Source organism: Lactuca saligna, chromosome 2 (genome assembly GCF_052625555.1).
Source record: "Lactuca saligna cultivar CGN05327 chromosome 2, ASM5262555v1, whole genome shotgun sequence".
Taxonomy (NCBI): Eukaryota; Viridiplantae; Streptophyta; class Magnoliopsida; order Asterales; family Asteraceae; genus Lactuca; species Lactuca saligna.
Window position 1 is genome coordinate 121,088,076 of NC_136418.1, and position 70,872 is coordinate 121,158,947.

Consider the following 70,872-nt stretch of genomic DNA (forward strand, 5'->3'; position numbering starts at 1 on the left):
GGCGAGTAGGTTGAAGATAGCCTTAGACTCGGCGAGTGTGTTCTTGGACTCGGCGAGTCTTGTCGAAGAGTCCCAATATTTTCTGGTTGAGCCGAGAATCGGTGAGTCAAGGGATGACTCGGTGAGTTGGGTGCGAGTGGACTCAGAGTTGTTGGACTCGGCGAGTCAGGTCGCAGATTGAGGGAAATTCTAAGCTTGGGGACTCGGCGAGTCATCGGGTTGACTCGGCGAGTAGAGTCAATCAGGGGTTGACTTTGACTGTTGTCCAGAGTTGACTAGTTTGACTTTGTGGTGTTAGTCAGTCAGGGTCAAGGTGGTATTAAGTAGAGTTATGTTTGTGTTGTAGGAGGACGATAGCTCGGGAGATCGAGCACTAGTAGTTATGAGATTTACGAGTTACCAAGATACGCGAGGTGAGTCTTCTCACTATACATTACCTTAAGTAGGTATTTCGAGTTGACCAGAGGGTCTTATGTGCTATGTATGAGATTATGTGTTATATTAGAGATTACATGCTATGTGTTAGCTATATGCGGTATGATTATATAGACCGGGCCGAAGGGTCCAACGATTCAGACCGGGCCAGAGGGCCCAATGAGCTATGACTGGACCTGAGGGTCCGACGAGCTGCGGGACTGGAGGGTCCCGCTGAGACATCTTGACCGGAGGGTCGGGTTTAGCCTTGAGTGGCGTATTTGTGATATGTGGTATTTTGGGGAACTCACTAAGCATTTATGCTTACAGTTGTTGTGTTTGATATCTCAGGTACCAGCGAGGACCATGGGAAGGCGAAGGTTTGACTTGTACACACCCACACTGATGGAGTTTATGTTAGAGAGATCTTGGGATTTGTTTGAAAACACTGTTGTTATGGTTTTGATATTATGATATGATATACATTTTGTGATTTAAAAATGAAAAATTAAATTGGGAGTTTTACGTTGTTACACTAAAACCGCTCGATCTAAATTCGAATTTCGGACTGTACATTACTAATCTAAAACTTCGAAAAATCATAACTTCTTCATACGAAGTCAGATTTGGGCATTCTTTTTATTGATGTTCTTACTTTAACATATTCTACAACTTTCGTTTATATTGCTAAGGCTAAAACTCGCTCTATCGTAAATTCACTATTTACGCTTCCCGGTGCCGTGCCGGTTCCATCGCAAAACTTTGATGGGTCATAACTTCTTCGTTATAACTCGGATTTCGGCGTTCTTTATATGTACGGAAACCTTGTAACATATTCTACAACTTGGTTAAGATTATTTATTCTAAATAATCTTTTGTCAAAAAGTCGTTTTCAACCCCTATTGCCTCTAAATTGACTAGCCCGAATCTACGGGCGTTACAATTATCTCCCCCTTAGGATGATTACATCCCGGAATCATCAACGAAATAGGGCTTACATGATGACTCCATTTGTTATCGATTCATCCTAAGTCATAACTTCGATGTTTCTTCGAACGAGTATCTAACTCTTAGACTCCTTGACTGCAGGCGGTGCTCGATCTTGCATACGCTCTCTATCTCACGTTAGACTCCAAATTATGACCTTCAAGTCACAATGTCAATAATCCGTTGATACGAACTTAAGATAAGTTCTTTCATTACTACAATGGAACGATGTGTCATATTCTAATGACCTATCATCGTGTGATGCATTGCTTGGACTCAGGTCGTTTAGAGTCAAATTCCGGAACAGACTATAGCTTCCTTCATATTCTAATCACATCTTAAAGGGTAGCATTTCTAGCAACCGTCGCGATACTTCTACTAATCGCTTTGATTAATTCTTCTGGCTTAAGACGGTGCTACATCGAACTTGGTTCTCCGAACCACGTAACATACGGACTCAATTTGATATGACCACTAGGGTCGGAATATCAACAATCTTCTTAGTCATTACCGAAACGATGGTAACAACACACTTCAATAAATCGAAATCAATTGCTAGTTTCTTGGTAACCTTGTGACTTTCCCTGATCCAACCGTGAGTCCTGTGCTTCCGGTAGTATATGCATCTACTACCTTTCACACCTACTCATACTCGTCCCAAGTATTGTCTCACAGTTTTCCCAAGTCACCATACAAGAAAATCACATAACAGTTTAACACATCAAATAACAAAACGAAGGTTTTATTATTTCTTGAAACTATTACATAGGTGTTCAAGTTCACCCTAGACTATGCCTCTAAGAGGCTACATCATGTGGTTTTATATATTAGGCTACCTCGTAACTCGATCTTCGGGTATAGATTCCTTATCCTTGGTTTCTCGCGTTGTTTTCCGCTTCGTCGAGGATCATGTGGAATGCCCTTGGCCTTGGCTTTTCTGGTCTTGCTGCTTTATTTTTCCTCGGGCAGTCTCTGGACATGTGCCCCTTGCCTCCACATCCGTAGCATACTTTATCATTATGTGTGCAATCCTTGGAATAGTGACTAGTCCTTCCACACTTGTAACAAGTCACTTCTTCGTTGCACTTCCCACAATGCTTCTTCTTGCATTTATCATACCATCTCTCTTCGCCTCCATTTCCTCCTCCAAGCTTTGAGAATTTGGTTTCCTTGTTGGACCTTGAAGGTCCTTCAAACTTCCGCTTCTCTCCTACCTTATCTTTTTCTAGACCCTTTTCTCTTATCTGGGCCTCCACGTTCTTAGCTGCCCTAACAGCTGTTTTCAAGGTAGTTGCCATTTTGACCATTGGGCCAAAGTCTGTGGGTAATCCGTTAGCAAACCTATCAATCTTGGAGAGTTCAGTAGGCACCAAGTACGGGAATAGCTTCATCCTCTCGGTGAATGCGGTGGCATACTCATCAACACTCATCTTCCCTTTCTTCAGGTTCTGAAACTCGTTGTTTAGGTCTATCAGATCTATCTCCGAGCAGTACTGCATTTTCAACTGTTCCAAGAACTCTTCCCATGACATCCTTAAGGCTTCTCCTCGTGGCATCGTATCTGCCAATAGCTTCCACCAGCTCAAGACTCCAGTTTTTAGTTGTCTTACAGCGAAGACGGTTTTCTGTTTCTCGCTACAGTCGCAACTCTCAAACACCATCTCCATCTCGGAGATCCAATCCATAATCTCAACCGGCTTCAGGCTTCCTGAGAGACTCGGTGGTTTCGCACCCAGGAAATTCTTGTACATTCGCCCATCCTTTTCGTTTCTCCCCTTCGGGCCTTCCCTTCATTCGCCTTGAGTCCCCACTTGACTCGCTTGGCGGCTGTAGTTCCCTTCCTCAGATTGTTCGGGAATTGGCTCGGTCAGCTCAACATGTATGGTAGGTTCGTCCCTATTTTCGTGGAACATCTGTCTCATTTCTTCCCCTTATTCAGCTAGCATAGCCCGAATCATGGCTTGAACTCCAGCCATGGTGACTGGCTCAGGTGCAACTTCTTCTACAACGGGTATTTGCTGAACCACTGGGGGTTGAGGGGGTTGGTTCCTATTTCCGTTTACGTTTACGTATCCACTACGGGTCCTTGCCATCATGATCTATACACCGAATAAGTCGAATCTAGATCTTTATTTAGGATTGACGTCTAAATCATCCTTATCACTCCAAAACGTTTATATGCTAGTTCTAATATCGTATTATTACGTTTAGAATCCTAAACACATAAGGTTTCCAGATCCGGTCGGCAACAGACCAGAGATCCGATCAAACTATAGCATAACAAATCATTTAGCACATAAAAGCCATTTAGGCATCATTCCTAAATTAAGCTAGTGCTCACACCTCACAATCATCGCTTAGCATTCTAAGTTTAAGTCTAGAAATAAATCCATATTCCTAGTTCGCTTAAACTAATGCTCTGATACCAACTGTGACATCCCCATTTTCACGGCCAGAAAAGACCGAATTTGTTTATGCTTTTTAAAAATCAGAGTTCTTTAAATAAAAATGTTGCGGAATTTGTTCCCAGAAAAACACGATAAATACGTTATTAAAACATTTTCGAAGAAACGTACTTTATTCATTTCAAAACGTTTGGGATGTCATCGTTAATACAGAAACATAAGCATAAACAGAACTTACATTTATTTACACTAGTGATCTACATCTCTTTAAATCTCTCAGTGTAATGTGACTTCATATCAACACCTGTGATATAAATAAACTGAGTGGGTCAGGTTGGGAAACCTGGTGAGTACATAGGGTTTTCAACCCACAATAATATAATTATTATGTTTAAACACTCAAACAATCAACCCAATTACCCATCCCTATTAACTTCTTTACTCTTAAGGATTTAACCTAAGAGTCATCTATCCTGCATTTGTTTATTCCGAAGTCCCTTACTTCAAGGGTCATAGGACTGACACTAAATCCATAGCTGCCAATGTTCATTCGTAAAACACTAATTCCACAGCTGTTATAGTCTACTCATCGGGTACTAAATCCATAACTACCAGTGTTCATCTAATTAGTACTAAGTCCATAGCTACCAATTCCTAACAGGTACTAAATCCATAGCTACCAACGTCTAACAGGTACTAAATCCATAGCTATCGGTGTTTGTCCAATAGGCACTAAGTCTATAGCTGCCAATGTATACTCTCATCATCTTATATCTCTCGTCATTCATCTACCCATGTTATACCCAACATATTCATATATATAAAATACGTATACAATTTAAATGATTTAAAACATGTATATAACGTTCATTCAGCATAGACAGCAAATATTCAGATAATATGCACACATAGCACGTAGTTTATATAAAATACTTCATATCTATATGTAAGATGAAATGGAACTATGCACTCACCTGACAAGGTGATGACTTGGTACTCGTTACTGTTAAAACAATTTCCCTCGGACAAAACCTAGTATCATTACCACTAGAGTTTAGTCTAACGTTAACTGCGACTAATTAATAGTCTAGATATTATTATTATTATATAAGCGTTAAGAAACACTCTTATATAACTCATAATAATATCCCAAATACTCATTTTAATTTCCTAATAACGTTACTATATTAAAACATAAGCTATACAAAAGATAGGGTAGGCATAGCTCACTTACAGCGGGTTTTTTCGCAAAACTGGGCTTCGCTAGAGCAGCGTTTCCGAGCTGAAAGGCTCCTCCTCTCGGAGCTTCCCGATGCTCCGGGACTTGCTTCTAACTCCTTGGAGGTGCTAGGGAAAAACCTTGAAGGTTTGGGGGTATTTGGGAGGAAAGAAGTGGAGAGTTGTGAAGAAAATGGGAGATTTTCGCCTCTATTTATAGGCTCCAGAGCCGAGTACGCCGAGCGTACTTGATGTGCACAAAAGTACCCACTAATTTTAATATTTATAACCTAACAAACTAAGACTAACTATGCACTTATAGGCAGTGTACCTAGTCAGATTACAGTATAGCTTAGGTAAGTCGGGTGTCGATCACAAGGAACGGTGTTACTAATTAACCTAATTACTAATAAATTAACCTAATTTATTAACAAATTTAATAAGGGGGTTTTATCTGATTTTGCAAGATCAAATGAACTTAATCAAATTAATAAAAACACACTCTTGCTTAGTTGAATCCACTTCTTCCTTATGGCTAGCTAATGATTATGGGTTATTAAGTTGGGTTTTAGTTATATTAGTAATTTAGTTCTATCTTACCAATAAGTAACTAATTCATGTTAAACCATGTATGTTCACACATAATTAAACACAGAACTAATTATGAATGTGAATATGCTATGTAAGATTTGTTGTATAAACGCAATTATGGTCACAATTTACGTTCTCTAGCACAGCTAAGATTTATTTAGCCTAATTACTAACTAAGATTGGTCAATCCTAGCTCTAACAATTTAATGTTCACTAAATTATTAGGTAAACAAGTTCATGTAGTTTCATAGTCACTAAGCTACACAGAACATGCAATCTAGCAATTAGATAAGCAAATATACATATCAAACACAAACAACTCTTACCAACTCAAATTAATCCATAAACATATAACTATTCATAAGTTCAAAGCTTCATCTAGCTAAGCAAAAGTAGCTAGATTTAGCTGCTCATCATAGTAATTAAACTAGCACAGCTAAAACTAATGAAAAACATGTTTATAATCAACTAAATATAAAACTTTACTTCTTTTGGTGTTGAAATCCCTCTTCCAGGACCTTTCTTTTCTTCTGAAACGTCTCCTGGAACTCCTTTTCTTCTGCCAAAAGTCCCTTTATTCGTAATAATAGGAGAACTTATATAATCCTCAAAAACTTGCGCCACATCGTGGCCATATGCGCCACGTCGTGGGCTCCAAGTAAAACGTATCCTTCAAGGAAATCCTCCGCGTTGCGATGTTTATCTACTGGAACACCCGTGCCACGTCGTGGGATGCACCGCCACGTCGTGAATTAAGCTCTTATTATGAAATTATTATTTTCTTGTCTTCCAAGCCTCCCATGTTCCCCATTTTGTCACCTCTGGTCCCTCTCTTCGAAAATCCTTTGTATTGACTGAAAATAACAATTTAAACTCATAAATATCACTATTCTGTACATATTATCAATTTATTAATAAAAATGTACTTAAATACTGCCTAAAAATAAGTATAAATATGGCAATATCAGTACTCAAAAATTATGCTAAGGGTAATGGTTACGCTGAGCGTACGCAAAATTACGATGGGCATAATGAGCCACGTGTCACCATCTGGTGGCTAGCCTTGGGGAGGAAACAACGGCTGTGATCGCACCACGTCACCCAAACTCGCACAACACCCTCCCGACTTAGAAAAATCATAACTTTCGTATACGAGCTCCGTTTTCGACGTTCTTTATATCCACGCGAAGGTGGGAATGTACTCTACAACTTTCGTTTAGACTCTATCTGCTAATTTTGGATCGATTTTAAATTTTATATTATTAATAGGCCGGGACAGGATTGGTCCGTTAAATTCTCATAACTTCTTCATCCGATGTCCGTTTTAATCCATCTTTTTCTCGTTACGCTACTCTTAACGAGATCTTCGATTCTCATTTAGGTTGTGTCGGCTAAAACCGCTCGATCTAATATTCGAATTTCGGACTGTACACTGCTAATCCGAAACTTCGAAAAATCATAATTTCTTCATACGAAGTCGGATTTGGGCGTTCTTTTTATCGATGTTTTTAGTTTAACATATTCTATGACTTTAGTTTATATTTCTAAGGCTAAAACTCGCTCTATCGTAAATTCACTATTTACGCTTCCCGGTGCCATGCCGGTTCCGTCGCAAAACTTCGACGGGTCATAACTTCTTCGTTATAACTCGGATTTCGGCGTTCTTTATATGTACGGAAACCTTGTAACATATTCTACAACTTGGTTAAGATTATTTATTCTAAATAATTTTTTGTCGAAAAGTCATTTTCGACCCCTATTGCCTCTAAATTAACTAGCCCGGATTTACGGGCGTTACACTCCTAGTCCTCTACTCTTCTACACAACCTTACTAATGACTGAAATACCCTTGTTGCGGGTTCCATGATCTGGAAATCATTTTGCATAATGATGGAGATGTTGAGAGCCGAAAATATTTGTGATCAAAGGATCTTAACAAAAACAAACCTATAGAGAGTTCGATGTTCATATTCACCAAGGATACAACTTGTAAATTATACATAAAAACTTATACATCACTCAAGCCTCAATGCTCCATCATTAACTATACAAAAATAATGTAATCGGTTGGATCTCATAGCAAAAAAACACACAATAGAATGACATAATCTGACAGAATTACATCAGAAATGTCGGAATCCTGCACAAAAACATTGTTACCATCTTTCTACAAACTTAGAATCTGCATAAATCTTTAAATAAATAGCAAATCATCTCACTAAATTGAAAAAAATAGTGTTATAATATGAGATAACATTTTGTTAAACATCTGATGGGTTTTTTTTAATAAAGTTGTAAATGAAAAAGAGCCGACTATAGTGAATAAGGTAGTGTTTGTTTTTTGTCTGCAGATCTGCGAGATGTCTTCTGTCTGCGCCGCGCAGACCACGCGCAGACATTAGTCTTCGCAGACTGTTTGTTTTTTTGAAGACTGCAGACCTAAAAATGTCTGCGCGCCCTCTTCTTGGCGCAGATGTGGACCAGAGTCTTCTAACATCTTCAGACATCTTCTAGCTTAAAAAAACATATATATCTTTATTTTTTTTAAGTTTTTTTTTAATTTATATTTTTTCCAACTTTATTAATGATAAACAATATGAAAAAAAAAATACAAAACTTAAAAAAAAACATTTGACGATACAAACATGATATTTTTAACAAATTTAGAAATAAAAATTTATTATAATAATAGTCGCTGAAGTTGTTTATATAAATATGAAAAAAAAATCATAATATATTCTTATATTTTTTTGCCAAAATTTTGTAAAACTTTATTTAATAGAGTATCATCAATTTCTCGAGAAAATATTTATCGTACGTTTTTAATAGATTTATTTGAAAAAATCGAAGTTTATTTCCATCTATTTATGTATCAAATTCTTTGATCACTAATTATAATGTTTAGTTATAACTTTACAATCAAAGTTGTTGGTTTTTATCAAATATGTATATGAATTAATACCATTTTTATTTTTATTTTTTATATAATAATACATAAAAGTTGATCTAGATTCGTTATATATTTATAATAAAGTCATAAAAATATATAAAAAATTCGCTTTGAAGTTTTAAAAAATCAGTTTATTTAGATTTCAGTTTATTTTAATAGCCCGCAGATGTTAAAAAAACAAACAGTCTTCTTTTTTCAGACTGCAGACGTTTGGTCCACCTCTTCTACTGCAGAGGTCTACAGATGTGGTCCGCAGACTGCAGACATTTTGCCTCAGAAAAAACAAACAGCACCTAAGTCTCAATTCTTTAAGAAGGCTAGAAAAAGAGTTGAACTTACACATATTCAATCAGAATCATAAATCAATTGTCAGCACCAAGTGAATAAGTCTCAATTCTTCAAAAATCAAAACTTCCACCAATAAGAAATCAAAAAACTTTCAATTCTGAGGGTTCAGTTGTTCAGAATAAATAAATAAATAACTTGGAATAAATTTATAAAACCAGAAAAGAATAGGAAAAGAAATCGATTTAAACATTGACATTTGCATCATGCAATCATTGACTTAAGGAAATCAGTCGATGTGATCATCAGTATGCGTTTTTTTTCCTCTGAGTTCTGTGAAATCCAATTAGTAGAAGCAGGATGTCAATCTGTGAAATCCATGGGAACGTGATGTATCAATATTTTTAAGAAGGAAGAAGTGTTCACGTATCAATTTTTCTTTCAAACGAAGTCAATAACGAAACGACACAGTTTTAAGTATTGGGTTTGTAATCTTATATACGGTATCTTCACTATTCCTTATATATATATATATATATATATATATATATATATATATATATATATATATATATATATATATATATATATATATATATATATATATATATATATATATATATATATATATATATAATGGATAATGGTTTAATTCAAACTTACAATGGCATTGGCAAGTTGATCATTGACCTTTTACAATGGTTTTGACTTCAAGTATTGCAACTAATGCACTCAAATCCGGAGCCTCTAAACTTGTGCAGTCAAGTTAGGTTGCATGAAGTTTACTCAATAAATTTAAAAACATTATTCCGCGATTTCTTTAAAACCTTAGATATTTAGTTCAAACTTTCAATCATCTCAAATTTGTCTTTAGCCATGATCTCTTCCACCTTCAACTTCTCATCAACAGCAATTTGGAAAACACTTGCATTTTCAACATTAATCCTCATCGTCCTAATCATTTTCTCGAACCAACCCAATTCTCTACAGACCGATATCATTCATGTTGCAACTAATCAGTCCTTCTTACCACTCAACACCACAAACATTTCCCATCTTGTTTTTGGACTTGTGGGGTCTACAAAAGCATGGCGCTATCGGAAATCCTACATCGAGTCATGGTGGCGTCCAAACACCACCCGCGGATACCTCTATCTTGACAGGACCCCGACTGATGATCTCTTGCCATGGTCACAGAATTCTCCTCCTTTTCGTATTTCTGATGATAATTCAAAGTTATTGGTAGAAACGAAGCATGTTGCACCAATCATGGTGCGGATGGTGCATGCAGTTATCGAGGTTTTTAGGGAAGAGAGAGAAGGGGTACGATGGTACGTCATGGGAGATGATGACTCGATCTTTTTTGTTGACAATTTGGTGGATGAACTATCGAAATATGATCATACTAAGTATATATACATTGGAGGTCATTCAGAGAGTATAATCTCGAATCAAGTTTACTCGTATGACATGGGATTTGGTGGAGCTGGACTCATATTGAGTTATCCGTTGGCAAAGATGGTGCAACAAAATATTGAAGACTGTTTTAGAAGGTATCCGTATTTGAACAGTGCAGATCTGATTTTGATGACTTGTGTGAATGATTTTGGAGTTTCAGTGACTCCTCATCAAGGTCTTCATCAGGTATGATTGTCGTTGTTTAAATGGTGTGGTAAATAGCATGCTTGAGTTTCAATATATGCAAAAATGGAAAAGAAAAAAAAAAAAAAAAAAAAAAAAAACAAGGACATCAAATTAATTATATAATAAATTAAAATTTGATCAATTCAAAATATTCAATATCCACTTGTTTAATCTGACTTTTGATGAGAAAAATTTAAGAAAAGAATGTCGTGGCTACACCTTTGTTTGCTAAAGAAGTTGTCGTTAAGGCTATTTTTTTAAGAATAGCTACTAAAATGCATAAAATTGCAATTAAAATGCAGAAAAATTGTATCAGTAAATGGAGAAAAACAGTAATTATATAAAATACTTAGTATAAAATTCATAATATATGTTAAAGTTATTATTTATGCAAATTAAAACATTTACGAAACATAAAACTAGTCCTACACGGCTACACCCCATCATCATCATCCGCATCCCCCTTGTTCCCTCGTTATTGACTCCGCTATCATTTTGTGTCGATAACAATTTAAAGAAGTTTGCGATTCTACCTTCATATGCCGGGTCACTTAGTATAACATCAAGACAATATGGCTTCAAAGTAACTATGTACATTAGAAAACTTATAGGTTAAATCAATAAAGTAAAATAAATGGAATTTTAAAACTAACAATTATCAAAATATCAACAAAGAGAAAAATACAAATTACCAAATTAAATATAAAACTGCAAAAATGTCAACATAAACCAAAATACCAAAAATATCAAACCATCTAAGTATTTGGAAGCCTTTACAAGTTCATCGTACATGTTCTTGCCAATCTACTTTATTCGTTCGGTGGTTAAAGAATGCCAAACGATTTTCTCAAAAATCGACAAAGCACCGAAGGTCCACTCCTTTTATGGAAGATTATCAAATATGCTAAAACATACAAGAAAAGTTAATTCTCTTTAAGTTTAGCTTCCAAAAAGCTTACGACTCCACGGTATTCAGATGGCATACTTCAAGCTACCGGCTTAGGAAATAAATAAAGAGCGTGGATTCAAGCGCCTTACCTCCTCTACAGCTTCCATTCTAATCAATGGGTCTCCAACCATAGAGTTCAAAATGAAGAGTGGTCTTCGCCAAGGCGATCCTCTTTCTCCATTCCTTTTCTTTCTAGTCATGGAATAGAGAGAGAGAGAGAGAGAGAGAGAGAGAGAGAGAGAGAGAGAAGAGAAGTTTTATCAAATGTTTCCAAGTGGGTGATGTCGATTGTGATGTGTTGCACCATTTCTTTGCAGACAATGCGATGTTTGTCGGAGATTGGGACAGTGAAAATTTAATTTAGGTTCTTACATTTTTCAAATTACTTCGGGCATTTAAATCAATACTTCAAAAAGTAAGCTTGTTGGTGTTGGTGTTGGTTCTTAAGATTACCAATTTGGCAAACTTCATCAATTGCAAAAAAGAAAACCTTCCATGTACCTTATGTTGCTGATTAAACAAAATATGTCTAGAATCAATGTTGGGAACCCGGTCATTTATAAATTCAAAAAAATAAATAAATAAATAAATAAAACATCAAGGAGGAAAGTTAAGGTTGTATCTATTAGAAGTCTTTCTTATAAAGTTCCTCCCTGGTTTGCTTGGCTCTTATTACGTATCTTCTTTTAAAGCTCCAAAAAAGTTCAAACATATTCTTGAAAGCCCTATAAGAGATTTCGTTTGGGGTGCAAATGGTGACGCCATAAAGACTATGGAATAAATGGACACTTGCTCTCTCTAGCAAAAACAAATGGGCTTGGGGATTGGGAGCCTCTTTGGAGCGATCCACTTTCCTCAGTTATGTTTGTTTTTTCTAAAAAATCATTTTTGGTCACTTATTGCTATGTCGTGTAGCACACGCACACTAGACCATTTGTAGCTATTTGTTTTTCAGAAGACTTCTAGCTTAAAAATTGTTGCGTGTGTGCTGCATGGCGTAGCACTAAATCATCTGCTTCAAACAATTTCACACCTTACTTTGATTTATTTCAACATTCTGCAGACGTTAAAAAACAAACAGACTTTTTATCACATTCTGCAGCCGTTTGGTCTACCTCTTCTGCTATAAAAGGTTGCAGAAGTGGTCCGCAGACTTCAAACATTTGCATTTCAAAAAAACAAACAACACCTAAATGAAATGGAGATTCCTTAATGAACCTAACTATAAGTGGGTCAAAGTTATTGAAGGTATATAAAGAAATAATGGCAGTTTTAACTCGATCATCACCCAAAGGTATTATTCCATTTGCCTTGTTATCATATTATCTTGTAATGATTGTGTTAATTTGGGGTTAAATCTCAAAGAGGCCATTCCTAGGAAGGTAGAGAATTGAATTTTACCAGCTTTTAGGAGGCTAAATGGGCCCAAGGTTTACTTTTCAAATCCTAATTTCATCATTTATAAGCTTTGGAGAAGTATCAATATTGTTATGTAGTTGATCATCTTTCTTCCTTAGGCTTCTATTGGAATGGAGGAGGGAAATCGGGGGCGGTATTGAGAAACATGAATTTCAAAATATGTCAAAAAAAATATTGGTTTTGTTATTTTTTCTAATCAACAGGAATGTTAGGTATGGAATTTTAGATGTATAAGGAGACTTCATTGTTAAACATGTTATAGAGAATTTGATGCTTGTTTCCTTACATGATTAAACCAAGGTTACTAATTGGAACTCCATCTTGTTGATTAAAGTTAACATATTTAGATGGAGGTTGTCTTAGAATGGCCTTCCAACCAGGTGCAACCTAGATAAGAGAGGAATATATATCCATTTTGGTATATGCCCTCTTTGCAACAATCTCCTTGATACCATTGACCACATCTTTGGTTTTGTTAATTTTTTCCAACAAATTCATGTCAAATTAGCTCTTTATTGATGCAATAACCTACATGTTTCTTCCTTCAAACAAATTCTTTTTGGGCTTCAACGAACTTCTGGTAAGTCTTAGATGTCAGATGCGGTCATCGTGTGTTGCTTATGATCTATCTGGATTTTTAGGAATAAACTCTTATTTGGAGTTCTCAACCCCAAAAGGGGGATGTTATTGATTCAATTTTATACCACTCCTTCATGTGGGTTGCTTATAGGATTGGGGGATCGAATGTATCTTGGTATAAATGGGAAACCCGACCATTGTTGTTAGAATGATTTAACCCTATTATATATGTTTTTCTCTCTCTAATTCCTTATTAGAGTTTTTATTGAGCCAAAGTTATAAAAGAAGAACATATACCAAAATATCAATAAAAGGATTCCAAACTTACAATTACCATAATATCAACATAAACCAAACTACAAATTACCAAATACCAAACTACCTCAACATAAACCAAAATACCAAACTACTAAATTACCAAAGTAACAACATAAATAAGTACCAAATTACAATATATATATATATATATATATATATATATATATATATATATATATATATATATATATATATATATATATAAAATTAAAAATTAAAAAAAAAATAAAAAATTAGCATGGTCCAAACTACAAAGTACCAAACTACTAAAGTACCAAAACATTATCATAAACAAACTAGTAGAGTAAGAACATAAACCAACCTACCAATTGTCGAAGTTTATTATAAATAATGAATATACACCAAAATTACCAAACTAACATGCATTCATTGATAGTTATATGAGACTTTGAAATTATATTAGCTAGTTTTACATGTGTATAGTGCGATGTCTTTGACTGTTGTGGTGCCTATGATACTGACTATCCCTTAGAGTAACTCGATGTTGCAAAATAAGTTTATGTCTAATGCCTTTAACACGATCTCATCAAGCACTCTATACCTTTTCAAGTATGGCTACCTCATCCAGTAGTGTTGGATTACACTCTTCATCTAATCCTTAAGTTTATAGTTCTAACTATTGTACTAAATCATGTCGTATTTTTCAAAGATGGTTTGATAGATTAATATACACACATATTCACTTTAAACAAACACTTACATATTGTTGCTCAACTAATGAGCTATTGAATGTACCGTCTTTACTTGTATGAACATCGTGGGTGTCTATCAAAATGAAAAAGCAAAGGTTTCCCCTGTTCTTCGCCATTGATTGTGAGAGGTTAAGGATTTTTGCCTTGCCCCTTATTTTTTGGGATCGAAAAACTTCGATTATAATTAAAATAATATTAGTCAATATAATTTATAATAAACAAATAGATATACTAAATAAATCAATCATAATAAGGCTTGACATCCAACTCGTGTTGACGATTGCTTCCACCCAATAGAGGTGGTGGATCCTCATGGTCAACTTTGTCACGGCCCCGACATATGACATCAGCCATCAAGTAAAGAAGAATAATCCAAATGAATGTCACAGTTTGAAAAAGTTATAAGATATGGAATACAAAAAAAAAACATTAGGAATAAAGTTTTCTATTACATCATGAAAAATCATTAAGTGTCTCTCTCATATACAAATAAAGTTGTATATTTCAAATAGAAAATATGAGTGTCTCTTTTAAATATAAATAAGGTTTTATATTAAAAATAAAGTGATTTATAGGGTGTTTGGGATAACTTTTTAAACTAAAAAATCTTTTTTAGAAAAGAACTTTTTGATTCATGTCTTTTTCTAAAAGATAATTTTAAAATGTGTTTGTTTAAACTTTTGAGGGGACAAAATAAAAAAATGCAAAAGTTGCTAAAAGTCACCGATTCCTGACTTCTTAAACCCCTTCTTTTTCTTCTTCTCAAAAACACAATTTAAAAGATCTTTTCAAATTACCAAATAACTTTTTAAACTTTTGACTTGTTGGAAAAGCAAAAAATCACAAAAGTCATTTAAAAAGCAAAGTCAAACACCCTCTTAATCATACTCACCCTTAAATACGTCAGTGTCTCTTTTATACGTTTTAGTATCGTAATCAGTCTCATCCTAGATACCCAATGGTAGAGTAACTTCATTTCCAGTCTCTCCCTCGGTATCATAATCAATTGATCATAATGAAAGTACTCGGTGTAGTCGTTACAAGTTTATATAGAAATATATACTAAAATATATATCGGAGAAACAAAGAGAAAATGAGAGTTGAATCTTTCTTAAACAAACAAGCATGTAATGCGCATTCACATCCTAAATGATATAAAGTATTAAAAAAAAATAAAGCAATCCCAAAATAAGAACAACCCAAAATTAATTTCTAAATCAGTTTTTTGATGAGTATTCTAAGCTCACGTTCATTTAAATGAAGACACATAAACTAAATATCAATGTTTCAATGTAGTTTCATATTTTTGTTAGTTATAGCATCCTACTTTTTTTTCTATTAAAACATTATACTTTAAATAGTTCACTTATTAAATACTATATAGTATTTTAGTTTGAATATAAGAAATAACATCTTATATTTATTGTTTTCATTTTTTTCTCCTACATCATTGTACTTTAAGTATTATTATTTTTTTACATATTTTATTTAAGCGAAAACCAATATATTATATTTAAATGTAAGATTTGTTTGTTTAGGAATGTATGTTTCTTAATCATAAATTGGGAGGAAAATGATTCTTAAGACATAAGAAAACATATTACATGTATTTCAATGATTTGTAATTAAGTCATTACAATCTAAGCTGATGATGATTTATCTAATTAAGTCATTGCAATTTAGAGTTTAACTAATTAAGTCATTACAAACTAAGCTTATTATGATTACATAACAAATATATTAAGTCTTTAATAATTATGGCACAACAAGACCACAATTTAGGGATTATATAATTAAGTCATTACAACAAGATTACATAACAAATGCATTACGTCCTTAACAATTAAGTCATAACAAAAACACACTTTAGGGATTATCTAATTAAGGCATTACAAGATGATTACATAACAAATGGCTTAAGTCGTTAAAAAAATTAATCGCAACAACAAACACACTTTAGGGATTATCTAATTATTACCAGATAATTACATAACAAAGCATTAAGTACCTTCCAAGCAGATTAACAAAGCATTAAATCATTAACGCTCAAGTCCTTACAATCCATAGCGTTATGGTTAATTCATACTTAAAGAAAGAGAGTTTGGTCTCCTAATCACAAAAACGGGAGGTAAAAATGATTAAATCGGTGGTGGTGGTCATTGTGGTTGTTGACAAAGAGAAAGAAAGAGAAAAAGATGTGTCGGTTTCAGAGGGAGATAGAACCCTAAATCTCTTGTGTTTTGAACGAGAGGAGATAGAAACGCAATATGATATAAGACAGAAATATAAGACGACAGAGTTTTTTTAGGAAGATGGACATATTAAAAAGTCCATGCATCTTTCTTATTATATTTTAGACATTAAGATGTGACGTACATTCGAGTACGTCCAGAATGTTCACAAATGATGACAAATTTACGACAGACAATTCTGTTTATCGTAAATCTTTAAAATTTCAGAAAATGACATAAGTTTTACAAGATACTTTTTATATATCAAAAAATCAACATATTTACCCACATCCAGAATATGCATAAACCTTCTTTTCCAACCATCTCTATAGTTTTTAGATCTCTAACTAAAGCTTCACCGGAACATCTAAGCATACTCTCCAATGCTTAGGTCTTACACATTATTAAATAAGTAGTATATCGCCATTAAAAAATACGTTATACTAAAATGTATATTTCAGGTAAAATAGTCAAAGGAAATTTATGTATTTGTACTAAAAAAGATAAGGTAAAGTTTCTTGTCCTATCTATACCATGTAATAATGTATGATTGCTATATATATTTGTAGCCAAGTCTAAATATTTTAAGTATCTTTACAGATGGATATACGTGGAGATGCATCAGGATTTCTATCTGCCCATCCAAGAGTTCCATTACTTTCCCTTCATCATTTCGACCACATAGATCCTATTTTTCACTCTATGGATCGATTCGAATCCACAAATCATCTCATGAAAGCTGCAAATGTCGATCAACCTCGTTTGATTCAACAAACCATATGTTACAATAGAAATTTGAATTGGTCATTTTCAGTTTCATGGGGCTACTCGGTTCATATCTATGAGAAACTCATACCTCGTAGCATCCTAAAGATCCCACTTGAGACCTTCAAGCCATGGATACAAAAAGCCAAGCCACCTCTTTACATATTCAACACAAGAACACTTTCAAATGACCCATGTGCAACTCCTCATGTATTTTCATTCGAGTCCATAAAGAATATCAATGATTATGAAAGTAAAATCATTACAAGTTATACTCGCTTTGGTTCACGTGGGTTACCAACATGTGGATTCGCAAACAATCATTCTGTAGATTCCGTTTCAAGAATTAACGTTGTTTCACCGAATAGAAAACCCAACCAAGTAAGTTTGATTGTTTGAATATCACATTCAAAAAAAGTTTGTAAATCATCACTAAATATGTATATATATGTATAACTAAAATTATTTTTAACTTAAATATCGAATAATATTATTGGTTTGGTGTAGAATGGGAAAACAGAATGTTGCGATGTACTTGAGATTGATGACATGGGAGTCGCAAAGCTAAATTTGAGGGATTGCATGAACGATGAGTTAATTGCATGAGATTAAGTTTTTCAGAACTATAATATTCTAATTGTGAATTGTGATCAAGTTTCTTTTAATTTAACATTATCAATGAACTTGAAGTTTGTATTAATTAAGCATATGTCAAAAACCTTCGTTGACTTTTTCTTGGGTGTTTGAGAAACATATATAAATGAACTCGATTCTCTATCCTTCTACAATTTACAATCCCATATTATATATGGTTTTGGAATGAGATTATGAATTTATGATTAGTAAAGTCATGAAAAGAATATGTTTTTAAACAAGTTTTGGTAATTATTTTCAAGAAAAACATATTCTGTAAATCTAAAAAAAGGCCTTGTTTTTATGCGGTTTTGGGTTTTTGTGGTGGTGGAGGTGGGAAGACAAATCGGTAAAACCATCCAGCCAAAATTGCGCCTAATGATGGACATATCCAGTAAACATAAAACTGCTCCCATGTGTTATGTTTATTATTCACATATGCCCACCCAAATGCCTGTGATCATAATCATAATCAGAATCAGAATGTTTTTAATGTTAAAAAGAAGTGTAAATCTTGTAAAAGATCGTATATGGGGATCAAGGAACTATGTTGATTAGAAACAGAAAAGGGTTTTGTAATACTTACATTTGCAGGATTCATGGAAGGACCTGTGTAACTTGAACCAACAAGAATCACAACCATAGTTGCCATGGAAAGCATCCAGTTCTTCAAGAACAAGCTGTTAGGACCCTTGATGATGATCAAGAGAACAACGAAGGTGATAACGAAAGTCAAAACTCCCTCAGCAATGGCTCCAGTATGCAAATCGACTTTTAGTGTAGGTCCTTCTAGCAGATGTTTGTACTCTAATGGCATCAGCTCCAAAAGAGCCATGACACCACCAGCTGCACCAATCGCCTGTCGACAATTCAGAAATCAAACACTGTTTTTACATGTTTAGCACTAATAATCAACAAATATTGATCCAATTCTGCGCTATTTATAGTTGAATGTAACGATCTGTTTTCGCAATTTCAACTGTAACCTAACAATTTGGGTAATTGGAAACCCTTAATTCGTCAAAAATTAGGAGTACGAAAAGTAATGTTTGGTTGTATTACCTGAGCAGGAAAGCGGACGGCGGTGGACATGAGTGTATCATCGTCGCCACCGGCACCGGCGATACTAAACGCAATTGTACCGATCGCATTGAAGCTAGCGCCACCGAAGGCATCGGCAATCAATCCAAACACGACGGAGATAACAAATATAAGGGAAGTAGTGATTGCAAGGGAAGCCAGCCCTCCGGCGCCCATCGAATTAGTAATAATGGAAGTGGCAGCGCCGAGGGTGGAAGCACAGAATATCCACATGAAGGTCACCACCGCATCACCAACTGCCGCCTTCACCACCCCCATATCTAGAAATGAACGGATTCAGCTTTCCGGTGTAACAGAATCCGCAGGTGAAATCAGTTCACCTGAATATGGATTAGAGAACGCCACCTAAAATCAAAATTTCAGCGGATTGATTGTTGATGATGAAGATTTTGGGATCGAGAAATCAGTGATCTAGGGGATCTGGAAATTGTTTAGGCTCCTGTTTCAATGAGTTAGGAGATAAGTTTGACTATATGATGTGAATTGTGAAGTGAAGTGTATATCTCATTCTTAATATCCACGTTCAAGATCCATGAGCTTTTTAGTAGCAATATAACGTATTTTACTTTATTTTATTTGAGCGATATAAATAATATTATTTGGTTTTTTATATATAATAATAAATAATAAATAATATACATAGCCATATTAAAAGAAAAAATAAAATGTTGCTATCGACATAATTTGTCATTAAAGCTATCTTTTTTGTCCGATTTTAACATGTCGACTGACAATAGAGTAATAGTTTTATTAATTGTATAAAATTATTAGGTAGAAATGTATAGTCCCTTTTGACGTGTAAATTAATGAACTCGCTGATTTGCAAAATGGCAAATTGTATGAAAAGTATTACAGTTTGGACTTCGGGTTTAATAATCAAAAGATTTTTTTTTATGTTTTAACTATTGAGAGTTTGATTTTTTTTAAGAAAACATCATATAAATCTTGATCTTTATTAATATAATTTGAAATTTATTTTGTTTAACTCTCGATGAAATTTTAATATTCGATTGAACCATTAAATGTTTGAATTTTATTTAAAATGGTTTTATTAAAAAAAAAAAGATTCAAATATTAAAGTAGAAAAAAAAAATCGTGGTTAAACAAAAACAAATTCAAACTATGTGTTTTTTGTGGAATACGGAAAAAAAAATGACTTCACTTGTAGGTTTGGTAATATACGATTCTGATATACTTAAACATTTTAATGACGAACACTTTATGTATGTCACAAAATGAGCAGCTGTCAACACTATAATTGAATAAATGCCACATTACACATGCCAAAACTTATATATCAGATTCAATAAAGAAGATTCTTTTTTTCTTTTTAACTTTTAAGAAATGTCGTATATAAGTAAGTATATTCAGATCCAGTTAAAGCATGAAAAGAAAGCACCACTGCCCAATCTTTTTTCACAAGTATGGCCTCCACCCTTTACTTCTTTTTCACTCTTGCCTTCTAAAAGAAGAAAGTCAAGAAATCTTGCAAAACTAGAAATTGCAAAAGGTTGGTTTATATGAATCTAAATAGTCCCAACTTAAATCAAACAGTTAAATTTAAACAAGGGCAGAATTTGGTATATACCTTTCCTAAATAGCTAAATATCGTATTTGTCCAGCTTAAATTCCAAATATCGTATTTGTCATTCCTAATATTTTTTAATATCATATATGCCCAAATTTATTTTTTTAATAATTTTTATTGATTTATATTTCTTTTTATATTAATTCATTATAATTGAAAATATATATGAATTGGACAATAATGCCCTTGCTTGTAAACTCCTATACTACATACGATCGTGATATACTACCTGTATTGCTGCTACCTGTTAGCACTTCCGATCGACTGCTGCTTCCCTAATATCTCATCACGTTCACACATCAGGTAAACAATAAGCGATCCTTTTCCAATTTTGCATTTCTTTAATTTTGTTATTGATGTTTGATTTGTTCCCGTGAATGTGTTAAACGCATCAGGTTAACAATAAGCGACCCTATTCTTATTTTTCCTTTCTTTAATTTTGTTATTGATGTTGTTTGATTTGTTCATGTCAATTTGTTGAAACGTTGGTATCTTGATGTTTCAAACTGAATTAATTAACGTGATATCATGGTATAAAGACTTTGAAATCTGAATAATTCAAACTATTTGTGTATGATTCGATGCCTTTTGTATCAAATTATACATGTTTACTGTTTTCCACACATAAATCTATAATTAATTCAAGGTTTAAAAAACTGTAATTAATGTCAATAACGTGTTGAAACCTATACTTGATTACAATCTTGAATTCTTTCTACTATGTTAATTTTGTGTGATCTTGATGTTTGAAGCTACCAATGCCTGAAGATCATTCTCAAAGAGAAGATATTACACTTCATGACACATCAAAACCAATATGGGAGAGCAGGGCTACGTCTCCAATAATCGAGTATGTTTATGTAAATATCTTAATTTTAATTTATTAAACAATTTAAACTTTTACTAAATTGTATGATTGTTTGTCTAATTAATTTTCAATTTCAGGCGTATACCAACATCCAAGTTCAAGTTAAAATTGAAATATGGGGGTTATTTTCGTCTAACAAAGAACGATTGTAGGCAAATATATTGCTTTAGCTCTCAAAAATGTATCTACATAGACACACTTTTGTACAAGTTAAGTCAACTACATGAAGAAGTGACAAAGCGTTATGAATCAAAGAATAACCCAAAATTTTCTATTCTTTATGTTGAAAAGTATACACCAGACAAATCCTTTATTGAACTTGATTCTGATGAAAAGTTCATGGCTATGCTTAGCATGTATGGAAGCAAGAAACAAGTAATAATTTATGTGACAACAAAGAATAACCTCGGCTCCAATAACCATACTAACAATTTGTGTGTCAACAGAGATGAACCACACAATGAGTATGATGCAGACCTTTGTCCTAGTGAAGAAAGCTATCATAGTCATCTCATCTCTGATAATGAAGACGATCTAATGAATGATGATGATGAAGTTTACTCAGTTAGTAAGAATAGTATACGTATGGAAGTCGACTCAAAATTTGAAAGCGTGGTTGATTTTAGGAGATCTTTGAACCACTTTGCAGTCACAAATGAGTTTAACTACTACATTCAGAAAAGTGACCCGACAAGATTCACAGCAAGGTGTGAAAACCTAGAGTGTGAGTGGAGAATTCATGCTTCTATTACACAAGATGAAGTTACCTTTGAAGTAAGTGTATACCTTAAGTTATACTTAACACCTTTTATATTAAAAATATATTTATGTTTATTTAATTTTTTTTTTAGGTTAAGAAAATGGTAGAAGTACATACTTGCACTTGAAGTAACAAGGCTGGCAATAAGCATGTCACGCAAGGATGGGTCGCTAATGTAGTTACTGACAAGTTGAAATCTGATGGGGATGTCTCTCCATATGAGCTTAGAAATTGGATTATGAAAACTTACAATGTTGACGTACCATACCTATAAGTTTTTAGAGGGAAAGAGCAGGCTTATACTGACATGTATGGTAAGTGGGAAGACTCTTTCATAAAGATGGATGAATTTAAAGAAGAACTATTACGAAGGAACGAAGGAAGCGTTGTTGAAATTGACTTTGACATAGTTGGTAGAAAGAAACTTTTCAAAAGGTTTTTTATTTGTTTAGTAGCTTGTTCTAGAGGGTTTGTTGCTGGTTGTCGTCTGTATATTGGTCTTGATGCCTGTCATTTGAAAGGAAAGTTCAATGGTGTACTAACTGCTGCAACTGGTATTGACGGTAATAATTCTATCTTTCCTATAGCATATTGTGTGCTTGAATCAGAAAACATACAATCATGGACATGGTTTCTTAACTCACTCAAAAAAGAAATTGAAACCCCAAATGGTCTGGTTATCTCATCGGACATGCAAAAAGGGTTAGAAGTAGCCATGATGAATGTTTACCCTAATGTTGAGCATAGAGAATGTATAAGGCACTTATATAGCAACTTCAAGAAACACTTCCGTGGTGACTTCTTTAACACCAAACTATGGGTTGCTGCAAAAACATATCGTCCTACCAAGCATGATAGATTATTAAAGGAAATTAGTGACAAAAATGAAGATGCAGTTGCATATCTAAATACTAACCACAAAAAAATATGGAGTAGAAGCAAGTTTGGTACTACTTCCAAGTGTGATTACATCACTAATAATATTTCAGAAACATTTAATTCTTGGATTGGTAAATTACAGTATAAACCCGTGCTTGATCTCCTTGACGCAATTAAGGAAAAGATTATGAAACAGTTTGATAAGAAAAAGAATTTGGTAAATACATGGAATGGTGCATTGGTTCCAATTGCTAAAAATCATCTCAATAACATCGCTAAGGTAAGAATGTTAGATATTTCAATTGAATGATTATATTTGTTTTAGTTTTTACTTCAATAATACATATATATCTAAAATATATCTTGTAGCACCTGGTTCCTGGTATGTAAATCTTATTTGAGTGTTTTCCATTTTTAGCCTTGGACTCGGCGAGTCATAGGTCCGACTCGCCGAGTAGAGCCGGGACCCGGGACACATTTTAAGTTGGCGACTCGGTGAGTCCATATCCTGGACTCGGCGAGTCACCGTTGTTGGATGAAACCCTAAGTTTCAAGGGTTTGCACCCTATTTAAACTCTCGTTCCGCCCCAATCTCTCCCCCATTCACCCTCAGAGCCCTATACCTTGTTCAAGAGTTGTTTCTTTATGAGTTTGAAGCATTTGGTGTGTTCTCTTGAAGTTTTGGAGTGAGAAAAAGAGTAGATCAAGAAGAAGAAGACGAGGTCAAGCATCTTTGAGCTTTCTCAGTGTGTTCCCTAAGGTATGACTCGATTTTCCCCTTGCTTTCATGCTTATAGTTATTTATAGCTCCATTAAAGTCTTTCTTGAACCATTTCCAAGCTTGTGTATGTTTGGGGGTTCGTAATAAGCTGAGTAACCTCTAGATCAAGGCATGGTTGAGCTACAGGAGCTCAGATCTACTGCCTTTATGGACCCATGTTGCATGAAAACCTTAGATCTACTCTTTTGGTGCATTTTGAGCCCTAAAACCCTCATAGATGGATATTTACACGTAAAGTTGGAAACTTTACGTGTTATTCATGCTCTAGGAGCCCAGATCTACGAATGACATGGACTGGATTCAAGCAAAATCGCGTTTATGGCTCTTGCATGAAGAAGACTCGGCGAGTCGCTCATCTGACTCGGCGAGTCTAGTCACGAGTCTCCGAGATTGTCCCCTTTTAGCTGTGTCGAGTTGTGTAGTGAGTTTAGGGTAGACTTGGTGAGTTGGAAGCCAAAACTCACCCATAATGGAACTCGGCGAGTCGATGCCCAGACTCGGCGAGTTCAAGGCAATCTCCTTAGATCAAGAACAGACTCGGCGAGTTGTTCATACAACTCGGCGAGTCACAGTATAAATTGTTCATCGGATGAAGATGAGCTCGGCGAGTTGTTCATACAACTCGGCGAGTGGGATGAAGGACTTGAACATCAGTTTGGAAGGACAACTTAGTCGTTTGGACATGGACTCGGCGAGTTAGCGAGCCAACTCGGCGAGTCGAGTCAACTGAAAGTTGACTCTGACTTTGACTTAGGGCATGATCAGGGGTAGAATGGTTATTTTACCCAAAGGTCAGTTAGCAGTATTTGACTAAGTGTTTGGTGGGAATTTCAGCCGGAGGATTTCCGGAGCAGCAGCAGCAGACAGACTATTCCCACACAAATCAGCAGCAACTACGAGGTGAGTTACTTTCCAGTAGCGGTGGGTCTAAGGCCACAATGCCGGCCCACCGGTAGGAGATGTGTGATTAGATGATTGTCTTTGTGATATTCATCTAGGGTTGCTACTACCTGTGTTATGTTTATGTGTTAGTGACAGTAGGGGGAGATAGTCCCCGAGAACACCGGTCGATAGAGCCGAAGGGGCAGTCATGCCCAGCCATGCTAGATAGACTATGTGATATATGTGTTATGTGGTAGTAGTAGGAGGTGAAATAGTCCCCGGACAAGTATCCGGTCGAGAGGATTGAAGGGGAGCCAGCACCCAGATATGTTAGGCAGTATCCGGTCGAGAGGACCGAAGAGGTAGGTGATAATTTATGTATGTTATGTGATTGTATGGTATGTGGTACAATAGGGGAACTCACTAAGCTTTGTGCTTACAGTTTACATTTTTGGTTTCAGGTACCTCTTCATCGAAGGGGAAGGAGCTGGCGCGGTAGCGGCACATCATGCACACACACTGGTTTCCGCATCCATTGGATTTCTCTGGGATTTATACTCTGATATTTTGATTGGTTGTATGATTTAGCTTTTAGACATGGTTTACGTTGTGATGTGGTTGATCAAACAATGATTTTAATTATTAGCGTTTTCTAAAGTAATGTTTTAAAAATGAAATTTTTGGACGTGAAAATTGGGTCGTTACATATCTATTTCTAAATTTTCATGTAGAACTTGGGTGAATATGAAGTTACTAGAAGTTATGACAATCAAGCTGAAGTGAATTACAAGGGAACACGTTGGGAGGTCAACCTAGAAGAAAGAAAATGTAGTTGTCGAGTGTAGCAAGTTCGGGGCCGACCATGTGTACATGCAGCGGCTTTTATTGCTTTTATAAGGGATGCTAATTAGGACAAATATGTTGATCCCTATTTCACTATAGAGAAGTTTAAAGCTACATATTCTTTTCAGATTACTCTGATGCCAAGACGGGATCAATGGGCACAAAAAAATGGGGAGAAAATATATCCACCTATTATCAAACGTCCACCTGGACGACCAAGAAAAAACAGAATTAAATCATCAGATGATTCTAAAAGAAGACACAAATGTACGCTATGTGGACAGTATGGACACCGTGAAAAAACATGTAAAAATCCAGCATCTCAAAGTTTGGACCAAAGTGAAACATCCACATCTAAAAGGTTACTCAAATTTCTATTTTTTTTTCATTAAACAACAACAATACTAACAATGAAGATAATATTTTTATTCATTTTAGGAAACGTGGAACGAATACAAAATCGCAGGATGGTTTGGGAGTTTCGGGGTCTATATGAAAAAAGCTTGTGAATTAGTTGGTCATTTTAACAATTTTGTAAGCTTTAGTTGCAAATGTTCTTAACTAGGGTTCAATTGATGGATTCTTTTTTTAGTACGTGACATAAATAAATATTTTAATATAGTTTTTCTTTTGTTAGTACGTGACATAACAATTTATTTTCTACAATAACAAATTTAAAGTCAAAGGACCAAGCTGTAATATGTGTAAATTTAAAGTTCAGGGACCAAACTGTAATAATTGCAAAACTAAAGTCCAGGGACCAAGTTGTACTAATTGCAAATTTAAAGTCAAAAGACCAAACTGTAATATGTGTAAATTTAAAGTTCAGGGACCAAACTGTAATAATTGCAAAACTCAAGTCCAGGGACCAAACTGTACTAATTGCAAATTTAAAGTCAAAAGACCAAACTGTAATATGTGTAAATTTAAAGTTCAGGGACCAAACTGTAATATGTGTAAATTTATGGTCCAAGGACCAAACTGTAATATGTGCAAAATATAAAAGTATAGGCACCAAAATGTAATATGTGCAAATTTTAAAACAACACTAATGCCAAATATATACTTTAATGACCAAAATTGTAAATATTAAAGTATATAGATCAAAAATATAGTTGTTCTAATCAAGTATTACAAATTTTTAGACGTTCAAAATATGACTCATGATTTCTCAAAGTACAATGCTATTTCTTGAATTCAACCATTCTTTTTCTATCTCTTCATTTGCCGAGTAATGGGATAAATGAAAGCAAGACTTGTGAAGCATCAGAAGCTCCAACAGCAAAAAAGAATATTGACCCTGTATTGTTTACTGGAGTGTTCCTGACAATGTAGCAATGGAAACCGATAATGCAACCTTTGGTGATAAACTTAGATCTGCTTCTCAAAGTGATCATAAGTTCTGCAACAAAATCAAAAGTCAATGAACATGTTCAAGACCTTAACATTTTGGATAATAATAATGAGAGTGAGGGGAGCATAAACATTCTTTTTTTTTTGGAACTTCTACCCACTCAAAAATTTCAATAATAAAAAAGAAACATTTCTATTATCAGCAAGAAAAAGAAGACACATTTTGTTTAAAACAAGAAACAAAGCATAGTTTAACAAGTTAAAAACTTGTTCAAGATTTATGAAAATGCAAGATTACATACCCTAATTTTGAATAGCCTTCCCAACAGTGAAAACTAATATGGTAATGAAACTTCTAGCTCTATTTTCTCATGAATTCCCTTTTGCTATCGTGATGCACCTTGAAATTTGTTTCTAAATCACTCATTTGGTATAAAGGAAGAATGAAGCAATAGTTAAATGCATGTCAACAATAAGTAAAATCCTATGTTTAACATGATTAACAGGCCTCTAAATTCAACTAATAGTGTCTATCACTATGTTCTTGGTATATCAATATATAATATGGCTTGAATACTCAGAACTTTCACATGATTAACATGATTAACAGAGTACTGAATCTAACTTCAACCATTAGTGTCTATCACTATAAAAGACACCCAAGATTCAGACTTCTCTCCATCAATATACGTTAGTTACTATTGCACTATATCATGAACTTCATCTTAGAACATCAACAAATCTAACAATTAAACAAGATTAGCAGGCCTCCAAATTCAACCTTTGCTCCTGGCATTGTATTCCACCGATTTTGCCAGACAAAAAGTTAAAAAAAAATATCTCTTTTCGAGAGTGTAAAGCTTAATTAGAAACATGTACCTGAATTAGAGTAGGAGATTTCACTTATAACCTAAGAACAGACGATGAGAAGAAACCTATCAGGCAGTCGATCGGCATTATATGCGTGTGTGTGACACCCGCAATGCAACAATCGGAGGTATGACGGAGCAGCAGGCTCGATCGAGTTTTTGTGTGTGTGTATGACACCGGCGAACCAGCAATCGGAAGTTTGACGCAGTAGGCTCGATGGAGATTTTGTGATGGGGAAGAAAGCTTCGGTCGGGACAGAGATTGGATCGGAAAAAAGGGGAGATAGGGCACACTGATTCTTGGTAAAGAAATTACAAGGGCATTATTGTCCAATTCATATATATTTTCAATTATAATGAATTAATATAATTAAAGAGAAATATAAATCAATAAAAATTATTAAAAAAATAAATTTGGGCATATATGATATTAAAAAATATTAGGAATGACAAATACGATATTTGGAATTTAGGCTGAGCAAATACGATATTTAGCTGTTTAGGAAGGGTATATACGAAATTCTGCCTTTGAAAAAATCAAATTAACATTCGTGTAAACCGATTGTTAATACTTAATATTGTCATTGTGTTTGATAAATCTAAAGTTTAAAAAGTATGATGTTTTGTGTTTTGGAAATATGAGGCTAGAGACAATTTTTTGAAGTATTACGACTTTTTATTCTTGTTAGACTATCTAATATAATTTTAGAAACAACTCTAATAATTTAATATAAGATTAACCATATATATTATAAATGAAATAAAATAAAATAATTATTAAAAACTAATATTTAATTCTCATTTTAATAATAAAAAAATAATCCGAATCATAAATTGATAATTTTGTTTTTGTCTAAACAAATCTAAAAATCTTAATATTTCGGTATAATTCAATTATGATAAAACAAAAGTAACAATGCACAAAATTTAACAAACATAAGCACGTTAAATCGAAAATGTATATATGTGAACAAAAGAATCACGAATCAAAAAATAAACTTGTTGATATATAGTGAATTGAAACACGAAAATATGTAAATTGTAATAACAAAGTGTAAGACAAAAATAGTTTTGATATGGGACGACCTTGATGATACAACAATCAATTGAAGAATTGATCTTGAATATGTCATAAATCATCGTGTTTGTGTTTCCGTCATGAGAAAAATGAATTTGTAAGAAAATATCAATGTATGTTTCTAGGCCTTCAAATTATATCTTACTTCGTGTATTTATAACCTTCTGATGGCCATCAAATGAAAAATAAATATTGTAAAACTACAAGCAAGTAACACCTCGTTAAAATAATTTAATAAATATAAATGAATTAAAAAATTAATTTTCAGATTTATAGTTAAAAATAAGACAAATTGCAACAAAGTTATTAAGTTAATCAAAATTTTCGATTTTGATACTGTACTTTTTTTGTCTCTCAATTAAGTCATTATATTTACAATTTAGTTGCAATATCAACCAAATGATTGGTTCTCAATATTTTTCTGGTAACCATTTTCCTAAATTTCAATAAAGTCACTAAGTTTACTAAAATTTCGATTTTGACCCTATGTTTTCCCCTCAATTATGTCATTACATTTATAATATTGTTGCAATGTTAACCATTTGACTGATTGTCATCAATCTAACAGTTTACCAAATAAAAGACATGACAATATTGTGATGTGCAGGCCATGCCATATCTTATGTGGTAGGACCGACTTTCAAATATAGGGTTTGCGTTGAACCAAATTTCACATATCTTTTTCTCTTATTCCCGTCTTCTCGACAGAGTAATTCTTTACAAACGGCGTTTGAATGTCAGTCTAGTGATTCAAACTCACATACAACAAGTAAATGAAGACCCCTACAAGGTTGATTCAGTAGATGCTTAGTGAGTTTTAAGCACTAGATCGATCGTTTAAATGTCTTCATTTACTTATTGTACAAATCAAGCTTCTAAACCATAATAGCATCTCTTGGAAGTGAATGTGAACTATTAGACTGAAATTCAGACATTATTTGTGAAGAAATACTATGACAAGAAGATTGATAGAGAAAAAGATATGTGAAATTGGGTTCGATGCAAACCCTATATTTGAAACTCAATTATGCCACATAAGATATGACGTGGCCTTAAAATCTCAATATTGTCATGTGTTAACCTGCTAGATTGATGGTAATCGGTCAATTGGTTGACATTGCAACAAAATTATAAATGTAATTACATAATTTAAAAAAAACAAAACACAATGTCAAAATCAAAATTTTGATAAACTTAAAGACTGTATTACAATTTAAGAAAAATGGTTACTAGAAGAACAAGAAGAACCACTCATTAGTGATTTTTTTACAATTTACCCTTGAAAATATACTATTATTTAGTCAAAAAGAATGCAAGACCATATATTAATACATAATTATATATTAAATCTAAGACTTTTTCTAATCCAATATCACCGGCACAACACCACAACCCAAACTCAAAATGTTTAAACCATTATTAGTTCGATAACATGAGTGGAATGTTTCCTCTTTTTCCCTAGGTAGGGCAAGTAACCCATATCGAATTGTATAACAAAGTTCCAAGGCATTCAAATAATTCAATTCGACAAATTGATTTATCTGAATCTTGAGATCGACCCTAAACAAAATGAATAAAGAAGCTTAAAGCCTTCACACGCTGACATGGCCACATGGGTGTTCCTTAAATCCTAAATTTTAGATTTTTACAATATTAAATCTTATTTTGGAAGATAAGTAATGTTGGGAATTCATCTTAAAACTTGTTTTTTTACTATATCAAAGTCATTGGAGGAGAGACTAGCTTTGTAGTTTGCATAGTCTTATATTTTATACATGTATAAAATATAAGTACAAAGAAAAATTGATATACAATATATGTAAAATATAATGAATATGTCGAGGTTTTCATTTCACAATTGTTTGAATGATAGCATCTTTTATTAACTCCCATTTCACAATGAACACAAATGACCAATCTGTCCCTCAAGGTTTTCTTTTCACACTAAAGCTATAAAATATAAATGCCGGTTTATACACACAAACCTCCTTGTCCGTATCAAAAACTATATAGTATATCTATAATCCCCCACAAATCATGGGAAAAAGGGCAAAAAAGTAATTTCAGACAAAAATCTTACGGCCTTAATCTCCATCCCCTTTCAGCAAGCGCTTCATGTACTCGATTTGCAGCCTCTGCAGTGTCATTTAAAGGCGGGTAACTCCAGCTTTCCGACATCTACAAAAAAAAAAATTATATAAATATTTTTTTTATAAAAAAAAAAAAAAAAAAATTGTCGTTAAAATATCAAGAAGATGAAAATAGCAAACCAACTTACATCCTCTAGACCTGTAAATGGCCTAACAAGACCTCTTTCTTTTAATGTTTTATGAAATTCTCCAAATTTCCATTTGCATCGATCAGCTCCAATCACATATACAGGTTTTCTATATAAAAAAAAAAAAATAAAAAAAAAAAAAAAGGAAATTAAGTAGGATGAATGGTTGACTTTTTGACTTTTTTGTTAAATGATTTACCCAGTGCTGCAGGCTTCACTCAACATGCTGATTGAATCTGCTGAGACAATGAATGCATCTGCCCATGCTAAATGTCCCATGTGTGGATTTGGTTCTGGATTTATAAAATTAAAAATAAATAAATAAGGAAAATAATTTATAGTATTTAATCATGAGGATGTTTTTTAAAAGTTGGATTAATTACCTTCGTTATCCCATATATAGATTTTTGGAAATTCTGCGAGTTCTTTTCTCACATAAGTTGCAATCTGTTGATATGTTTGTAGAAGGAATGATTAATATATTATAGAACAAGATGCAACAAACAAGTCAACATAGATATTTATTTTTAAAAAATAAGTATTCAGAATAAAATAAATTATATACCTTATCTGGAGTTCTTCTTGAAAAAGAAATTCTTACACTCCCACAGGTGTCAAGAACACCCTTCAAATAGGTAGTTAGCTGCTTTGCGAGGTCTGTGCTATATCTACATCGGCCTTTTTTTATAGAAAGTAGAAACAAAATAAGATAATATTTAAAATTTAATAAAAATAGGATTAAGTAATAATAATTACTTGTGGGGCCCCCAATGTTGACCACGATTAAGGGTTTTGGTAAAGGTGCAAACTCATCATGCCAGGCAATAGCTGCACTGCGAAGTGCAGCAGAATCAACTTGATGCAGTGATCCCAATGTAAGTACCTGACAGAAGGGCAAAATGGTCATTTACTCATATTCAAACAGTTCATTCGCACCAAAAAGAGAACAGACTATAGTGTATGTTTATCTATTCAGCACCGACTCTAGAGTCTAGACAGACATAATTTACAACAGCTGTCAAATACACAGTCATTCGTTATTCAGCATTTTTTTTTATAAACAAAAGGGTAAAATGGTCATTTACTCACAGTTCATTCAGACCAAAAAAGAAACAGACTTGTGTAATGTATACAACACCTACTGCAAACAGACATCATTTACCCATTCTGAACTTACTCTAAAAATATTAAATAAACAGTCATTTGTTAATTGTTGTTATTCAGCATTGCTTCTAAACAAAAGGGTAAAATGGTCATTTAATCACAAAAAGAAAGACTTTTATGTATACAGCACATACTACAGACAGACATCATTTACCCATTCAGAACTTACCGTAGACAGATCAAATAAACAGTCACTTGTTATTCAGCATTGCTTCTAAACAAAAGGGTAAAATGGTCATTTACTCACAGTTCATTCAGACCAAAAAAGAAAGACTATGTATACAGCAGATACTACAGACAGACATCATTTACCCATCCAGAACTTACTAAAGACAGATCAAATAAACAGTCATTTGTTATTCAACCTTGTTTCTAAACAAAAGGGTAAAATGGTCATTTACTCGGATTAAGATAGTACATACCACGTTCTTAGTAGGGGGCTCATCAGGAGTCATATACTTGCGAAGAAACTTAGGAACCTGCTCTTGTGCATGAGGGGTAAGAGCGTAATAATCATGTTGAGGAGCAACCACCAAGTCAAACCTACTCACTTGTCTTCTTGGATGTTGAATCTGAAACCCAATTACCAAATGTTAAAAAGATTCGATTAAAAATGTTTATTTCACTGATTAATGTAAGGAGAAAAGGGTTCGAGTTGACTCACCTGAACAACAAACACATTTTCAGATGCTAATCTTTTTATAGAGCTAGCAATTGATATGGTGTCTCTACCACATGCAACCACCAATAAAGGCCCATCCCTTACCAAAAAAAAAAAAAAAGATTAATGATAAAAGAAATGAAAATTTTAGTTACAAGTATTGAGTATTGACTTAACATCAGCTTCAAGAAAGGCTTACTTGTCAGCAGTTCCTCTTGCCATTGTTACTATTGACTTAACATCAGCTTCAAGTATAGATGATAAGCCTACATTTCCACCATTTTCTGAGGTCAAAGATTTGACTTTACTCCCTTTAGTTGTAAATAGAACTTGTGAATAGCTGTAAATCAGTCTGATGATGTAATATATCTGTTTATGGACAGAAACTGGAAGCCAGTGTAGATATTCATTGATTCCTCCACTTGGCCTAGTAACACGCTGCATGTGTTGCCACAAGAACAATAACACATTAAAGAATATATTTTAAGTTTTTGACAAGATTACCCTTTCTTCAAAAGAGCAACATTGTATTCTCTTTTCAGTCATATTAGGATAACACATATCACCTATAAATTATAATGAACAATCTTGCTACCATTTTTAGAATCAAAAGAGGGGCATCAAGAAAGCATTTATCCACCTAAGTTTTTTCAACATTCCTTCATCATATGGATAAACAGAAAATCATCTTCTGTAAGAGTGTTGTTCAAGTTATAGTTATTACAGGTAAATCTAAATCAATAAAATCACAATCATATTGCTCCATCAGTCCCAAGAAGAAGAAGAAGACAAATCGTTGGTATCCAAATGAAAATTTGATATCAGCTAAGTATCTACTCATCTACCGGTGTGAAATATCACATGAACCCTAACTGATTCCTCATTAAAGGCAGGCAACGAATCTAACAGCAAAGCCTTCCAATTGCAGCCTTTCAATAGAGACTGATGCTGTTAATCTGTTATCAATTTGTTTTTGATGTTAAAGGATTCATCTAACTTGCTAATTAGCTCATTTGAGATGAGAACTCGAGGTGAATTAAGAAAGGGAGGGAATTTCGTTCCATAACCTAAATTCTCTATTCAAATAACACTATACCTAATAATATCATTGTTGAAGTGCACTAAAACATCTGTTTAAGCTACAAACTGGACAAATACGTTTACAGCTTCATTTCTTCAGAAAATTAAAACGAAAAATCAAACAGAATTGCAAAACTGCAAGACAAAAAACCAGAACTTACATATAGAGTTTGTTTTTCCGACAATCCAAGTGCTCTAACTAAACCAATGCTCTGATTCTCCGACGCCGGGAAACCGTTACCGATAATAACAGCCCGTTTGACGACACCGTAAACCCCGCCTTCAAAGATGTCCGGTACGCCTCTCGGTGGACTACCCGGCGGTTCCGGAAGCCTAATTGGCTTCATCTGCGTATCTTTTACGCTCCAAATTGATCGTGTGCTTTGACTTCAAATCCGTGATATACAAGATGCTGAATCTGAAGTATTGAAGAATGGTGGCGGAGGAAGTTTGCTATTTGTAAACGACAAGGCACTTGCGACTCAGTGTATTTATCTAATGAGTTGGCGAGTCATGACTCGGCTGTGAGATGACGAGTTCTGATTTGTTAAACTTTACAAAAACAGCAACATACTTTGTTTGATGTCATAGTTTAGCCTCATAACTTCTCTTTTTGAAGAAAAAAAACCCCCAAAATGTTTTATATTGACCTTGACATATTTAAGGCCAAATTCTATAAAAAATCATTGTCTTAAAAAAATCTAATTTAATTACTGGAAGCTTGTTTATTTTTTCAACAAAAAAAAAACATTTTGGGTAAAAAAAAAAAAAACCGATGAATATTTAAAGTATTTTTTATTTTAAAAAAAAAAAGTAAAAGTTTTCATGGTTAATCATTAAAAATAATTTCTTCAAATGGTTATCATTTTTGGTCACTTAACTTTTAGTTTTGTGCTTATTTTGTCACTTAACTTTTTTTAAGTTTTAAAAGGTCATCAAACTTTTAACTTTGTATCCATTTAGTCACTTAACTTTTGGTTTGGTCACATTTAATCACTTAACTTTTAGATTTGGGCTCATTTAGTCACCTAACTTTTAAAATTGTACTCATTTAGTCACTAAACTTTTGAAAAAATTTAAAAGTTTAGTGACTAAATGAGCATAATTTTAAAAGTTCAGTGACTAAATGTGACCAAACCAAAAGTTAAGTGACTAAATGAGCACAAAACCAAAAGTTTGATGACCTTGTAAAACTTAAAAATAGTTAAGTGACCAAATGAACACAAAACCAAAAGTTAAGTGACCAAAAATGACCAAATTCCAAATTATAGTGGTTTTATAAAGTTTAAAATTTTATGAGCAATAGTTCTATATGGTTAAATTATAAAACAAAAAAAAATTAATAGATACATTAAATAAAACCATAATACAGTATTTTTTATGAAATTTAACATATACCCAATACGTTAACAAATTTTTTGGATTAATGATTTTAATACATAAAACTTCTACATTTAGTATAAAGTTATTGAAATGATTATTAAAGAACAAATTTTATTGTCAATGTATATTAAAATCAACCTAAAAAGTTTCTAGATATGTTTTTGAAAAACAAATTTAAGATAAATCTACCTTTCGGTGTTCTCCTTACATTCTTTTAGATTGGGTAAGGTAGATGTTGGTTGATGATCAATAACATTTATCATTATATTGTTACTCCCAAAAATTAAATTGAAAGTTTTATAATTTATATTATCCAAAATCTTACTTTTTGACTCATCATGAACTTATAGATTTCTACCAAATAATGTTCTTATGATAATTGATAAGAGTTATTAATATAAAATATATTATTTATAAACCGAAATATTCATAAAGATTTTTGTTCTATCTCTTGGTTTTGAAATAGCATTGTTAAGCCTTGTTTGATATGCATCTGCCCGAGTTGCTGACTCGGTCAACTAAAGATGTTTAGATGTTTGATAAACTAAATTTGGGTGTCTGACTCGCAAAGTTTAATCTAATCAGATAAGATGGAAGAAATCGGTTGATTGAGAAAGGGAGAGGAAAAGGAGAAGGGTTTCCAATTGTACCCTTGCCCTACCGAAAGAAGAAATCAATGACTCCATCGTTTCCTCTTCTTCTAACACCGATTTTCTTCTCCTGCAACCAGCAATCGTCGGCGATCCTTTTCTCATTGGTTCCGATTTTTTGAAGCCTCCTTTGTCTTCTCATCAGGTACGTTTCTTCCTTTTTCCTCTTCTCATCATTTTTGATTTTTTTAATAATATATGGGTTTTGATTTATGATTCTTCTAGTGAACATGTATGGCTCTTCATTGAATTCTGGAATTTTATCAATGAATTTAGGCCCTATGCTCAATTTCATCATATTTCTCTTTGTTTTAGATGTGTGCTCAATTTCAAGGACGGGGAGAAACATGTGATATTTGTTGCTCTTATTTTCTTGATTTGTAGTTGCAATTTGTATTAAAATAACAAAGAAAACATGTTGGTAAGGGATGATTAATTGCAACCTGCTGGTAAGTCCAATTGCATATTCTATTTTATAAATCCATGTTTATAATCATACAAATTTTTGTTGGTAGTGCTATAACAGATGATTGATGTGGAATTGGAAAATTCTTAATGTTGAAAAACTTTTAAGCTTTTGGAGCTCCTAACACATGCTATATTTTTTATAAAATGTGTGAACCAATATTTAGAGTTTATTGAAACCAGATGGAGTGGGTGCAGTCTAGGCCGCACTCTACCCGCCACATCATCACGCACACCGCCCCTTGAGTGCGGTCCAGGTGCGGTCTAGGCCGCACTGTGGCCTTCCAGATGTGCACTCCCCTTTCTCTTTGTCCTATTTTACTTGGTCTCTCTCTCTCTCCTTTTCTCAACCAATCATCTTTCTTTCTTTTTCTTTTCTTTTCTCCCTCCTAACCGTTTTCCCACTCCCACCTTGTGGTTTCAAATTGATAAAATAAGAAAAAAAAATATGAGTTGGCATCTACGTGGCATAAGAGGGAGTGTGGTTTCAGTGACATCACTCCCTCCAGCCTAATAGGTATACAAGATCCTGCTATATGTTGATGCATTTTTTATTGATATATTGTTGTCTATCAAGGTCATCAATTTAGTCAATTTTATCAAAAACCTATGATATGGTGGATGACCCGAGATTAAACCAGATTATCCCATGGAGCGATCGTTCAAGGATAATGGTGCAAGCTTTCATTTTGTTCTATGCATCTATAGCATAGTTCTTCTTTGTATATCATCTTTCCTCTTCCCCTTGTAAATTTCTCAATGTAATCTGATACTTAGACATAGATAATGAAGGTGTTTGTTTCTTGATCCATATTCTCACTTGGTTTTATTATTATTTTTTTTAAGTTTATATTCTCACTTGACATTGAACTCTTATGTGCTTCTTCATTACCTTATATTAATGAGATGAGCTATTTATCATGTGAATAAGAAGAATAAGCTTGTTGATATATATTAATGAGACGTACAATCAAGCAGTAAGGGTAAATGGTCATTCTTCATCACTTAACGCATTCAGTTAAATGTATAATCAAACAACATCTGACTCAGTCAGAATTTCTTACCCTGATAGACATTTCCGAATGAGCATTTTTTTAGCAACAACTATCAAACAGGACCTTAGTGTATCTTATGCGACTAATATAATTGTCTAGTATACGAGTTGATCATTTTCCCATCTTGTAATGTCATCAACCTTGAATTTTATAATCCTTGATAAAAAAAAAAAAAAAAATACTTCATTGACCAAATTTAACATAGGGTTGAAGAATTTAAACTAATTTATCAATTTTGACCTAAATATGTTCATTTTGATGTGCTCATTAAAGGTATCTTTATAATGAATTACGTAGTATTTTCTTACTTTTACCTTATGATTTGGAAATTAAAAGCATTTTATTCTATGTCTACGATTCTTCATGATTTGTAATTTGTTTAGATTGTGTTGTCACATAAATTAATTTAAATAATGACAAAAAGTTAAAATGTGTAGCAAAAATGTATCTTATAAAATTATGAATGATTTTCTTTTGCAAAAAGAGAGTTAACAACTAAAAATTATTTTATATAAAATAGTTTATTTTCTCATGCACTTGAACTCATGACATTTAATATTCCACTTGTCATTTGGTAATTAATCAAATAATATTAATAATTAGTAAATTTAATTAATTTTACATCTTCCTATACTAATAAAATAGTAGTTTTTTTATCATGTGTCACTATATTAGACCTCTTAATTAATATGTTGCCACTTGTTAATCTATTAGTTCTCCATTTTAAATTTATTGGACCTCATCATTAATATGATGCTATTTGTCAATGTATTTATTCTCTATTTTAAATTTTAAAATTTATATTATTGTTTTCATTAATTCACAAATAAAAAATATATATTAAAAATCAATTTTACATATTTATTTAAATCAACGATTATAATTTCATATAACTAATAAAAATATCTTTTAAATTAATAATTTATTTAAAATAACTGATTAATAATTTTGAGTTTTACTATAAAAATTTGATTAATTTTATAACCATAGTTCCCACAGGTTATAAACTAGTTCCATTAATAATTCCGTAATATATATATATATATATGTTGGCTTGCTGTTTCTTTTGCTGATATCACACCATCCATCATTTCCATAAAATCAACCTCCTCTTAATTTTAGGAAATCACAATCGTTCAAGAATCCGCAATCATTTCTCCTCTCAACCCTCAAATTAAATTCAAATATCAAACGAAAATCCACTAAATCTCAACATATATCTCTTCAAATCCACCATTTCGCCTCCTTCATCGCAACAATCTCACATTATCCTTATGGAAAAAAAAATCTAAAATCTTTCTAATAACAAAGTTGAAAGGTATGACATGATGATCCGAAGCTGAACTGAAGCTCTTATCCACTCTTGCACGCGCCCTATTTTAATTTTAGGGTTTTATACTTCTTGGATAACAAGCACATGTAGTCTTTATCATTAATTCCTCTCTTCGTGTAGTTGTTTTGTAGTCTTTATCATTAATTAATGTATCAATTGATCTAACTTTAATTTAATCAACATGTTGTCAATGGAAGGATCATATAATCCTTCTTTGGATACAAACCAAGTACAATATCAAATTTAAGACGCAAAAAACTACAAGTATATTCATATAATTTACACAGGAAATAACAAGTGCTTTTAGTGTCAAATACACAACCTGAACAAAGCAGAAGCTTTACCCCACCCCCACCCCCAACTCACATAAAAAAACAATAAACCAATGAAGAGTAATCTATCACATACCTCAAGACAAACAAGTTAAGATCTGCATGAAGGCAAAGTAAGGCCTCCACAACAAGCTGCAACTATTATATACAATAATAGAAATATCAACCCTGTCAATAAAGCCCTGAAATTTATCCCAATATAAGTGATAAGTCCCACTGATTTATAAATTATAAACATTGAGTAATAATGATATAGTAATATACTAATATTTATAGTTATATACTTACAGTAGTTTGAAATTTTTCATCCAAAGAGCTCTACGAAGTCTCTTTGATTGTTTCTTGAAATGAAAGGCACTATCTTGCATTGTTGCAGTTTTATCAACAAGAAGCTCGATTCTATCACCTCTCTCTAATATCTTCTCAATGTTATCCACCATAATCGTGCGTACCTGAATAAAGGAATGTAATTGATTTAATAATTGGTATTAAGTTTTGTGAATTACTTGAGGTGAAAGAAGTTTTGTGTTGTGTCTTGGAATTTAGATAGAATACTTGCCTCACCAACTTCACTTCTAACACGGGTGAGTGTATCTGCACTTGGATTACTTGAGAAAAACTCCATTTGTTGATGTAAAACCCTTGAAAATTCATCGTTCATGGCATATGCAGGAGCATATGGTGCTACTTTCCCATAGTTTTTCAAGAACCTCATTTGAATGTCTTCTAAGTATGAAAATGGGATTCTTCCTGCAAAAATATCATGTATTAGTACATATTGTCAGATTTCATACCAAGTGATTTTGAATAAGATCACAGATTATTGATTTGAAACTCATGATTCCATTGAAACATAAAAGCATGATGTCTGTTCTATAGGATATAGGTTTCATAAGAATTTGAATACACTGAACTGTGAATTGAAGTATAAATCTAATTCATGAAGTAGCTTTTCAATCGTATCACACGAAATCATAACTAGAAATTCCTCAGTGAGCACAAACAAACTCGTATACTTTCAGGAATTATGGTGAATTTGATGCAAAATTGTTGGTAGGGGCGGATTTCCCTAAATTAAGTATACGCATTTGTTCACGAAATTTCTGTTAATTGAACAGTAGATAAATCATTCAATCAAGTTCGTCTATTTCCAACACCCTAAAATCTAATCATCTTAATACAACGTCAATCTAAAACTTGTAAAACAGATCGGTGTGAGTAAAACTGCGTGTCAGAGTGTGTGCAGGGGAGAGAAAGGAGAGATACGAACTTCCAAAGGTATCGTTAGCCATACAGAGGAAGATGAACGAGTCAGATCTGAGTATATGGAAGATGTAACGATCCTGAGAAAAACATAGTCTAGATTCAACCTCCGCCGGTAACTTCTCAAGAATCCGGCGAGCAACTGCTCCGGTGTTACCAGATACGGCGCTGAACTCCGCCAGCACCGTCGTGCCCCTCGCTACCAGCGCATACAGAATTGCCATTGATTTCGCCGATAATTTCCTCTCCGCCTACACACTCAAAATTTGGCGATTATCTCTGTCATCGAAGAACCCTCTGTTGGTTGACTCAATTGGAGAAAATAAATTATGTTTTATTCTTTTTATCACCATAAACTTTCAAATCTTTTCAAAACGGTCACAAAAGTTTAATATTTTCTACTTAAGACCACAATCCAGTTTTTGGTAACTTTTTAACCACACGTAACGATTATGATATTAATGTTACGGAAATCTCCAAAAAAATCTAACTATTTTATCCTAATTTACGAATAAGTTCCAAACCAAAATTTGTTTACGAAAAAACATGAATTGCTGTAAAAGTGAAGATTTGACCATTTTTTTTTACCGGTTTACCGGTTTCATTACTGATATAGTTCCATTAAAATCTTATTATTTTTACTTAAATTTACGAATAAGTCTCAAACTAAAATTACAAAATAATTTAACAATTTTCTCTCTATAACATACATTGTATCGGTTTCATTGTTAACCTGGACGTCTAGTCATTAAATGAGTTAATGAGATGGATACGATGAGTTATATAATGATATGTTTACTGTAAAACTTGATAGTCATCTCATCAGCCCGTTTATGACTATGTGTTCAGGTCAGCAATGAATCCGGTAAAATGTGTGTTTCCGGAAAGAAAGAAAAAAAAACGGAAAATGAGTTGATAAGATGGATATTATGGGTTACATAAGATTAGATAGGTAATTTGAAATTTCTTATAAACTCCAAAATTGACGAAATTGTTGCTAGTTTATGTAATTATTGCAGTCTTCGTTAGATGCATTTTATATTTCATAGAATATACAATGTAGCACGATATCAAGTTTTATAGTAAATATAGCATTATATAACTCAACATATTCATCTCATCAGGTCATTTAATGACTAGATGTCCAGATTAACAATGAAATCGGTAAAACATATGTTACATAGCGAAAATGGCCAACTCATCACTTAATTTTAGTTTGGGACTTATTCGTAAATTAGCGTAAAATAATGGGACTTTAATGTAACCAGGTCAACAATGAAACAAATAAACCGGAAAAAAAGGTTAACCCGTCATCTTTACTGATAATTCATGTTTTTTCGTAAACAAATTTTAGTTTAGAACTTATTCATAAATTTGTTTAAAATATTAAGACTTTTCTAGAGATTTCTCTTAATGTTAAAATTATTAGATTTTGAGAAATATATAATAACTTGTAAAAGAACATATGGTCAATGTTAAGTCATGCTAATTATGTGGACAAAACATGTCAATGGTAAGTCATGCTAATTATACGGACAAAACATGTCATCATCATGAAAGGCAACAAAAACATATTAGTCGTCATATAAACATATTCATTGCAAGATAAACATGCCAAAATATCTTATCAACCACTTCTTCATGTATAGAACTTTTATATAAAACATATGTTATTATTTTTTACTTTTGATTAATGAATTAAAAGGTTTTCTATCTGTTTGTAATTTTTATATATCATTAATTACTCTCTAACAAAGTTTTTGACATGTTGTGTTTTTGGTGTTGATATGTCTGTTAGGAATCAAACGATCTATAAAAAAAACTATTGCACAACATAAAGTAACATCTTAAAATTTGAAGACAAATTTCCAAAAATGGTCCATGTGATTGGCAAATTTATGTGATTTTGGTCCAAAACGATACCTTGCTGCACCATTGGTCTAAAATTGGATCTTTTTATTGTTTTTTTGGTCCCTCACACTAACTTACATTTATTTATGCCGTTAGTTGCAATTAAGATGAGGGTATTTTCGTCTTTCCCCCTACAAGGACCTTTTTTGCAACCTTATTTAAAATAAAAGCAGGAGCTACATCACTCTTCCATCTTCAACCTTCATGAGCTTCATATTCTTCATAAATGTGTACCCTTTTGATTGTTGTAATGACAATGTAATGCAATTATAACCTAATGTTAATGTTTATTTGTTGTTTCAGAACAAAGTCATCAAAGCCTCTAAATGTGGTTCCATAAACATGACAACAAAGTTATTATAAACCATAAATATCATTCTTTAATAATCACAAAGTTTTTCTAAACCATTACATCATTCTTTAACAATCACAAAAGGTTGACATTAGTTTCATGCACAAAAGGGCTAAAAGACCAAAATAAAACCATGACAACAAACTAGTTCTAAACCATTACATCCAAATGCACAAAAGTTGTTCTAAACCAAAAGATAAGATTTTAAACAAAATACATTAATTCATGCATTGATTGCCACCACCATTCCCTCCTTAACTGCTTCATGCATTCCCTCCTTGACTGCTTCCTGCATTCCCTCCTTTATCCTTGCAAGTCCTAGAGTTATGACCCTTACTGTTGCATTTCCCACACTTGACACTAACAAACTTTCTGGTAAGTTATTCTAATGAGAAATCATAAATTGAAAAGTTCGTATATCTAGATTTCATTAACCTAAAACTATGGTAAGTAACGAACCAAACCGATAAAACAATGTTGTATACTCATCGGGAGCGTGTAAGATCCTTAAACATGGCTTAACGGGGCTTACAGACCTTGCGTTGTGAAGCCAAGCTCTCAAAAAGGTCACAAAAGAAGCCTCTCCCAATCTCTTTCGCTTTATCTCTCGCTACCACAAATCTCTCCCAAATCTCGCAAAGTATGTGAAATCTCTCCAAGTATGTGAAATCTCTCCCAGATCTCCACAAGTATGTGAAATCTCTCCTAAATCTCTCTAAGTATGAGAAATCTCTCCAAATATGTGAAATCTCTCCTAAATCTCTCCAAGTATGTGAAATATCTCCCAAATCTCTCAAAGTATGTGAAATCTCTCCCAAATCTCTCTCAAAATCTCTCTCAACTTTTTATAATCACTTGGGGCATCCCGACCCTCAAATTAGACGAAAACAGCTCGAAAACGGAAGTCTATGCGAAAAACAGCCTTAAGGAGCCGAACCCTCTTAGGAATCGAACTTGTCAAAAGCGAACTACCCTATCTCGGACCGAAGGCTCGCATAGACCAAACCTGAAGGTCCTTTCGGACCGAACCTCGCCTGAGCACCGAACCCTACCTTCGCCTTCACCTCTTACCCCTTTCACTCCATTTCGCCTTCGGCCCAGCAGCAGAAGGGACCGAACCTCGGCCCAATACCGAGAGGTCTTGCAGGAAGCCCTTTTCACCCGGTTTTCGACTAGTTTTGCATTTTAGGCCCGTTTTTAATTATTTTAACGCGGGATTTTGACCTAAAACTTTATTTTAACATATAAGGCCCCATATTTATTAATTAATCACGTTTTTAGGATAAATCTTATCCAAGAAGAGTGGGTGAAGTACAAGAGGTGGAGTGTTGACTTTTCTTTAGTTTATGACACAAGCAACCACCCATACCCACTTTATGACCAACCCACACCCCTCCCCACCATATCTAGTCACATCCTTGTACTTTTCCATCAATCTCCATCCATTCTCACGTTCTAATAGCTGGGAAAACTCACATCGCTCCTCACTTCACTCATTTTCTCTTATTTCCACCAAAAGACCAAACACTTTTCTCTCAATTTCGAGATTTCCAAGGCTTTACTTCTACTTTTGGTAGGTATCTTCATCATTCTTATGATTATTACACATCCTCCTACTCAAAATCATAGATTACTTACACAAATTCCATCACATTAGTGTTAGATTCTCGAATCTTCAAGAAATCCTCCAAGTGTTCTTGAGTTGAACACTTCTATTCTTCAACATTCACCCACTGAAATCATATAGGGTGAGTTTATACCCCTATATTTTCACATTTTCTTAAGTTTTAGGGGGGTAGGGGGTGGAGGGGAATACAAGTTAAAACACCAAGAACACAACTAAACTTTCCCAACAACTTTTATCAAGAAAGTTTAACTCCATTCACGGACTGTTTTGGTCAACTTAAACATTTTAGTTTTCAAAACTATATTAGTTGCAAATAGTACAGGTTTACACCTTTAAAATTACTACTTGCACATCTCCATACAATTTTTCTACGATTTATGGTGATTTTTACAAAACAGCCTATCATTTCAAGAACAAATCCGGACCAGTCTGTGAATATGGACATTTTAACACAAGTTAAAGACTTCCAAAAATCATAATAAAAATTTTGGATAAACTAGAGACATTTTATGAAATCTGAGAATTTATGGATCTAGTTTTTGACTTCGTATGATTTTTCTAAAACAGTGCAGAAAGGTTAAAAACTAGTTAACAGCTTATAACCTTCATAGCACTTTGTATTATGTTGAGCAAAGTGTATAACAATAAGTACTAAATATTGAATATGTTTTCTTGTTAGTTTATCATCATAAACTGAAATTTAGTCATTCATGATACGATTCTTCATTCATTTAGAACACATATAATAAGCTATAATAAGCATAGTTTATGGGTTCATAGCACTAATGTATTTTCATAAAAGAGTTCTTTTACATTACAAACATTTTGGATAAACTATAATAGGTATAGTTTATGTATTTCAAACTATTTACCAAAGGTTTTCAATTCAGTTCACGTAAATCTATTAATGAATAAATTTGTGAGTCATTTCCCTTCGTGTTACCTTCATAGTAACAAAGTCAAAAGTCCTGTAAATTATAACCAGAGTCTCTTGTAGGGAGAGCGTGATAGTTGTGTATAGATCTATATTGGGTCTGATAAACCCGCACCTGAGCTGCTTGCAACAGCTAGACCAGCAGGTCTGAGGTGACAAGTGTCATTTAACGCGCGACGCCTGAAGAACGACGTAACTACGAGGCCGTCTGAGTCTTAGCATGGTTATAATAGCTCACATGTGGTATTAACAAATCATAAGATTTGCGAGTTCTACTTTTATATTAGCGAGTTATGTCGATTTAACTCCTATGAATTACTTTAAGTATGGAAAAACACTTGTACATTTTCATATCAAAAAGGGTTTTATGCCGATTTAAAACCACTTTTATATCTTTAAGTATGGCAAATAGTTGTTTACTTTCGGTCCTGGAATTTAGGACTACCTAACTCTTATAAGGAAAATATTGGATTTTCTTTGGATACATATTTATGTTAAAACTACATTCATCTAGAATTGTTAGGTTTCAACTATAATTGTTAAGTGTATATGCTAGAGTTATATAAGAATCTATTCATAATCGACTTAGAATTGGTGGGTCCTAGGGGCGGAACACAAGCTATAGAACCGAAGGGGCCAGAACCAAAGTTTCAAAATATAGCCAAAAGTTACAATATTTTAAAAGTTTAAATAAAAAATTAATACCAAATGTTGTTAAACTTCTTATGTAAATGATAATATAGTTTATCTTTTATGTTTTTGAAGTATTACAAAATTGTTTTTTTACTTGAAGTGTTTTACAAAATTTATAATTATACTCTTAACAGTAGTTAAGAACTAACAAAATTAAGTAATAAAAAATAAATTAAAAAAAACTAACAATTTACATATAATTTTTAACAAATAAAATTAAACTAAAAATTGACTTTTCTAATATTACCGTCACATTCCTTGATTTAATAAAGGGAAAATGACTCTTGAGGGTAATTAACTTTTGCGTTTGTACTCATTTGGTCCCTTTTTCTTTTTTTTGTATTCAATATATCATCGAACTTGTTGTTGGTGTTTACCATAGCCCTTTTGACCGGCTTTTGACCTGTGCTAGCCGGTCAAAGGGTTATGGTGAACACAAACAACAAGTTCGATGGTATATTGAGTACCAAAAAAAGGAAAGGGACCAAATGAGAACAAACGCAAGAGTTGGTTACCCTCCTGATTCATTTTCCCTTTACTCATTTACAACAAATCCCACATCATCTCCTACTGATATTAATGACTTTATGATATTCATTCTTGCTTCTCTTCAAAACATAACTCATGAAAGGACATTATTCATGCATGTACAACTTTGTAATGCACTTGAATATTTATTAGGGGAATCTTGACTAAGTAGGCGCATTTCATGACTACATTTACATTTGCAATCAAATGATTTATCGTATCATGGATTCTAGATAAGTCTACAAACGAGTGGAATCACAAGTGCTGTGATTTTTGAGGTTACTTAGCTTTAAGATCGAACTCATGGGATAAGATACAACATCAATATGTACAATATCATGCTGCTTTTGTAGACACATCACAATAATATTGTACATATTGATGTTGTATCTTATGTTGGGTTTTGAGCAATCTAACACTTCCTAAGTGTGCATGCAATCCTAATAAACCTTGGATCTATGTTTGTCTAAATACATGAAAAATAATAATTTTCCAAGGTTCATAACCTATCTAACATGGCATGGGGCACTTTTAAACATAAAAGAATTAGATGAGATTACGTACCTTTTTGATGAGTTTGATTCTTAAGGAGTTTGAGGGCCAAGCACCAATAGTGTGAATGCCTCAAATGGAATCACAAATCACCACAAACACTTGGAAAACTTTGAGAGAGTGTATACACACTATAATTTCAGCCACACACAAACACACACACTAGTGGCTATTTCATGCAACATAAGCATGCTTATATAGTGTGCATGGTTAGGGTGAAACCCTAATAACCCATGACCTTTCCTTTTCCAAGGATCCATGGGTTAAAAGCTCCATGGATCATCCATGGACTTCCATACAAGCCTAGCCCATTAACAAATGAGTGTTAGCCCACACCATATAAAACCAATAGCCCACAATCTAATTAGTCTTCTTTTTAATCTCTAAATTAATTCATAATTAATTTAAGACTAAGACTAATTAAATAACATGACTTCATATTAATATATTATAACTTATAATATATTAATAAGCATATGTTTATAACTCTCATAAAATTATCCATAAATAGTTCGGGTGAAGTGCAACCCAAATGGACCATGCCGAGTCGGATCAAGTATATACCAAATAAGTTATGAACTTAGACACCTTATCCAACATCTTATCCCATGAGTTCGATCTTAAAGCTAAGTAAACTCAAAAATCATAGCACTTGTGGTTCCACTTGTTTGTAGACTTGTCTAGAATCCATGATATGATAAATCATTTGATTGAAAATGTAAATGTAGTCATGAAATGCGCCTGCTTAGTCAAGATTCCCCTAATAAATATTTAAGTGCATTACAAAGTTGTACATGTATGAATAATGTCCTTTCGTAGGTTATGTTTTGAAGAGAAGCAAAAATGAATCTCATAAAGTCATTAATATCAGTAGGAGATGATGTGAGATTTGTTGTAAATGAGTAAAGGGAAAATGAATCAGGAGGGTAACCAACTGTTGCGTTTGTTCTCATTTGGTCCCTTTCCTTTTTTTTGTACTCAATATACCATCGAACTTGTTGTTTGTGTTCACCATAACCCTTTGACCGGCTATCACAGGTCAAAAGCCGGTCAAAAGGGCTATGGTAAACACCAACAACAAGTTCAATGGTATATTGAATACAAAAAAAAAAAAGGGACCAAATGAGTACAAACGCAAAAGTTAATTACCCTCAAGAGTCATTTTCCCTTTAATAAAATATGATAAATTAACAAGTAATAAATAAATGTTGTTGCAGCCTTTAGTTTTACTTTGACAGGTTTTCAATTACCACTTTATATCATTTTCCTATTCCAACAATTTTTCTAATCGCATTCTAGAACAGAAAGAGAAATAGAAAGATAGAGAATGAATGAGAAAAAGAAAAACTTTACAAATCCGGCAAAAGCACAAAGCATAGAGTTCAGCAATGGCAGAGAGAATAGAGGAAGTGATGAGATCTCCTGCAGTAGCAACGATGTTCATCCGTGAGAATTCCGGCAGATTTGAGTACTCCGTTGGTGGTATTATTTTCCGGTGAGCAAATTTTCCGACGACAATATATTCTTCAGATTAGGGCTTAATATTTGCTGAAGGATTCTTCAGATTAAGGCTTAATATTTGGTGAAGGAGTGCGTTAATAGAATGTGAATTAGAACAGGTTTTTGGGCTTATTTATAGAGTTTTAGTTTCCTTTAACATTTAGTATCTTTTTAAAATCACCATTTGGTTATGATTTTTCCGTAAATTTTTGAGATTATGTTTCCTAAACAGTTAGTATCTTGATTTTTTTGGAATTAATTAGTCAATTATGATAAACGGAGGGGCCAAAAAGTTGGCTTAAATTTTTTTTTTTTGACTGGTCTTATTATAAATAGAGGTATTCATCAGTAAAAAATCAGGGGGGGGGGGGGGCATGGCCGCCCGGCCCTATACATGTTCCGCCACTGGTGGGTCCGCCTTTTTCATGTTCCTTGTTTAGTTGTGGACCTAGGACAGACCCATTATATTTGACGGCTTATTTAATTTAAATCTCATATAGCTTATATACATTGGGTGATTATAGAAGGAATCTACGGGTCTTTCTACGGTTCATTATCGCATAACATAGAAGCATTCATTTCACACTTGATAAAGAAAATATTGGATTTCTGGAAACATACTTTGTCGATTTTTACAAAGAAAACGGTTTCTTCCTCAAACAAAACTCTTATGAACTCACCAACTTAATTGTTGATACTGTTTCAAAACTACTTGTATTCTCAGAAAATCAGTGAAACAGGAAAACCCACAACATTTTGAGGATGAGACGTTAAATCGTCAAACAGTTCATTTTGTCATCATAATGTAATTGATTTGAAACATGTAAACACCATCAATTATATTTATGATGGTTGTATTTACTTTGAGCACTATTATACTCATTGTTGTGATACTATACATGAAGTCCTCTGCCCCCGGACGTTTCCGCCATCCTTGGTTTGGGAGTGTGATAGATTGTATGCGCTAGGGTTAGCCCGATGTAGATTTTATGTTCCGGAACTTACATGTCTTTGTGATTCTTGCATGTGTATGCTTATGTGTTCCGGACTTTGGTCCGATGCCGGGGCGAGCCCGAGGAATATTAGTTTTCATGTTATGCTTATATTTATGTATATGTTATGCTTGTTAAGATGATATGTATATCGGACTTCGATCTGATGTTGGGCAGGGCCCAATGCAGGGGCTAGGCCCAAGTTATGGCGGACCTCAGTCCGATGCCGATGGGGCCCGATGTAGTAGGCTAGGCCCAATATGTGATTATGTGTATAATATGTGGTAGCTTGGGGGGACTCACTAAGCTTCGTGCTTATGGTTTATAGTTTTGTTTTCAGGTACTTCCACTAGCAATGGGAAGGTTCGGGATGATTGCAGCACACACACCATAATTCAGCCTAGAGCGCTTTAGACTCTGATATATTGTCATATGATTTGATACAACATTTGATGTGATGTTTTGAGACACATGATTTATGATTTTATTTATAATAATTTATGAGTTATGGTTTATTAATGTTTTAAAAAAGAAATTTTTGGACCGTATTTTGGGGTGTTCCATTTTAGTTAAACAAAATCCTAAATTAACACGAACTGGAATATCTTAGAATTTTGTTTTGTTTATCAATTTTTTTTCTATAATGGGTGTATTTGAATTGAATCATAGAGGGAGGTTACTACTGAAGGAGTTAATGAGAATGATGTTAAAAATTAAGCTACATAAGCTCTTAATGTACTGAAGTAAAGTGCACATAAAATGTTCATATAAATGCTCAAGATAATGTAATATTCTGAATTTTATTGGTTCTCTCAAGCAATAATCAAAGAATGCTGAACATGATCTATTTTATTCCATTAGAGCCGCAGATTTAAGCTATTTGGGAATCTTGTGGCATGTCCTTTCTAGGTAAGATAAATTATAAGTTCATATGTAATTTCATGACTAATAAGTTCTCTGTTATGATGTATGAATCATCTTTTTATCTACAACGACCACATTTTTCATTAGGAGAACAATCAAGTGATCATTTATCCAAAAGAAGGTTTCAGGAAGTCTCGGGATCACAAACTAGGGTGAGCTGAAATTTTACAATCCACTTTTTTTTTTTTTTTTTTTTTTTTTTTTTTTTTTTAATTTTTTTTAACTTTTTAATGTTGATTTATAAAATTACTTTCAACAAGTGTTTGGATTGACACACATGGAAGGAAGAGGCTTCCTAGATTTTACGAAACATATCTAATGGTGAAGGCTAGATGTGCATGCATAAAGGCTATGAGTTTAAATTGTTTATGTTGATGTTCACCACGTGATAGTGTAGAGGATGGAGGCTTTTTACACTATTGATTGGGTCATGACTGTTTCTTTCCATAAATTTGGGGATTATTTCCCTGGGAAAGATACATAAGAGATATTGGGTATTCAAAGGGAAAGTATTACTCATTGAATGTCCTTCTTCGAGCGTGTTTGGCAAAAGTAGTTGTTAGCTGGAAGCAGATATCGGGTAGCTGGTAGCGTGTAGCATGTAGCTGGTTGCGGGAAGTTGTAGCTTTTACTTGTTATATGAATGTTTGACAAAAGCAGCTGGAAACTTTTGAAATATATAAAATTACATAAAAGGACAATATATATATATATATATATATATATATATATATATATATATATATATATATATATAATTTTAAGGAGAATTATGGAAATTGATTTCAACAGCTCAGGAGCGTTTTGTTAAACGCAACATGAAGTAGCTTTTAGAATTGGAGCGTTTTGTTAAAACTAAAAGCTAAACGTTCGTACTACCAAACAAAGCTTTTTGTTTAAACTAGAACGTTTTATCAAAATTTAAAAACTAGAAGCTCCCAAACGCTTATAAAAGTTTTGTGTCAAACACGCCCTTCCTTTCACATAGCATATCACGAGCACTTTAAGTTTTTTAATTTTATTGTATTATATTCTCTTACAATAAAGACTCTAAAAAACCTTATGCTTTGCTTTATTTTATAAAATTCAACCAATAAATAATAACCAAAAAATATCCTGAACAATCCAAACCCACGCCAACAGGATACCGGGTCTTCATCTAGTTAAAATATCCGACCAGCATGCATGTCATCTTCCAAACTCATGTTACATGTTTGGATTAACAATTTGTAGAACCGTATAAAATTAAAATTGGAAATTGTTTAAGTTAACATATTAGCATACTGATATATCCGACATTCATACATCTACTACTAAGAAAACAAAAATTTTACTTATTTATAATTCACCTTTATTTTGATTTGTAAACTTATAAATAGTTTTGTATGTTATTTTATGTTGTTGGAATGTCTTATTGAGTTTACATTTTTAATACATTGAAATGGGAGATAAATATGTCAACTTTCAAACCATGTTAAATGCTTGATTGAATAAACTAAAGATACCTATGAAATTTGGAAACTGATTGAGTGAACATATAAGTACATTGATAAACCTTATCCGAAGAAATCTACAACTGAAAACTAAATTTTGACTTATTTCATATTTGTTCAACTTTTATTTATAGACTTGTAGATTGATTTCTATGTTATTTTATGTTGTTGGACTGTCTTATTGAGTTTAAATATCAGTGTATTTAAATGCCCTCATTACGTGCTTTGACTAACAAATTGAAGATCCGTAGGAATTAATTTGGAAACCGATTGAGTTAACATATCAGCGCCTTGATATCCGTGTCCCGTGATATAAGTTTATAACATTAGTTTTGAGGGTGTTAATGTATTAATATCTAATTATCATCAATCTCATTACTTTACTATGATTAATTAGTTACTTGATTCTAGTAATGAACACCACAAATATGACTTTTGGAAACAAAAATGTAAAAAAAAAAAATGTGTCAATCGAAGAGTGATGGATAACAGAATTGTGTACATTGTTCAAAAGTAAAATAAGTAGAAAATTCCTAATTCAAGTGAATAAAAACACGATCAATTAATTAGATGAGGAGGCTAGTTCCTCCTAGCCATGACATGTTAATTAGGTTCAAAGTAACCGGTCTTCACTAAGATGATAACAAACTTGAAGAACCAATCTCATATGTTCCTAGCCCTAAAGGCCGCCTATCAAATGCTCGTACGCTTCCTGATATCACATAAACTCTGCATAAGCTCAGCTGATTTTGTAACTGCATAAGTTCGCAAAATCTCATTATATAGCATACATATTTGAACGATATATATAGCAAACTAAAACCCGGCTCCAAAAAACATGGGAAAAACTAAAGCTAAGAATTATTGTTTGCTTAAAAAGAAAGAAGCCTTAATTTGAAGCAATGGTCCTCCATTGCTCAAAATTCTTTCCGTACAAGTACTTACTAGAACCTTGATGTTAATAAAAGTTCCAAAAACATTGAAAACATGAATTTGTTATATTAAGGATATTTTCAACCATAAGAATTTTATATTCGTGAGTTTTCAACTCTAATATTTCTTTTATTTTAACCATACACTAAAAATAACATCACAAAAGATATATAACATCTTATAATATATAGAATAGTATCTTCTTCTCATTATTATATTATTTTAAGTATTATACTATTGTTAAAATTACTTAGTTTTCAATAGATTTTATGTTACAAAAAATGTTATTTAATACTCAATTTTTTCCAAATCTCTTGAACTAAATTTTATAATAATATATTTAATGTAAAATAATTTTAAATATTTATCAATTTAATATGTATAAAACCAAATTCATAGTGTTTTGGTGTAATGAATACCGATCCACCAATTTGGTAGGTCAGTTTGCATTAACACTAAGAAAATGGTGTTTTAATCTGCCAAAAAGTTGGAGCAAAATATATACCCTACATTTCAAAATATCACAGATTCATCCCACATGATCATTTTGCAAATTATCAAACTCATATCACAAAAAGTTCATCAATTAAGTCCATATATATGTATACCTCTGGAACCAAAAACTTTTTGGTGGCATCGAGTTCTTCTTTGATTGCCCGATACTCATTCATCTTCCACTTTGTTTTCTTGCTTCCAGACGACTTCCCATGGTAAAACACCATCGTCTTCTTCAATCCAATCACCTTATTGTTAGATGAGTAGACATACGTAGGCGAACCAGTGGCTTTCCAATAACCAGTCGCTGTCATTCTTGAAGGTCGACCTCCTTTCACTTCCTTTTCTTGCTTCGGTACAAAGAAAAACCATTGCTCAGTATCCTCCCTGCATAATTCTCCCGCTTCCTCTAACACAACAAGAACATATAACCTTCTTAGGTTTCAGTATAAGTATCAAACGAAACTTCCATACGTAAAGCTCTATAAATGACTACAGGGATATTAAGAAAAGAAGAATATATATTTAGTTACTTGGGAGATGCCATGGTTCATGTTGGTAGACATTGACTACAGGGATAACACGATGAAGATCATCTCTTCGGGCTTCGAGTTCATTGGGAAGATAGAAGGAAAGGAGCTCTTCTTCAGTAGGGTAGAAGCGATAACCAGGTGGGTGGGCCATGGAGGTGTTTGTTGTCGGAATAGCAGTGGTTGTTGCAGGTGATGGTGGTTTATAAATAGGTGGAGTGTGAAGAAAGGACGTATGACGCATGAACACGAGGTCTTGACTCTTGAATAGGTCTTGCCACAGCTCACTTATGGCCACTCATATAGATTGAATATGTCAAAAAAAAAAAAATTAAAAATGGTTGTGGTTTATCATTTATATATGACGTGATAAATGTATTTATCTATATGTCATCCTTAATGGCAAAAGTTATGGCTTTTTAGAACAGGAGATGCATCTAATCTAGTCTTAAATTACACTATTTTTTCGTGACTTATCCTCAATCATTTGGATCGAAATGCAACATGTCAATTGTCAATACCAGATATTATGGACTACTGATATAAATATATAGAACTATAAAAGTGTTTTGATTTGTAAAATTTACTTATGATTAAATTGTTTTTCTTTACCTAGAAGGTTTGTTGCAAAATGATTTCATCTTCTTCAAATTCAGTATAAATAATTTGCTATTTTATCTAATTTTTATGAGTATTCATACATATTCCAGCATCACTTTTTATTTCTTGGCTTGTTGTCTCCTATGTCTTTATCACATAGGTATCAAGTAGCATGGACTTTACGTCAATGAAGAAAGAATGATTCGTGACAATAATTCATTAAAATCTTTACGCGTAAAGCACCATGGATCATTTTAGTTATAGAATCCCTCGTCTAAAAATATTGGTATTGGTAAATGTTACTGTAGCCCTATGAAATTTCATGATTTGGTTTAAATTGTCCCTTTTGTTTGTTTTTTTTTTTTTTTGGCATTTAAGGGGAACAAAATGTAGTTTTATCGGCTAAAGTAGTCCAATGACCTGTAATAACAGGTTTCTTAGCCTAGTCACACTCCAAGTCATGTAATGAGTTTATTCGGAGTCGACTTGCCCTACACGTCACCGATTTGAGTCAAATCGGTTGCTTGGTCCCTAAGGGTCATTGTGGTCCCAATATATATAAAAAGGAGGGTTTAATAAAGCAAACCCTAATACATTATACCCATTTTCGGCCAAACAATTGCCGACAAGAAGGAGACAATCCCTTTTACGATAATCACGAGATGGCTACCCCACCACCGTCACCAGATTCGATCTCGTTAAATTCTCGAGACCGGATGAACTTTAGTGACATACAAACAATTTTTTGGGATTGTGGAGAGAGAGTGGCAAAAACACAGGTGGAGATGGATCGCATTAAGGAGGAAATGGGGCGCGGTTCTGTGATATCAAGGGTCGAAATGCTTGTCGTGCAGCGCAGATTAGACCGTCAGGATAAGAAGATGCAAGCTATGACAGTTGTGCTGGTGGAACTAGTGGTGGTGATGCTTGGTTTTCTGGTGGACAAAATGCACACTCTAATGTAATCGTGCTTCTGATGTTGTTTGTTGACTCGCCCTTTGTCTGTGTTTTTTGTGTTAATCTGCAATATTGTCTATTAGGGTTTATGTGGATTAGTGTCTTTTTGGTGTAATCGTTTGAAGTGGAAGATGAAGTCCCGTGTTAGCAGGCATTTTGTATAAATCAATATGTAATTGTTGAATAAGCAATGTATTAGTTTAACATTAAAATAAACTATGTTTATAACAGTAACCCTAGAATTGTTGCCTTAGTTAATGAGATAGTTGGGGGTATTTTCGTCATTTGACATTGTACTCACCAATAAATACAGTCACATAGATCCGTTACCATTTACTCTTTGTTATTTCTTGGTTGGCTTTCTCTCGGTCCAAATTGAAGGTATGAAGATGGAAGGAAGCTTCAAACCAATGGCATGTTCCTGTGGGTATGATGTTATAATACGAACGTCAACAACTCGGAGCAACCCAAGTCGAGCCTTTTACGCTTTCCCCAAAAAGGTAAAAACTGATTTTAATTTTTGTTTTGTTGTTGCCCTGGATTTGAAAACTATTTGATGCATAAATCATTTGTTTCTCACAAATATCTAATCTCAGGATCCCCGAAATGGGTTTATTTGTTGGGTAGATGAAATTCATACAACGAGCACAACTGGTGAGGCTATGATGCTTGCAACTCTGCTTAGGTCAAATAAGAAGCTTCAGTCCAATGTTTGGAAGCTTAAATTTAGTTTATTTGTTAGTTGGGTTATTTTCTTTGTCATAATAGTGTACAAGTTGTAATTGGTTAAGAATGGTAATTTATTGTTGATTTTTATTAATTTCGATAAATGTGGTTCTGTGAACCAAAAAAAGTTGTAATGAAAACATAGTTTTTGGCCCACTTTATCTTTAATATGCATGGACATACTATATTCGCAAATTAGTTTAGTGGACCACAATTGGGACCACATAAATATACAATAATACAGAAACTTATTAACACAACCATGCACGTTCATTACATAATATGAACATGCATATCGGATCTCAAATAACATAACCACAAACATATAGGTAACAAAATCCAGATATAAAATAAACAAGCATCAAACATCCATACGTAAATCCAAGCACATCCAACAAACATCCATAACTAAATCCAAGAACATCCAACAACTTAAACACAAAACAAACACATTATCCTTATTCAACATCTAGTAGATTAGCACTAGTATTGCCTTCTCCATTCTTTCCTTCAACCCTTTTACCCAAATTCTTTTTTATAATCCTTTCAGAATACTTCCTTTTCCTTGTAGTGCCTTCTCCATTTGTTACCCCCATCATTGGTTTTTGTTCCACTTCCTCCTTCACCTGGATTACTGCCTTCATTTTTTTTGTTCCACTACCTCCTTCACCTCCATTACTTCCACCATTGTCTTTCTTTTTCCTTTTGACCTTAAGTTTTTTGGGGTTTGTCAACTTTAGGACATGTAACCTTGTTATGCACAACCTCTTTACACATACTGCATAAAATTCTCTTTCCAACCTTTGAGACCGTGTGCCTTGTAGCCTTTTCACTTGGGTCCTTTCTTCTATTTACTTTAGGTCCGCCTAGCAATTTTCTCCTCAAAGGTGGTAGTGGTGGACTATAGTTAGTACATGGCCACATATTGCTCCCGTTCATCCCCTTCATTGGATATTTGTAAGTGTTCCTGTAAAATGCTCCAAAAGTACATTAGATCCACATAACTTCCAACATCCCTGTTAAGAAAGGAAATGGTTGCAACTGAATGCACACAACCATAGCCATTCAGTTGCCACACTCTACAAGAGCAGGTCTACTTGTCTAAATCCACCACGTAAGACTCAACAAAGTTTCTTGTCTCGAACTGGTTTAAACCAGTTAGTAGAACCTGCCAGTATCTAAACACATTGGATGGAAGTTAGTTTATGTTTATAGTAATCAAACTAAAGATATTAAATATTTACCTTTGAGCTTTTTTAAGTTTATTAAGTAATGTTGTAATTGCAGGACATGGTTTAAACTTAAGCCATGCACTACCTTTCATGCTCAAATTAAACTATTTTTCCATAACATACAATCTAATTTCCTCAAGCATTGTGATAATTGGTTTTTTCCTTGCCTCTCTTATGACATTGTTAAAACTTTCAGATAGTCCATTTTCTACTGCATCACACATCCAACCCTCTTGAAAGAAAGCTCTGCACCATGATTTAGGGTTCTTCTCCATAAGGTATTCAAAGGCTGCATGGTTCAAAATTTGGATTTCCTTCCTTTCTGCATTAAACAAAGGCTTAGTGGATGCCTTGCATTCCCTCCAAAACATCTTCTCATAATGCACGCCTGTAAATCTTTTCCCAAAGTTGGCTAAAATATGCCTTGCACACTGCCTATGTTTTGCAGTAGGAAAAATTTCTTTCACAACTTCCAACAAACCCTACACCAAAAAGTAAAATTATGAAAACAAACAACAACAATTAGACTAAAATTAAAGGATATGGTGGTTAACATACCTTATGTTGATCTGACATCAAAGTAACACCAAAACCATTTTCCAATCCTAGATCATCCTTTAAATTCTCCAAAAACCATTTCCAATTCTCCTTGTTTTCCACACAAACAACTGCCCATGCAATTGGAAATATGTGATTATTAGCATCCCTACCAACTGCACATATTAACTCTCCTGTACATAAGCCTTTCAAGAAACACCCATCCAGATTTATTACTCTTCTACAACTACCTCTCCATCCTTGATTTAGTCCCTCAAAACATACGTACATGTTACTGAAATAAATCTTCCCATCAGGCATACTATTGACACCAATCTTCACAGTTGATCCAGGGTTTAATCTTCTTATCTCCTCTCCATAAGACCAAAGTTTTGCATAGTGCTCAACTAGTGTTCCTTCAATAAGCTCAATGGTATGTTTCTTTGCTCTTCTACACTGTCCCATACTCACATCTATTCCAAAAGTTTGTTTGACCTCTTCTTTAAGCATCCTAACACTCATTTTTTTTTTCTTATTTAAGAACTTAGATGTAAAATGACTGCCTATCCAAGCATAGCTAACAATTGATCCCAGTTTGAAATTTCTTGCACAATTGTGCTCATCTATGAGTGACTTAATCTGGAAAGATTGTTCTTCACTCATCCATGAGGCCCAAAGTTTAAACTTACACTGGCCAGAACAACATTTCACTAAAAGTCTCCTACTGTCATTTTTCTTGTAACACAATTGATACCCATTTGCCACAGCATAATTACATAGCATATGTTTTAACTGTTTTGGAATTTCAAATCTCATACCTAACACATGTTTTTGTGTTTTCCAGTTAACATTTTCATTATAGGTTGTCACTTCCTCAACATTTGTTTCATTGTCATCCATACGAAAATATGCCTCCTCATCAGGAGGACTTGATGGGATTGACTGCGCTTTGGGGTATAGCTTGCTCAAAAAAACATCATTTATGGTCTTATTCATAGGAGCGGAATCAAGATCATCATGTACATTACCTCGTAAGTCATCGATCTCATTCTGAAAAGGTCCCAGGCTATGCAAGTCCTCGTTATTCCCCCTATACCCGACATCTCATCTTCAGGACTACAAACTTCAACTTCATCATCCAGTATCCATGGATGGACATTAGAACCAAGATGATCCATGTAAACTTGGATTACACATCCGTTGTCGTACCCAACTTAAATGAACTTTTGGTAGTTTTTCTCGATGGCTATTATCCTCAATCCTTCGGGAAATTCTATATCTGGCATGCAAAAATACACATTCACACATTCCTTGTTCGCGAATCTTTGAATGAATAGTAGAAATTCTTTAACATCCATTCCTGCAAAATCGACATCTTCAAAGCGTTGCTCGGCTCCATCTGAGTAACTTATTGCAGGATACTTAGTAAAAATGCCAGCAAAATGAAGATCTATCTTCATATACACGGCCATGGTATCGATTAAGAGAGAAATGGTAGAAGAAGAAAGGGGGAGAAGATAGTAATGGGTGAATGACTTATTTACAAAAGGGTTAACTAGGTCAAAACCTCATTTATTGACATGACAATGAATCTTTCGACGTATCAAAAATTAACATGAGGTGTCTTAAAAAAATATTGAGTAGGATGGGGTTAACCGACTTACCCCTTCTTTTTCTATAGAATGGCTTGAAGAGTCGGTAAAACTACATTTTGTTCCCCTTAAATGCAAAAAAAAGGACCATTTAAACCAAATCATGAAAGTTGATAGGGCTACAGTGATATTTACCCTATTGGTATTAAGAAAATGAATTTTGATGGTTTATGAAAGTTAAATGTGAGTAACTTGGGTTAGTTTTTGGTTAACGTACAATTTTAAAAAATTAAAATCAAAGCATACATATATTTATTTTGTTTTTAATATAATCATAGACAAATTTGATGCAAAATACATTAATTTTAAAATCGGGCGGTCGTTTTTTTTGTTCTATTTATATATCTTAGATAACTTATTCGAAACATGCCCAAAATTTCGGTGATGCTATCAACTACTGTTTCCTTTTTTACTTAAGAACTTAATGGATATCAGTCTTATGACATTCCATTTTAGATTTTTGTTTTTTTTTACTTAATGCATACAAAGGTTTTAACCATTAAAGTGGAAACACAACCACTTTACAGTGGCGGACGTAGAAAGTTGTCATAGCAGTGACATAATTTTTTTTTCGTCTGAATATAATAACATAAAAAAAATTAAAAATACTAATACATCAAACCGATCCATTACATCTTAATATTTAAATTTGACATCTACGGGTACATATTTTTTGAAACCGATCAATTACATCTTCGATCTTCACTTTCATAAGTACTTCTTTTTAAACATAAGAACTCATGGCATCGTTCAAAAAATCATCATCTATATTGTTACGCAAATCCGTCTTTAACAACTTCATCGCTGAAAAACATCTTTCGACTGTTGAGGTTGCAATGGGTAAAACTAAAACCAACTTCAACAACCTATAAACAATAGGATACGACTGATGTTTCCCCGTTTCCACCATCAAACGAGAAAGGTCAGAAATTCCTTACAAACTAGTGAACCGGTCATCTTTATGTAAAGCTTGATAGTATATTTCAAGTTCACCATCAAGTTGCATCCTTTCCGCATCATCAAAATCTTTTTTGTATAACTCACTCAACTTTACAACTTTGTTTTGTCAAATTTATCAAATGAATCACAAGGACTCAAAGCTTCCATGTATTCAAGTAATTGGGTGCTAAGTTCACTAAATCGGTTCCCAAATTCTATAATTTGCATATCCATGACGGTGTGAAAATTTCAACTTCAAAATGAAATTGATTAGTAACTTTAGTCTTACGGCCTCTTGATGTGGCATAATTTTCCGTCATCTCCACAATATTAATATAATGTTTTTGACAAAAAAAAAAAGAATACCTTCGATAAAAGTTTAGCAAACCCCGTGTCTCTCAAAGACTTCAATGCGTCCATTGTCCCTCTAACCAAAGAAGCCGTTTTTAAAATATCTTGATCACTTTTTTGAAGATGCTTTGACTCGTGAGATGTAAAATTTTATACATCAAATGTAAGTAAAACACGAAATCTAATGTCTTGAAATATTTTAAGATACCAAATGCTTGATTTCGGTTACTTAAAGTGGATCCTTCCTCTTCGACATAAACAAGAACATGACGAACCTCCGGAAATAAGTTCATCAAACTTGTGATGGTTTTGAAATGTGAACCCCATCTTGTATCTCCCGCTCAAATAAGCGAGCTCTCTTGATTTAACCCTCTTCCAGTTGCAAGTTCACCATTTCCAATTGACAATTACACCCTTTCTTTTTGACTTTCCCGTAGCATGTTTTGTCTTTTACATGATCCACCTCCCACATTAACCACCAAAGAAAGTTGCTCAAAGAAATCATCCACACCATCATGCTTCTTTTCTACACCTACAATAACTAATTGAAGTTGGTGTGCAAAGCAATGCACATAATGCGCTGAATCATTTTCTTGTAAAATCAAAGCTTTTAGACCATTAAATGCCCCTCACATATTGCTTGCCTCATCGTAACCTTGTCCTCTTACCTGATAAACAAAGATATTAAACATTAACTCGAATAATATTAAATTAAAATTCATAATAAGGAATAAAAAATTGTTATACTTACCTAGGACACACTCAAATTGTTACGGGTAAAAACGTCATCTATGGGAGCTTTAAGAGTCAAAGAGGATGTATCCTTCACATGCACCACTCCAATGAATCTCTCCTTCACCACTCCACAATTGTCGACATACCTCAAAACTATGGCCATTTGTTCTTTTTTTTTTGATACATCACTAGATTCATCAACCAATAAAGAAAACACATCTTTACCAATTTCTTTGCAAATATCTACAACTATCTCTATTAAAAAGCATTCAACAATTTGCTTTTGAGTGGGCACGTCACTTGATTATTTTGAGGAGCATTTTCTAAGGTAACATTGTGAATGCCTTCATTATGGTCTCTTAAGAAAGATAATAACTCCAAGAAAAGCCCTCTATTAAGAGAGTCACTCGACTCATCATGACCCCGAAATGGTAAACCATTTTTCAATAAAAATTTACAACATCAAATTGAAGCACCTAAACGAAGTTTATAATTACTCTCCTCAATCTTGGTTTGCTTCTTGAAGGCTGCACTAATAGATTGTTTTTCTTTCAATAAAAATTCACAATTTTCCTTTGCTTTGTGATGAAAACTATCAATACCACCCATATGATCTCTTAATGACTGTCTTTTATTCCAACTATCAAAACCTTGTGAAACAAATGCATCTCTCCCATGTTGTTTTCCCACCATGTCTCCACATACATAGCAAAATAAACAAAATGCTTTGTTCTCTTTTATGCTATATTCTAACCAATCAAAGTCATCAAACCACTTAACAACAAAACGTCTTTCTTTTGAACCTATTTTCTTTGAAAGGAATGTATGACCCCTTGGTTGACAAGGTCCTTGAAGCAAATATGCCCTCCTTATTTCATCTCTTTGATTTGGATGGTAAGTTGTAATCTTTGGTCTAACACCAGGGTCTCTTGGAAGATCTTTCAATTCAACAGTTGTAATTGGAGTAGTTGTAGGTTGTGGAATTACATTAGAAACCGAAGGGAATGATTAATTAGAAGGACATGGTATTTTAGAGGATTCTTCAAAACTTAAATCATTGGAACATTGTCTTTTTGAGGATTCTCCAACACTCGCCTTATTGATGCTTGTTCTTCCAAAAAAGGACCCAATTTTATCCTAACAATTCAACATCAAACAAATAAGCCATCCAATTGTTCAAAAACTCAATGGAAAACAAACTAATTTGAATAATTTCAAGGTTAACAATCTAAGTATCTAACATTCTAACAAGTTATAAGTAAACATGTAATTTCAAGGTTAACAACTACTAATTTCACCTAAACAATAAGAAATTTCAACAAAAAAGCAACTAATTTGACTAATTTCATAAACCTAAAATTATCAATACTTACTTGTTTCATTGTATTTGTAGGTTTGAAAGGATTGTGAAGCCAAGCCAAGCAAAATCGATTGAATGGAGGCAGGAAGGGAGGCCGATTTTTTTTTCTCTTCTCGTTGGCTCGTTCGTTGTTCGCATCTTTCACAGAGGTGCTGTGCCAAAAAAATTTCTTTTCAGGATCGATATCTTATTCTTTTCTTTGGCTTCCATGGGTATTGGGTAATGGGTGGGTATGTGGGTCAATTGGGTTAAAAACTTAATAAGGAACTTGGGCCACTCACAATGCATTTATGCTAATGGGCTAACTTTCTTTATGTTTTTGGAATAGCATTTTTTACACTTTATATTTTATGGGCCTCGAAAGTATAGTGTCACCCGAACAAAATTTGAAGCCGGTGCACCTAATATAATTTTTTTACCCTTACGGACTGAAGCGGAGCAGTGGCCCGAGACCCCCCAGGCACCACACACATCCGCCCCTGCCACTTTATACATCGGTCCTGAGGTTTTTTATGCCCGGAGCGAAAAGAACCATTAGTGCTCCCGTATTTATACCATACACTGTAAATAAAAACCGGTACCATATTAGTTTCCAAATGAAAAAGATTTGGTAACATGAAGAACTATACTAACGAAAATAAATATTACACACTAACTAGTTATCTTGGTTTGTTTCAGCAAAAACATCAATCAAATTTAATAGAGTGTGTCTTTGTACATTTGGTAACTCACTGTCACCCATCTCCAATGATAACTTATTGTAGAAAATAAACAAATACGAAACCAATTTAGAAATAACACACCACAAAGGTTAGAATACGTGTATAATGACAATTGTCAATTCCTACGATTAACTAACCAAGTTCTTATGTAACACCTGGTTTCTGGTATGTAAATCTTATTTGAATATTTCCTATTTTAGCCTTGGACTCAGCGAGTCATAGGTCCGACTCGCCGAGTAGAGACGCGACCCAGGTCACGTTTTAAGTTGGCGACTCGGCGAGTCCATATCCTGGACTCGGCGAGTCGCCGCTGTTGGATGAAACCCTAAGTTTCAGGGGTTTGCACCATATTTAAACGACTTAACTGCCCCAAGCCAGCCCCCATTCACCCTTAGAGCCCTGTATCCCTCGTCCTAAGCTGTTCCTTGAGAGTTTGAGACTTTTGTGGGTGTTTTTGAAGGTTTTGAAGGAGGAAAGAAGTAGATCCAGAAGAAGGAAAGCCATCCAAGCAACTATTGTGTTCTTCCAGCAGTTCCCTTGAGGTATAACCCATTTTCCCCATGATTCTATGCTTAAAACTTCATTTGGGTCTTTCTTGGTCAAACCCCCAAGCTTGTATGTGCATTATATGTCGTAATAAGATGTTTGGCCTCTGGATCTAGGCAAGATTGAGCTCCAGGAGCTCAGATCTGTTAGCTTTATGGCCCCATGTTGCTTGTTAGCCCTAGATCTACCCTTTTAAGGCATTTTGAGCCCTAAAATCCATATTGGTGAATATCCACACATAAAGTTGGAAACTTTACGTGTGATTTGTGTCCTAGAAGTCCATATCTATGAATGACATGGACTGAAATCGAGCAAATCGGTGTATTTGGTGGATGCATGGCGGTGACTCGGCGAGTCGTATAGGTGACTCGGCGAGTCTGGTCGCGAGTCACCGAATTGGTCCCTTTATGATGTATCGAGTTGAGCCGTGAGTCACAGGGGGTGACTCGGTGAGTTGGGAGCTGAACTCACCCATGTTAGGACTCGGCGAGTCAATGCCCTGACTCGGCGAGTCCAAGGCAATCTTCATAGATCAAGAACAGACTCGGCGAGTTGTTCATACAACTCGGCGAGTCTTAGCATAAGTGTTCTTCGGATGAAGATGAACTCGACGAGTTGTTCATACAACTCGGCGAGTAGGATGAAGGAGTTGAATGTCAGTTTAGAAGATGAACTCGTCGAGTCATAGCCTAACTCGACGAGTAGAATCAAGGACCCAGGACAATTGTCTGGACAGGGACTCGGCGAGTTGGAGATCCACTCAGCGAGTCGGGTCAACTAAAAGTTGACTCCCATTTGACTTAGGGCTAGACCAGGGGTAAAATGGTCTTTTTACCCAAAGGACAGTTAGCAGCGTATGATTAAGTATATTGTGGGAATTACAGCCGGGGAGTTTCCGGAGCAGCAGCAGCAGTAGTAGGTGATCAATTCCCACACAGACCAACAACTATTTCGAGGTGAGTTTCCTTCCAGTAGTAACGGGTCTAAGGCACCAAGGTCGGCACGTATAGACGAGACGTTACTATTAGAGTGTGGGTCGAGCCCGTATCTCTTAGTTGAGTTGATTATGATATATGCCAGTATAATAGAATTGTCTACACTTGTTGTCTGTGTGATACTTGTATGATATGAGTTGGCGGTTGAGTGTGGGCAAGGCCCGTATCTCTCCGAGAGTGGAGTGTGGGCTAGGCCCATATCTCCCAGATAGCGAAGTGTGGGCAGGGCCCGTATCTCCCAGAAAGCGAAGTGTGGGCGGGGCCCGTATCTTCACGAGTGTGGGCGTGGCCCGTATCTCATAATTGAATGTTGTTTGTTATATGCTTGCATGGTATGGGGTATTATGGGGGAACTCACTAAGCTTTGTGCTTATAGTTTCAGTTTTGGTTTCAGGTACCTCGTCAGCTAGGGGAAAGGAGCCGGCGCGGTAGCAGCATGTCACACACACACACACTCTCTGGTTTCCGCATTTACGAGCTTTTCTGGGATTGATACTCTGATATTCTGATTAGTTGTATGTTTTGGTTTTCAGACATGGTTCAGTTTATATTATGGTTGATCGAATGATGTTTTAGTTATTAATATTTTCTAAAGTCGCGTTTTTAAACAAAAATTTTTGGATGTGAAAATTGGGTCGTTACAAGTTGGTATCAGAGCCCTGGTTTGAGGGATTCGGACACGTCTTCAGGAGTGTCTGAACTCAAATCGAGGGATTGAAAGATTTTCTAAAAGAAAATGTTTTCTAAAATTTAGAAAAGAGTCTTAAGAAAGAGCGAAGTGTGTGATGTGCGCGACCGGCCGAGCTCAAGTAAGTATTCCCCATAGTACCCATACAAGTTTATGTTATGTTTATCAGCTTTTGTAGAACTGCGTGCTAGAATAGGACTAACGATCTAGGAGTGATGCCTTATGTGCCTACTATTTGTGTTTCAGTTGTATGAGAAATTGCATGCTAGTTACTGAGTAGACAGTAAGTAGGATAGCCTGATTAGGTTATGCCTGGTAGTATGAGCTTAGCACTATATGCTAGCTCAGTTCCTGAAAGTGGATAGAGTTAACTGAGATTGTTACCCTTGTCTGAATGCTGCTTGCTTCATGCTTCGTGGGACTCTGAATAATGGGAGTTAGCCATTAGTCGAATGCGTCACGTCACATGTAATCAGGATTGGATAATCTTAGAGTGCCGAATTTGATCCTACTGCGCAGCTCTTGTTTGAGTCCAACCATTGTAGGGACGAGTCTGGTACTCGAAGGATTATCTAAGCCTCGTCACATGTGATGGCATTCGGGTAATGGCCAATTGGCATTATAATGAGGCCTGCAGCAGTTGAGGACTAGTTAGAGTAGAATTAGAGATCTCCCTAGAGCAAGCCTAGGATGAGTATAGATGTGATCAACAGTAGTGAAGGGGATCTGGTGGAGTCGAGGCATTCCTTGGAGATGGTACACATAGATGTGGAAGGTAGTATGGGCCCGTACTACTGAAAGTAGAGGATCCGTACCCGAACCAAGGAAGGCCAAGATAAGACCAGGGAACCTGTAATTAGTTGAGATCCCTCAGAAAGTAGCAGTATCACTAATGATTATTGTGTTGTATTGCAGAATGGAGGTACTTCGATCGAGACCGGAAGATGGCGGTTCAGGAGAGGGGTTAGGTTCGGGATCAGGCTCCGAGCCGATTGATGAGAGGCTACGTGAGTTCATCACGTCAGAGATCACCAGGGGCATCCTTGAGTCGACCCCCATTCTCTTTGGGTCGATCAAGGAAGGGATCATGGAGTTGATGGAGGATCGCCTACGGGCATTCAGGAGCGATATAGCCTCTAGCCAGTCAGGATCTCGCACACTGTCCTTCAAGGACTTCAGGGGCAGTGGTGCGCCAGATTTCCATGGGGTGAAGGACCCTATTGTCGCCAGGCGATGGATTGCAGATATCGAGTCGGCCCAGTTGACTAGCTTCTGCCCCGAGGGGTTGAAGGTGAGATACGCAGCAGGGTGTTTACGAGACCGAGCCTGAGATTGGTGGGAGTCAGTGGGTGACTCGTTGGGAGCCTCAACTATCGAGGCAATGACCTGGTCGGACTTTGTGACCAGGTTCAGGGCAGAGTTTGCGGCGGCGGTCGAGCTTCAGCAGCTGGCCAGGGAGTTTCTAGACATGAGGTACACGACGGAGACTGTGGCGGAGATCACCGCCAAGTTCCGGGAGAGGGCTTTATTGGTGCCCCAGTATGCCGGTGACGAGGACATGAGGAGGACTCGTTACCATGATATGCTACGAGCTGACATCCGGGAGCATGTTAGCTTTTTGGCTTGCCCTACCCTGGACTCCATGATTGCCAGGGCTAGGGAGAGGGAGATAGATTTGGAGCACATCCGGAAACGGAAACTAGAGGACGGTCAGGCAGGAGGGGCTTCGGGGAAGAAGCCCAAGGGATCAGATGGTAGGCCGAAAGGCCAGTCAGGACCGAGCCGCTGCGGGAAATGCGGCAGGACGCACGTGGGGGCATGTAGGATGGGATCAGGAGGCTGCTACAAGTGCGGCAAGACAGGGCACTTTAGCAGGGATTGTACTACTCCAGTTTCAGCTATTCAGACATCAGAGTTGCTGTGTTTTCACTGCAACCAGAGGGGCCACAAGAAGGCCAATTGCCCCCAGTTGACAGTTGCAGCGCCAGTGAAGGCGCCAGCTCCAGCGACCCTGCGGATCACGGATGGTCGGCAGGGCAAGGCAGAGGCTCCAGTGGTGAGGAGTCGGGCATTTCAGTTGACTGCCGAGGAGGCACGCGCCGCACCCGATGTGGTGACGGGTATGATTCTTTCCCTCTATCTTTTTTTTATGATGATATGTTATTGATATGTGCTCTATATGTATATGTATGCATTAGGATCGTTCCATGTGAACGGCCTCCCAGTTCAAGTGTTATTTGATTCAGGAACATCCCGATCATTCGTTTCCCTTGCACTTAGCAAGAAGTTTCATGAGTCATCGGGCGAGTTAGATTGCCTTTTGGAAGTGGAGATCGCTGACGATCGATCGGTGCGAGCATCGATGATATTCTGAGATTGCGTGCTGCGTTTGTTTGAGGAGCGCTATTTGGTAGATTTGGTTCCCATTCCGTTGCGTGGGAACAAGGTGATTATAGGCATGGATTGGCTGAGCCCTAATGGGGTAGTGATAGATTGCGCGCAGCAGCTAGTACGGGTCAGGACCCCAAGCGGGGGAGAGCTAGTGATTCATGGAGAGAGGCCTCAATGTGGACCCACTGTATGTTCAGCTGCGAGGGTTAGGCGCTACCTCCAACAGGGATGCGCAGGATATGTCGCATATGTGATAGATACCCGGGAGGCGGGTAAGGCGACAGTGAGCGAGGTTCCGGTGGTTCGAGACTTTGCAGATGTTTTCCCAGAGGAGCTTCCTGGGATACCTCCAGAGCGACAGGTGGAGTTCAGGATTGACCTTGTCCCTGGCGCGGCTCCGATAGCCAAGGCGCCGTATCGGTTGGCCCCTCCCGAGATGCAGGAGTTGTCTACGCAGCTGCAGGAGCTGCTAGACAAGGGATTTATTCGTCCGAGCAGTTCACCCTGGGGAGCCCCGATTCTGTTTGTAAAGAAGAAGGACGGGTCGCATCGGATGTGTATAGATTATCGGGAGCTGAACAAGGTAACGATGAAGAACCGTTACCCGCTTCCGAGGATTGATGACCTATTTGACCAGCTTCAGGGGGCATCTTGGTTCTCCAAGATTGATTTGCGTGCGGGTTATCATCAGATGAGGGTCAGGTAGGAGGATATGCAGAAGACCGCATTTCGGACGCGCTATGGTCATTATGAGTTCGTGGTGATGCCATTTGGGCTCACCAATGCTCCTGCCGCGTTCATGGACCTCATGAACCGCGTATGCAGACCGACGCTGGATCGGTCTGTGATAGTCTTTATCGATGATATCTTGGTTTATTCCAAGACTCGGGAGGAACACGAGGAGCATCTGAGAGAGGTATTGGAGACCCTGAGGAGGGAGAGCTTGTATGCCAAGTTCTCCAAGTGTGAGTTTTGGTTGCGCGAGGTGCAATTTCTTAGACACCTTGTCAACCAGAACGGGATTCTGGTTGATCCGGCCAAGGTCGAGGCCGTGATGAGATGGGAGGTCCCGAAGTCTCCATCTGAGATTCAGAGCTTCCTGGGATTGGCGGGCTACTATCGGAGATTTATCCAGGATTTTTCCAAGATAGTCGTACCCCTGACACGGCTGACGAAGAAAGTCGTGGTCTTTCGGTGGGGACCCGAGCAGCAGGCTGCATTTGAGACGCTGAGACGGAGATTGTGTGAGGCGCCGATCTTAGCCCTGCCAGAGGGCGTAGAGGATTTTGTGGTCTATTGTGATGCGTCCGTTTCTGGGTTGGGCGCAGTACTGATGCAGAGGGGGCATGTCATTGCCTACGCTTCAAGGCAGCTCAAGCCTCACGAGGCGAAATACCCGACACACGATTTGGAGTTGGGGGCGGTGGTCTTTGCTCTCAAGATTTGGCGACATTACCTCTACGGGGTTCGGTGTACCATCTACACGGACCACAAGAGTTTGAGGTACCTCATGGACCAGCCGAATCTGAACATGAGGCAGCGTCGGTGGTTGGACGTGGTGAAGGATTATGATTGCGAGATCCTTTACCACCCGAGGAAGGCCAATGTGGTGGCCGATGCGCTTAGCCGCAAGGCGGCGCCAATCAGGGACGTTTGCTTGAGGATGATCGTGGTGACTCCCCTGTTGGAGCAGATTCGGGAGGCTCAACAGGAGGCTATCAAGGAGGAGCATCGGAAGAGCGAGCGTGCGGTGGGTCAGGTTTCCTCTTTTGATTATGATGGCCGAGGACTTTTGACACTACACCGTAGGGTGTGGGTGCCGTATCACGGAGGCGTGCGCCAGATTTTGATGGAGGAGGCGCACAAGTCCCGATTCTCTATTCATCCCGGGGCGACGAAGATGTATAGGGATCTTTGTCCGGATTACTGGTGGCCCTGCATGAAGCGGGATGTGGCATGGTACGTCGAGCGGTGTTTGACCTGCAGGAAGGTCAAGGCCGAACATCAGAGACCGCATGGCAAGATGCAGCCGTTGGATATTCCACTGTGGAAATGGGAAGATATCACGATGGATTTTATCACAAAGCTTCCCAGGACCGCACGTGGAGTGGATTCGATTTGGGTCATCGTCGATAGATTGACCAAGAGTGCTTACTTTATTCCGATTCAGGAGAGCATATCGGCCGAAAAATTGGCCGACATCTATATCA

General features: G+C 35.1%; 7 protein-coding genes and 1 long non-coding RNA gene across 10 annotated transcripts; 3 read left to right on the plus strand and 5 right to left on the minus strand.

Moving 5' to 3' along the window:
• The first annotated feature begins 9,697 nt into the window (after positions 1–9,697).
• On the plus strand, positions 9,698–18,202 carry LOC145031449 (uncharacterized). The gene is made up of 3 exons (XM_078980002.1): positions 9,698–10,494; positions 17,304–17,849; positions 17,976–18,202. Exons 1-3 carry the CDS (start codon positions 9,727–9,729, stop codon positions 18,072–18,074), a joined length of 1,413 nt encoding a protein of 470 aa, XP_078836128.1. The 5' UTR covers positions 9,698–9,726; the 3' UTR covers positions 18,075–18,202.
• Positions 18,203–18,270: 68 nt separating this feature from the next.
• On the minus strand, positions 18,271–19,743 carry LOC145031450 (aquaporin SIP1-1-like). The gene is made up of 3 exons (XM_078980003.1): positions 19,164–19,743; positions 18,688–18,960; positions 18,271–18,555 (listed from the first exon to the last, which is right to left on the minus strand). Exons 1-3 carry the CDS (start codon positions 19,458–19,460, stop codon positions 18,403–18,405), a joined length of 723 nt encoding a protein of 240 aa, XP_078836129.1. The 5' UTR covers positions 19,461–19,743; the 3' UTR covers positions 18,271–18,402.
• Positions 19,744–20,943: 1,200 nt separating this feature from the next.
• LOC145031451 (uncharacterized) lies at positions 20,944–26,394 on the plus strand. 3 transcript variants are annotated; one of them, XM_078980007.1, is made up of 8 exons: positions 20,947–21,093; positions 21,543–21,640; positions 21,736–22,014; positions 22,105–22,432; positions 22,510–24,057; positions 24,913–25,322; positions 25,422–26,164; positions 26,242–26,394. In XM_078980007.1, the coding sequence occupies exons 2-5, from the start codon at positions 21,549–21,551 to the stop codon at positions 22,543–22,545; spliced, it is 735 nt and encodes a 244-aa protein (XP_078836133.1). In that variant the 5' UTR covers positions 20,947–21,093; positions 21,543–21,548; the 3' UTR covers positions 22,546–24,057; positions 24,913–25,322; positions 25,422–26,164; positions 26,242–26,394. The 3 variants fall into 3 exon arrangements, with proteins under 3 accessions (XP_078836132.1, XP_078836133.1, XP_078836131.1); XM_078980006.1 differs by having other exon boundaries at positions 20,944–21,093; positions 21,543–21,650; positions 21,736–22,432; XM_078980005.1 differs by having other exon boundaries at positions 20,948–21,093; positions 21,736–22,432.
• On the plus strand, positions 22,759–23,637 carry LOC145030033 (uncharacterized). Its single transcript, XM_078978471.1, has 2 exons — positions 22,759–23,577; positions 23,623–23,637. Exons 1-2 carry the CDS (start codon positions 22,759–22,761, stop codon positions 23,635–23,637), a joined length of 834 nt encoding a protein of 277 aa, XP_078834597.1.
• Positions 26,395–26,883: 489 nt separating the features above from the next.
• On the minus strand, positions 26,884–28,322 carry LOC145029041 (uncharacterized). The gene is made up of 2 exons (XR_013676331.1): positions 28,036–28,322; positions 26,884–27,205 (listed from the first exon to the last, which is right to left on the minus strand). It is a non-coding gene; the product is annotated as an uncharacterized LOC145029041 (long non-coding RNA).
• Positions 28,323–30,961: 2,639 nt separating this feature from the next.
• Positions 30,962–34,743, minus strand: ELM1 (fission ELM1-like protein (DUF1022)). Its single transcript, XM_078980008.1, has 10 exons — positions 34,448–34,743; positions 33,406–33,644; positions 33,210–33,306; positions 32,968–33,117; positions 32,138–32,264; positions 31,947–32,059; positions 31,765–31,828; positions 31,581–31,674; positions 31,382–31,490; positions 30,962–31,281 (listed from the first exon to the last, which is right to left on the minus strand). Exons 1-10 carry the CDS (start codon positions 34,631–34,633, stop codon positions 31,180–31,182), a joined length of 1,281 nt encoding a protein of 426 aa, XP_078836134.1. The 5' UTR covers positions 34,634–34,743; the 3' UTR covers positions 30,962–31,179.
• Positions 34,744–39,414: 4,671 nt separating this feature from the next.
• On the minus strand, positions 39,415–41,077 carry LOC145031453 (vesicle-associated membrane protein 714-like). Its single transcript, XM_078980009.1, has 4 exons — positions 40,775–41,077; positions 40,064–40,254; positions 39,793–39,956; positions 39,415–39,686 (listed from the first exon to the last, which is right to left on the minus strand). Exons 1-4 carry the CDS (start codon positions 40,989–40,991, stop codon positions 39,596–39,598), a joined length of 663 nt encoding a protein of 220 aa, XP_078836135.1. The 5' UTR covers positions 40,992–41,077; the 3' UTR covers positions 39,415–39,595.
• An 11,648-nt stretch (positions 41,078–52,725) lies between these two features.
• LOC145031454 (NAC domain-containing protein 90-like) lies at positions 52,726–54,546 on the minus strand. Its single transcript, XM_078980010.1, has 3 exons — positions 54,235–54,546; positions 53,815–54,110; positions 52,726–53,028 (listed from the first exon to the last, which is right to left on the minus strand). Exons 1-3 carry the CDS (start codon positions 54,473–54,475, stop codon positions 52,906–52,908), a joined length of 660 nt encoding a protein of 219 aa, XP_078836136.1. The 5' UTR covers positions 54,476–54,546; the 3' UTR covers positions 52,726–52,905.
• Between the last annotated feature and the right edge of the window lie 16,326 nt (positions 54,547–70,872).

What these genes read in the sequence shown, in the direction of transcription:
- LOC145031451 (XM_078980005.1), top strand. Translation starts at nt 21,549, where the DNA reads ATGCCTGAAGATCATTCTCAAAGAGAAGATATTACACTTCATGACACA. An exon ending in GCTACGTCTCCAATAATCGA is followed by an intron (nt 21,641 to 21,735) that starts GTATGTTTATGT and finishes TTTCAATTTCAG; the next exon opens with GCGTATACCAACATCCAAGT. An exon ending in AAGATGAAGTTACCTTTGAA is followed by an intron (nt 22,433 to 22,509) that starts GTAAGTGTATAC and finishes TTTTTTTTTTAG; the next exon opens with GTTAAGAAAATGGTAGAAGT.
- ELM1 (XM_078980008.1), bottom strand. Translation starts at nt 34,633, where the DNA reads ATGAAGCCAATTAGGCTTCCGGAACCGCCGGGTAGTCCACCGAGAGGC. An exon ending in CAACATTGGGGGCCCCACAA is followed by an intron (nt 32,060 to 32,137) that starts GTAATTATTATT and finishes CTATAAAAAAAG; the next exon opens with GCCGATGTAGATATAGCACA. An exon ending in CTATATATGGGATAACGAAG is followed by an intron (nt 31,675 to 31,764) that starts GTAATTAATCCA and finishes TTATAAATCCAG; the next exon opens with AACCAAATCCACACATGGGA.
- LOC145031453 (XM_078980009.1), bottom strand. Translation starts at nt 40,991, where the DNA reads ATGGCAATTCTGTATGCGCTGGTAGCGAGGGGCACGACGGTGCTGGCG. An exon ending in TTAGAAGTGAAGTTGGTGAG is followed by an intron (nt 39,957 to 40,063) that starts GCAAGTATTCTA and finishes TCCTTTATTCAG; the next exon opens with GTACGCACGATTATGGTGGA. An exon ending in ATGAAAAATTTCAAACTACT is followed by an intron (nt 39,687 to 39,792) that starts GTAAGTATATAA and finishes GATAAATTTCAG; the next exon opens with GGCTTTATTGACAGGGTTGA.
- LOC145030033 (XM_078978471.1), top strand. Translation starts at nt 22,759, where the DNA reads ATGGATGAATTTAAAGAAGAACTATTACGAAGGAACGAAGGAAGCGTT.
- LOC145031450 (XM_078980003.1), bottom strand. Translation starts at nt 19,460, where the DNA reads ATGGGGGTGGTGAAGGCGGCAGTTGGTGATGCGGTGGTGACCTTCATG. An exon ending in CCGTCCGCTTTCCTGCTCAG is followed by an intron (nt 18,961 to 19,163) that starts GTAATACAACCA and finishes AATTGTCGACAG; the next exon opens with GCGATTGGTGCAGCTGGTGG. An exon ending in CTTCCATGAATCCTGCAAAT is followed by an intron (nt 18,556 to 18,687) that starts GTAAGTATTACA and finishes TTATGATCACAG; the next exon opens with GCATTTGGGTGGGCATATGT.
- LOC145031454 (XM_078980010.1), bottom strand. Translation starts at nt 54,475, where the DNA reads ATGCGTCATACGTCCTTTCTTCACACTCCACCTATTTATAAACCACCA. An exon ending in TGAACCATGGCATCTCCCAA is followed by an intron (nt 54,111 to 54,234) that starts GTAACTAAATAT and finishes TTGTTGTGTTAG; the next exon opens with AGGAAGCGGGAGAATTATGC. An exon ending in AAAAGTTTTTGGTTCCAGAG is followed by an intron (nt 53,029 to 53,814) that starts GTATACATATAT and finishes GAACTTATGCAG; the next exon opens with TTACAAAATCAGCTGAGCTT.
- LOC145031449 (XM_078980002.1), top strand. Translation starts at nt 9,727, where the DNA reads ATGATCTCTTCCACCTTCAACTTCTCATCAACAGCAATTTGGAAAACA. An exon ending in CTCATCAAGGTCTTCATCAG is followed by an intron (nt 10,495 to 17,303) that starts GTATGATTGTCG and finishes GTATCTTTACAG; the next exon opens with ATGGATATACGTGGAGATGC. An exon ending in CGAATAGAAAACCCAACCAA is followed by an intron (nt 17,850 to 17,975) that starts GTAAGTTTGATT and finishes GGTTTGGTGTAG; the next exon opens with AATGGGAAAACAGAATGTTG.